This window comes from Durio zibethinus, chromosome 10 (assembly GCF_047325235.1).
Source record: "Durio zibethinus cultivar Kanyao isolate XHJ-2024 chromosome 10, ASM4732523v1, whole genome shotgun sequence".
Classification (NCBI taxonomy): domain Eukaryota; kingdom Viridiplantae; phylum Streptophyta; class Magnoliopsida; order Malvales; family Malvaceae; genus Durio; species Durio zibethinus.
Window position 1 is genome coordinate 20,191,870 of NC_143171.1, and position 72,089 is coordinate 20,263,958.

The 72,089-nt window shown below is 29.7% G+C and overlaps 2 protein-coding genes and 1 long non-coding RNA gene across 5 annotated transcripts; 2 read left to right on the forward strand and 1 right to left on the reverse strand.

Moving 5' to 3' along the window:
• Nucleotides 1-10,832: 10,832 nt before the first annotated feature.
• On the forward strand, nt 10,833-20,348 carry LOC111292814 (uncharacterized). 3 transcript variants are annotated; one of them, XM_089766893.1, is made up of 5 exons: nt 10,833-11,245; nt 11,362-12,112; nt 16,718-17,036; nt 17,136-19,749; nt 19,834-20,348. In XM_089766893.1, exons 1-4 carry the CDS (start codon nt 11,214-11,216, stop codon nt 19,745-19,747), a joined length of 3,714 nt encoding a protein of 1,237 aa, XP_089623019.1. In that variant the 5' UTR covers nt 10,833-11,213; the 3' UTR covers nt 19,748-19,749; nt 19,834-20,348. The 3 variants fall into 3 exon arrangements, with proteins under 3 accessions (XP_089623019.1, XP_022741140.2, XP_022741141.2); XM_022885405.2 differs by having other exon boundaries at nt 16,718-19,749; XM_022885406.2 differs by having other exon boundaries at nt 10,859-11,245; nt 17,136-20,318.
• A 3,841-nt stretch (nt 20,349-24,189) lies between these two features.
• HVA22F (HVA22-like protein F) lies at nt 24,190-25,505 on the reverse strand. Its single transcript, XM_022885360.2, has 5 exons — nt 25,333-25,505; nt 25,117-25,143; nt 24,866-24,988; nt 24,536-24,782; nt 24,190-24,433 (listed from the first exon to the last, which is right to left on the reverse strand). The coding sequence occupies exons 1-5, from the start codon at nt 25,377-25,379 to the stop codon at nt 24,407-24,409; spliced, it is 471 nt and encodes a 156-aa protein (XP_022741095.2). The 5' UTR covers nt 25,380-25,505; the 3' UTR covers nt 24,190-24,406.
• Nucleotides 25,506-25,943: 438 nt separating this feature from the next.
• Nucleotides 25,944-27,086, forward strand: LOC149516533 (uncharacterized). Its single transcript, XR_016345972.1, has 2 exons — nt 25,944-26,357; nt 26,476-27,086. It is a non-coding gene; the product is annotated as an uncharacterized LOC149516533 (long non-coding RNA).
• Nucleotides 27,087-72,089: the final 45,003 nt, after the last annotated feature.

The window sequence follows — 72,089 nt, forward strand, 5'->3', positions numbered from 1 at the left end:
TGAGAAGGTAATAGGTTTGGTAGATTGGTGTGGGGTATGGCATGAAACCTCTAAATTGTTACCCCGTGTAGTTTACTATTTGGGCTTTATTTATTTTTTAGGCGCTCTTTTTTTCTTTGCACCACGATCTCTCTTACATTGAGTTTGTCATTTTTATGGCATTTTCAATAATCTCTCTCGATATCACCATATTTATAAAGTTTTTGGCTGTATTGCCTATCAATCTTTTATAGTAAGGTGCTTTTAAGGTGTTCATAAATAAGACAGTTATCTCTTTTTTAGTGAAAGAAGGTTATACTTGTGCAGCCATATCTCTCTAATTTTATGCATACATTTTAAAGCTTTTTGTTTCTTTTTTTTTCATGCTTTATAGAGATAAATGATCTGAAACTAAATTATGACATGCTAGATTGTGTAAAGAATGTCCTTGTGAGCTTTTACTAAGAATGAATATGAGTCTTGTCTAGTTGAACATATCATCTTACTGTAAAACACGTAAGGCTATCCTAAAATATATACATCAATAGCTTTTCATCATAAGAATATACCATTATCTTATGAAAATACATGGTGACATGAGTTATTGGGCATTTTGTGCCGTTATATTTTCAAATTCAGGGACCTTAAATTTAAGTGGAATAACCACATCTGGGATCAATCAAAGCTCGGTTGTATCCGTGGAGCCATAAAAATCTATTCCCTCTATAGCTCTAAGTCTTTCTTCTAATAATTTCATCTTCTGTTGGGCACTGATGTCTTTTACTTTCTCAGATGTCTTATCTTTAGCTTTTCTTTTTCCTTGGGATCATCTAAGTCAAGAGCCAATATTGGCTCGGGTGGTTTTTTCACCATGGTGAGATTAACGAAATTTTGGAACTATCTTGAAATAGTTGTGGATGTCATTCCTAGATAGAAATATCCTTCGAGAGTAGGAATTTACGTTTTTGATCCTTGAGAAGGTTAGGTTGAGCGTGGCTCAAACCTTATAAGGTATATAGGATCTACCATATCTAGCGATTGCTTTTGAAAGCTGAGATTTCTTTCCATCATTTTTTCTTTATCAATATTCTTGAGTGTGTCCATTATCTTATTAATATCTCTTTTTAGTTCTTCTTAAGCCTTTTTCATCCTCTCAAATCGACTAGTCTGTTATTGTTCCATGATTCTTGTCTGAGCCCTGATGTTATATGAAACGCGAGTAGGCTGAATAAAAATTTTGGTGGGTGAGCTATTCCTGATCCTCTATTACCACAATTATTGTGAATTAGGATAAATATTTTGATGTTTTGTTCAAACAAGTGTATGAATGAATGGATGAATGGACAAATAAAATGAACATGATGCATTAAAGAGAATTTGCCATATAATTAATATCAAACTATTCTTATTACTGATCCAAGATTACATTCTTAAAAGCTTAAATCTATTGCCTATCGAAGAAACTTTTTTATCTGCTGATATTGATCTTGTGCCTCATCAAAAAAGTTTAGCAAATTCAAGCCATGTGTCCTAACTAGTTGTACTCCTATTTTTAACTATTTGACCCTGTCATCCATTTTTGCAACCTTATTTAAAGCCATACTAATTTGTTTGAATAAGTGCTTTAAGTGTTCTTATTTTGCCATGTATACATTTTTCTATTGCTTTCTCCCATTAAGGTATTCTTGGCATTCCTCTTTTAGAATGGAAACCTAAGCTCTGACTTCATTGATAGCCTTCTGAAGCATCAAATTATACCTTGGAATTTTTGAGAATGTATCTTTTATTTCTTGTATTTTTGCTTGTAACTATTCATTCTCTTTTAGTAGTCAAGCTAGTTCAGGAGTAGTAGATGAGTGTCTCTTGTTTAAATTCATAAACAAATTCTTCCATCCATCTCTATCCTAACTAATCTACTAGATTTTCCTTTCTTACTGCAACATACTTTCTTTTATTTCTTTTTTGAGCCTTTTGTTTTCGTGTTCCAATTCTTCTTTTTCTTCTTGTAATTTCCCTTTTCAATTTTTGCTTTTAGTAACAAATCTCGAGGCTTTAGAAAAATTAGACTAAATGGGTTGCTTAAACTATCTTCATCTGGAATCACAATATCTTTAGCCCACCTAATGTGCCAAATAGAATATTCTAGGCAAATCTTGTGAGTCTGCCTACCTCGTTTCATTCTTTTTATTTGTTTCCATGCCTGGAAAATTTTTCTTACCATTTTTATGGAATACGATTCATTATACATAGAGCCTAACTGATTAAATCCACGCATCATTGGAACAAACTATTCATATCCAAATTGCCTTAACACCATTAATGATGCATAACTGGTCACACCTTAGAGGCTTAAAAATGGAATCCAAGGTTTGTCCTTATAGTTACAAAATACTAAATCATATAGCATTCAATGAGTATTCCACACTACTTGTTGGCTTGTCAAATTTTGTAAATATGATATCCACTATTTCTGAGAGTTCAATTTTAGCCATTTGATCTCAAAAAATTCCTTTAAATGAATGCTAAAAATGAGATAAGGTTTATGGAATTTGTCTTCTTTGGCTTCAAAGTGACTTTTTATCCACACATATAAGAGTTGTATGCATCTTATAAAATGACCCTTTCCTTCTTGTCGATAAAAATTCAAGGACCTGATGGTTTCTGCCAAAATAACTAGTGTTGGATTGACATTGTCCTTAATTTACTCTAAGAAATCCACCACGGCTACATCTAAATATCCAAATCTTTTTGGGAAGACTACCATCCCATACAAGGTTAGAGTAAATAGAGTCATATGCCTCTTGTCATTTGTAGTTTTGACTAGATGACTGTATAGAAAATTGCAAGGAATATATGCATTCTTACCTTTTTGTTTAACATGTCTATCAACCTCTTAACACTAATTTTCATCATCATAGTAAGCTTTTTACAATAACCATTGCTTTGGTTTCATAAATAAACTTTGTCGAGACATGAAAGGTGTAGGACAAGCAACATGAATACTCTTCAATTGTGGGTATCATATCCACCTTATTAAACATGAAGCATTTGTACGAAGGATCCAAAAACCATATCATGGCTCTAATAAGTTGTTCATCCACCTTTATTGAGAGAAGTAATGCTAAGTCTTCATATTTCTCTTAAAATTTTTCTCGCGTAGTGCTGTTCCATTACTTTCAGTTCAAGCCAAACTAGAAAGGTTGTTTTGATTCAAATTAAGATGAACCTTTTTATGAAGAGTGGGCACATAATTTGTTGGCAAACAATCTCTTACTTTACTTTATGTTTCCTCTAATATAATTTTCAAGGCATCATGTTAGACCAATACAGATTGAAACTACTCTAAGCTTTCTATAGATGTAACCGAGATTCATTTTTTCAAAATTTGTATGTGTCAAACAACTCCCTATATGAAAATGTGATGATGTATAAGATAATTAATAAAAAGTTAAAACAATCATGGCATGTTCCTTCTTGTGTCTCTATGTGCTTAAAACAATTCTAAATTATAGGTGGTAATGGCTCTATCTTAAGGTAGGTTTTCTAGGTCCTTTATATGCTAAGTTAGGATAACAAGCTAATGGTTACCAAATTACTTTCACTGTTGTCCAATCAGACTAGTAAGGCATTCCTATCCTCACCCATGATAGGTTACAAATGAAAAGGATTCAATTTGAGTAAGAGTATTTTGTTAGCCATTACAGAGGTTAACACTTCACAAGAGTATAGGTACTCTACTCTCTCCTAAGAAGGATAGAGCCCGAGTATAGAGCTCATGTTACGATATGCATGTGAAATGTACGACAGAACAGATTTTCAAACACTTTTCAAACAAACAAATAAATAAACAAATAAAAGAGAAATTAGTCAAATGAATCAATAAAATGAATGAATAAAGAAAACTAGACTATTTAACCAAAACCTAAGATCTTATTAAAATTAACTTTTGGTTCGACTCTTTATAATCCCCAGTGGAGTCACTAAATTGGCATAACAATTTTTTGTCCCGAGACTCAATCATGAGATGTAAAGATCAAGAAGTCACCATCAATCTTTTTTGTTGAAGTGCTATTGGTCACCAGTCTTATTTTTTATCTATGAATTTGAGGTTGTGTTCGGGAGTACGGTTACATGTAGAAAAGGTCATAGCACCCCCACGATGCCCATCCAAAAATAGTACCAATTAATTTTATATGATCTTAGAATGGTCTTGTTTGAATAGTCTTTTACTATTTTTTTTATCATTCTTATTTTCTTATTATAAAAAATTTTCTAAATTATTTTCGATACTTTCCGTATAACTTAAAATTTTCTCACTTTAAGAGTATTTAAAGAAATCACTTATTTCATTGAAGAGACTCCGTCGTTGTATTTATTTTAGTACTTTTTTAAATAAATCATAATCTTTTTATACCAACACTTTTGGTATGGTTTTAAAAAAAATGGAGAAAAATCACCATGTGTAATTCCCTCTTAATTTTATTATCAACAAAAATTTTAATTTACTTAGTAATATTTATTGATTGTTTATTTTATTATTGAAATAAAATTTATTGGTTGAACTCCCAAAATATTTTCGACACTTTCAGACTATTTTAAAAAAATCCTTTGTTCAAGAAATTTTGATAAAGTCACCACTCGTGACTTTTATTCTTGTAAAATTTTATTTATTTTGACAATTTAAACATTTTATATTTTATTATTTTTTTGAAAAGGATTTTAAAACTTTTACCAACACTTTTGGAAAAATTTTAAGAAAATATTTTTTTAAGGAATCATCACTTGTGATCTTATAAATATTGTTATTATTATTTTTTCCTATTTATCTAATGTGAATATTATTATTATTATTATTATTATTATTATTATTATTACTATGAAAAATTCTAAAATATTTCTAATACTTTTATAATATTTTAGAGATTTTTTTGTTTGTGAAAAATCACCACTTGCAATTTTATATTTTTATTATTAATATTTTTTATTATTTTTTACGCCTAAAGAATTCTAAAATATTTCTAACACTTTTAGAATATTTTAAAAAATTCCTTTGGGCAAATATTTTTAGTAAAATCACCATTTGTGATTTTATTTCTATTTTATTATATTTTATTTATTTTTTCATTATTGTTTTTTATATTTCTTTATTCTTATTCATTAAAAATTTAATTTTTATTATGTCATTTTATTATTTTAAAAATATTTAAGAGAAAATTGAGTTTTTTTATAAATTTATTTTTTAGCAAGTTTTTTTTAAAAAACATTTATACTTTTTATCATTTATTTTATTTTTCTATCAAAAGTTTATAAAAAATAAAATAAACATAACAAAAGAATCATAAATTAAATAATATAAAGATATAAAAATTTTGAGCAGAAAAAAATAAAAAGATAAAAAGTATGACAAAAATACCTAAAATACCTATGGTCAACACTTGGTTAAAAGATGGTTCAGCGGCTTAGTCAACCTGTTCAGCGGTTTCCTGGCAGTTTGGAAGTCTAGCTTTGGTTCACATGAACATATCAAAGTCAACAGCTAGCTGGGAGTGGTGTCTGGATCTCAGGTCAGGTCTCGGGTTGACACGCAAATCCTCTAGCTTTAGTGGTCGAAATCCACATTGTCAAGTTAGGCAGGGGTGTCAAGCGATTGCCAGCAATTGGTGATGATGAAATTTTGGATTTTGGGGATGCATTTAATGCACCAAGATTTTTGTCAAACAAATAAAAAAATAAAAGAAAAAAAGAAAAAAAGAAAAAAAGAAAAAAAGGAAAAAATATAATAATAATAATAATAATAATTAATGCAGGATAAATGGATATCTACAATTATTTTTTTATTTTGATTTTTTTTGTGTTAACTTGTTTAAATTGCTTATTTGTTGTAATATTTATATATTTGTTTAATTAATCTGTAAAATAAAATAATTAGGGATAAATAAAATTTTACCCAATGATGAAATTATAAAGAAGTTACAAACGTGTAATTTTTTTGAAAATTTTTAGGTAAGAGAACTTTTCTTGAATTCGATCAAGGTGTTGGAGGATTTAAAAATTGATTTGAGAAATTTTATTTATTTCTAATTTGAAAAAAAAAAGTTGGAAAGAAATTATGGTGATTTAATTGTATCATTGATTGTGATTACAAATGTTAAATTTGGTAGTTGATTATTGTATTTTCTTATTATGAACTTGGCTATGTGTATTAGGTATTAAATTTCATAAAATATTTAATAAATTCGATGACGAAGCTTTTTTAAAGAAACTGACGTGTTACTTGAATAATCTTAAAGTGAAAAATGTTTTTAGCGAGTCGACCAAGGTGTTAGAGAAAACTTAAAAATATGTCCAATATTAGAATATTTAAACTAACAACAACAATAAATTAATAAAAATGAATTAGGAATAAGAGACCAATGAATTAAGGCTAAGAATATAACTTAAGAATAATTAATACCAATTTGTGGGCATAGTAAGGGTTCTGTAATCTTCATTACATATAACCAACTCTCAAACCCAATTCTTTTAAGTAGATCAAAACTTATTCTTTTTAGAGATCCTTAGTCAAGCTTAAAATAACCTTAAAAGAAAAAAAATTCACTTAGATGACCAATTACACCTAGTTAAAAAATATTAGTGGTAATTTCATGTGTTGCGTCTAATGGGTTAGTTCTCATACGTACACGTTATGACAACTACAACTAAAACAAAAGAAATAGGTAAAAAAAAACAAATCAAATGCTACAAAAACATATACGCTAATGACATGCCGAACAAAAAGGCATAGTGAAATACAGAATGTAGCAAGGCTTTTGAAAAAAATTTGAAAAAAGTACAGCATGAAAAAACAAAAATATGGAGCAAGCCAACAACTTTGATAAGATACAATAATGTGACAAACAAATTTTAAGTAAAAACAAAAATCCAAATAAAAAATGGTAACCAAGATAAATTGAAAAAACAAAAAAAAATAAAAACTAAATCATAAAGAAATGTTAAATAACAAGCAAAACCCATCAAAAAAATTAAAAGAGCTTGAAGAAAAGAAAAGGCAACAAAACACAAAAGAAGCAGCAAAACAGTGGAACAACAAATAGAACAATTCTCTCTTTGAGATGATCGAAAAAAAAAAGAACAACTAAAACAATTTAAGAAGATAAAAACTTTATTGATTTAATTTTGTTAACAAGGTGGAAAAAAGAACCCAAAAACGAATGAAAAAGGCACTATCATTCTTTTCCCATTCAATAATTTTTTTTCTCTTGCATTGAATATTGAATTTAAAAAAAATTAAGCAATGATGATCGAACAACAAAAAAATTCAATAACAAACCAACCTCTCACCAACTCCTCTAATGAATCTGCCAACAAATCAAATCCTTACAAACTATGACCATGAAAAACATCATAAAAGTGAAAGATTTAAAAATGATTATTTTTTTCCTATAGGCTCAAACCTTCCTAAAAAAATCTTTATCCTCACAAAAGTAAAACAGAAAAAAGTGGATAAACTAGGAAACAAAATGAAAAAAGAAAAGAAAGAAATAAAGATGTGGAAACTGATAAAGTGGAAAACAAAATGAAAAGAAACAAAAAAAGGTGGATGATGCATGTGGATCAAGATAGATAAATTAAAAAAGGAAAAAAGCTCAAATGCAAAAAAAAAAAAAAAAAAAAAAAGAGAAGAATACCATGGACAGGCCAAGAGCTCTTATTTTCTACAAAATTTATCTTATGGACATGTATAAAATAATTTTAATAATTTTGAGGGATTACCACGTCACCCGACCCCTATTTTTGTCTTTATAGATTACATTAATCAATCAAAACTATTGAACGATCTAATAAAATATGAAATATTTAGTATCATAATAAAATAAAAGTTTATAGGTTTAATTCTATTCTATTAAAAATTTATTTTCATTTTTTATAGTGGATCTCGAGGGGTATATTAGAATATTATCTTCAAGACTTCAACTTCTTAAATAGTATATTAAGCATTTTTAATCACTTTGGATTCATATTTCAATTCATTTACAGCATTAATAATACAAAAATATTTGCTTTTAAATTAATGGGTTGTCATCAATTTTAGTAAAAAAAAAAAATGGACACGTGTATACTGTTCACGTATATATGCATGTAGTGTTGGATATTTCCAACATGTAGCCTGTGCGCATATTTACATACATAGATAATATATGTAATATTCATAAATTCCTTTTGTGTTTATAATAATGAGTTTAATCTTTTTTATTTTGGTTCGTGCATAAACTACATACAGAATAGCTTCAACAATTTTATTTTTGATAATACGATCAAGGATTTTTTTTATTATTATTATTTTGAAAATGATTAAGGGTGTTGTTAAAACTTTGTTTATGCTTAATCACGTATGCTTCTTGAGTGTTTCAAAATTTTGGATTGAACATGGTTTTAACATATATGTAATTAAAGATTATTCAAATAATCCATCTAGTTCTGCTGAGATACAAATTAATGCCCAAACTGGTTACAAAAACATTTAGTTTGCTTAGCCATAATTTTTCCTATATGCCAGTTTGACACGTTAAAGAAAAAAACTGCAATTAAAAAAGTGCTTAGGGTGGAGTTGAAGACTAACTACTTGATCATTTATCTTAACTTAAGCAACTTATAGAATTTGGATTGCCTACAAAATTAATGCCTCTTTTATATATAAATATATACATATAACATTAAAATTTTAAAGCATTACTTTTATTTAATTAAATCCTTATTTTGCAAGAACAATGTTAAAGCCTGTTATTTTTGCAACATCAATATATAACTGATTTGCCAAATCAGTGTCTACATAGTAAAATTATGAAAATTCATGCTGAATTGTCACTTAACAGTAACACAGGCTCACAAACCATTCCACATTAGCGGCCACAAAATCCTTTTTTTACCATATATATTTATTTATATACTCGCCATGTAGATGTTTACATGGTTATCATAATGATCACATAACCGTTTACAATACAGAAAATAACGGATTTTAAAAGTTTTCAGACAAAATAAGATTTAATTAAACAAAAATAATATTTTAAAGGTTTAATTAGATAAAAACAATACTGTAAGAGTTAAATTTTATACTTTTAAATGTATTGTTAAAGTTTCAATAATTTTAGAGAAGAAATTTCATTTTCATTGCTTTAAATTGCTTTTACCTTAGTTAAAGATTAAACATATAGCATGACAAAGGCCTGTATATCATTATGTTTTGATACTAATCAAAGGGACAGAAATAACAGATGGTTTTGAACAACTAATCCATTTGTATGAGGTATCTTTTTAGTCAATTCTTTGCTTGCAATATTCCATGATTAGAAAGCATGAGAATATATCAATATAAATATGTAGAAAAGATATCATGATTAAACCTAAACTTTGATTTCCGACTTTTCATAAAAGTTGATCTTAAATTCCATTTTTGTTGATAATATTTTACGGCTTGGAATTGGTTGGAAGCACTGCACACTTTTTCTGTTTGTTCTTCTTTTTGTCTCCCAAAATAAAAGTCAGTGTTTAGTATTACTATGTTATTACCCTCGTCAACCCAAAGCAAAACTAGACTACGGCTTTATTTGAAATGAAGATTTTTATCTCTTAGCTCATTCCTGCATGATATGAATACAATGTCATTTCTTTTTTTATAAGGCCTATGATTTTAATATATACAAATTTAAAATTTAATTTAATTAGTTCATATATATATTAAAATAATATTTAATAATTTTAAATTTTAAATTTTATTATTTATAGTCTTTTCTCTTCTTTATTTTATTTTTATATTGTGATTTTTTCAAAGCTATTTAAGGTAAATTAGGCATAACATGCTCGTTACGAGAACTAGAGCTGGTTGATCATCTTCTGAGATGACAACTACACATGCATTTAAAGCTTCTTCGGACAATAATATATAATACTATATATATATATCTATCTATATATATATATGTATGGCTACTATCATCATAAACTCATGTGCATGTGGGTTAGTTCATCTCTCTCTCTAACTGACATACATATATATATATATATGCATGGACCACGTGATCCTAACCAAATTTCCTCTCCACTCCACAAACTCTTCAAAGTTCCCATATTCATTCCTCATGATCTTGAGAAACCAAAGAAAATGCGTCAACATCAATACTACATACAGTCAGGTGCAAATATTTAAATTATATAGAATTGAAGATGACGGTGAGTACATTTCCATAATCATGATTACTCCACTTAATTCCTGCAAGCTGGCTTAAGTTTGTCATTAAACAAGAAGCATTTTCAATCCTAACTTGAAACCTTGGAATAACTTATTCAAAGTGAAATTTTATTATAAAGAAAGGGGGAAAACAAATAGTAGTTTGTTTTGCAGGCACAAAAGAAACATGAAAGTCGAAGTAAAAAAGAGAGAGACATTTTGGGCACGGTGGGATGGGAACATGTTACATGTGTTACATGTACAACTAATTGAATGAAATGTTGAACAGTATGGTGTCGGCTTCTGATACGTTAGCAAGAACCTAACCCACTTGAGGAGCGCGTACCACTCGCAGTAAATTGGCGCGTAGGGAGGCTTTTCTTACAGCGAATCTTTGTTCTTTATGCGTCCACGAGTGCGTGTTACAGGGGAGGGGAAGAAGATTAGAAAAATGAAAACAATTGCATCTTTCTTCTATTCTAATAGTAAACCAAAGATTGAAAAAAGAAAAGAAAGAATAAAGAAAGGAAGGTAAAATTGGTTATTCCCTGAAACACTTTAGCGTTCGCTTGCGGTCTCATACGTCGCTGTCAGTCATAAATTAGGGGGAAGGAAGAGAGCTATCAAAGCAAAGCAAGGCAAAGGCAAAGCATGAAATGAAATACTCTCTCTCTCTTTCTTTCTGTTGTCTCTCTCTCTCTTCGGGCGGGAAAAATGTAAAGCCTTTCTCTTTCTATAACATCATCTATTTCAACCCCTCACTTCACCTTAGATAGATTGCCTATGGCTCTCTCTCTCTTCAACTATCATCACTTTCTTCTTCTCTTACTTTATCTGGGTCTGGGTCCTCTCTCTTTTTTCTCCTTCCTTTCTAGTCTAATTTCAGGTACCAAAGCTTCTCTCCTTTGCTTTGCTTTGCTTGTTTTCTTTCACCTCATCTTGTAAAGAAATGAGTTTTTGACGCTGATTTCCCTCTGGGGACGTACATCTTCTTTCAAGAGTTAGCATGGCGGTTGTTTTTGAAGGGTTTTCCATCCGGTAAGTTGTTTCCTTTTATGAGTTTTTTGTTTCCTTTTCTAGTTTGCTTTACGCTTAGAAAGTTTCTTCTTCTTCTTCTTCTTGTTTGACTTTGTTGATCTGTTGTCTTTCCATAGCGAGTATGCTTCCAAAATGAGAAGCATCGACGTGGTGAAATGCTGGCCGTTCAGTGGAGCTTCTTCTTCTTCTTCTTCTTCTTCTTCTTCAGATGATGGCAATGATAATAGTAAGATAAACAAACAAACCATGGAATCTCTTCTCCCTCCGATCACAGTTACCAAATTCCGCTGGTGGTCCGAAGAGATTGATCTTCTCAAATCAACTGAATTAGCTAACATACAAAGCAGTGGGTTGGAAAAAAGTAAGACTCAAGAAACACAACCCAGAAACCAAAGTGATATGTTCCAAGTAAATCTTCATGTTGGGGAGAAATCCAATGAAAGATTAGTAGACATGTTGGATTGTCCGGTTTGTGGGGCATTTGCTGCTTCCACAGTGAATGCGTTGAATGCTCATGTTGATAGCTGCTTTGCTCAAGCATCTAGAGAAGAGAGGCGCCAAATGAGGATGACAATTAAGGCTACAAAATCAAGAACCCCCAAGAAACGATCCATCAGTGAGATTTTTGCTGCGGCTCCACAGATCCACAAGGTTGATGCTGCCGCTGATGATGACAGTTTCCTGGATGAAGATGAAAATGGCGGTTTCGACAACGAGCTGGACCGCAAGATTGAGAGGCCAAAGAAGAAGATGATGATGAAGAAAAAGAAGAAAGTGGAAATTGTGAAAAAGTTGATGAAAAAAAAGAGGAAGTTGAAGAAGAATAAGAATCAGAATAAGAAACAAGATGGGCTGATTGCTAACAAGGTATGTGATTTACATCATAAAATATTGTTATTATGTGCTTTATTATGATTCCGAGTTGTTTGATTTTATTATCTGTAGCTTTCAGTTGTTGCAGCAATTTTTTGCATTTGATGAGGGTTATAATTGTTCATTATGTCATCATAAACTGTCATTCATTCTTAGTACTGTGGGCTTGTGATCTTTGTGTAGTTGGTAAATTGGAATTTGAGCTAGTTAAAAGTGCTAGGATTACATCTATGTTCTTCATATGCATTTTCTTTGTGCTTCTTTCTTTTCCTTTCTGAGCAATGAAATTACTGTTGATAAAGCTGGTTAAAGACTGTATTCGTTTTGAGGACTGAGATCACTGAGCGCTTGCCTTGTAATTGTACTTGTTGGGTGCAATAAGGTTCAGCAGAAGCATAGAGGGAAAAAAGAAAAGTTGAAAGAAAGAGAGATGGGGTTTTCATGTTTGGGAAGATTTGAGCAGGTTATGGAGCTTGGGTGAGGTGTGGTGCTCCAGCTGTACAGTACGGGTTGGGCAGAGAGGTCATTTATAAGGTAGAGGTTTTTTTGTCCTTGGTTTAGCATATCTATCCTAGATTAATGATGCTATTCTTTTCTTTTAGCTACTGTTGCACTAAAATTTTCTAACGAAGATAATCATTGAGATATTGGGGCCAGTTTTAGTTTTGATCTAATGGCTAGTGTTTCATCATATTGTGGGAGTTGCTCATCATTGAGATTGGTAGATAATGGACGCTATGGAAGGGCTTCAATAATATCTTCAGGTGAACTGTTTAATTAAGCTGTAAGATCGAATTGATGATAATGTGGAATGGAAAATTGCCACAAGGGATATGGATATTTGTAAATTGCTGTCATGATCTTATTGCAATATTTCCGCATCGAATGGCTTACATATGGTGTTATCTCAAGAACTAACTTTTGAAGAGAAATGTGTTCTAGCTCTGGTAACTATTTAGTTTTGCAATCTATCTTTGCATTTGTCGGAGAGGAGATTGTATTGGTGATGCCAGATAATTCTAATACATGTCTAGTTGAAAGTTGTTCTATTGAGCAGACCATATATTTTATGGGAAACTGAAACGGTTTAAGAGTCCCAATTTTTGATGCATGATTTAGTATTTGCTGCTTTTGCTGTTCTGGGACTATGTCATCAGATGCATGATGAAATGCCAATAGTGTTCATATTTTATGAGACTCTTGTAGTTTTAGGAACCCTTCTTGGTGTTAATGGCAGCAAGGATTCATTAACTGGCATGGATTTTGTTTTATTGATAGTTTGGGGATGAAAGACATCTTTATTCCCTCTTGCATCTACTTTTGCTCATTTTTCGGTCATAGCAGGTGTGAATTCATTGTTCAATCATAGCAGGTGGAATTCAAACTATCAGGAAAATGCCTTTTATGTATTGGTATGAGCATGACCTTAAGCCTTGTCCTTTTGGTTTGATGTGAGATTTTGTTGGTAGAAAGTATAGGAATATTGCTGTAGAAGATAATATTGAGATGAAAGTATATTGACGGGAAACTTGTTATTATAGATGATGATGATGGCTTAAAATATGGGTAGTCTTAATTTGTTTTATAATCAGGAAATATAATTAATGCATAAGAACATGCTATCAAGTAGAATAACAACTGATGGTCATAAGTAACCATTGGATAAAGGTGCTGTTTGAAAAACCTAGGTGACTTGGTAAGTAGCTTTGATGAGTGTTGTATCCTCTTTAGACAGCAAACATGGCCTCTATAAGCTTCCCTATAATCACTTCATTGACAAATAACGAGAAAACCACTCATGTTTATAGTAGAAAATTAGTTAATGGATTTAGTATCTCAATTGGATATTACGTGGCCTAATATTTTGGTTTCTTGGTTATTTCTGCGACTTCCATGCATCTTTAACTTTTCTTTTGTCAAAGGGTAGTGTTTTAATGAATGCATTTTGGCAATATTGGTCTATGATATACAGTTTCTATCTAATTAAAGAGTATTCTTTTGGTAAACGCATTATGTTACCCTTAATTACTGTACTAGTGTGGGGACCTAATGAGGATATGCATGCTTTGCTACATCCTTATAGCCTTGAATCCTTATATGCTTGCAAGTTGCCTTTCTTTAGCCCCTTCCATATTTGCACGAGGAAAAAAGTTGATGTTAACTAATAGCTCTTTCCTTTTCCTTGTAGTAATATCCTTTATCCGTTATTTTAGGTAGTTCCAATTCCATTTTTAACGCTTTCTTTTTGTACTCTTCTTTATGTGAATTTTATACAAGGATTGTGTGCCTTCTTTTTACTTCTGATAATATTTTACTAGTAACAAAAGAAATGAATAATTAGGAATGCAGACTGTGCCATTAAAATTTATATTATTCAAAGGAAGACCAAGTTTGGAAAGAATTGAAGATAGACATATTGTAGAACCAGGTTATTTTGCAGGCGCTGTCTTAGAGAAATTTCCAGTCTTTAATATGGCTGTGAGTGTTGTTCCTTCTGCTACAATATGTCAAACATATTGACGAATTGGAAAGAATGTAAAAGAGCTATCTCGTTACTACCAGCTACTAAACATGTCTGATTTAGATGTAGTACTAAATTGAAAAACAAATATTCTTTACATCTCTAGGACTCACAACCACTGGAATAGTTGAATTCTTTGATGTTTAGGAAATTTTGACCTTCTAAAATCTCTTCACAGTTTCCAGATCTTTTTTAGTTAACTGGTAATTTTAGTTTCACATACATTTGCCTATCCTTTTTTTTTCTATTTCCCAAATTTTAGATGCTTTGACTACTTTTGTTGTATCCGGAAGTGTTCTTTAGGTACACTATCTAGTAAAGCCAAAGGAAGATTCTTTTCTAAATAATTGTTCTTTAATCTTTCCTGGGCAACATTTTCCTTGTCTAATTTAGCTTCTACATCTCATATGATATCTTCTCATTGTTATCACAATATCACTGAAAAAGTTTTCTGCCGTATTTAGAAAAATTTTTAATATTTTCTTCTTAATGATAGGCATTCCAATTTTATTTTGAAATCTGATGTGGAAGCTTCATTTTTCTGCTAAAGAACTATTTATGAAAAGTAATTTTTGGAATCTTAGGATTTCATTTAAAATAGACTTTTTTCTTCTTCTTGTCAAAGGAACATTTTCCCCAACGATTTCCTCCTAAAGCTAGAAAAGTAATGAAAACAATTACTCTAGAATGGTTTTATAGGAAGCACACCCAGAGGTAATTGAAAATTCCCGATGCCATATTTTTCTGTAATAAAGGATGTCTAATGACTATCATGCATGTCTTCAACTGCAATTTCACCAAAGATTGACAATTCTCAAGATAATGATGGTGGCATTGTGACAAAATAGTTTAGCTTTGGATTGCAGTTATCACTAGTCATATTTGTCATGGTGCAAGAAAATTTTAAGCAGTTTTTCCTACTTGTTATACTATCTGAATTGTTTATAGTTGTTTTGTACTCTTTTCATGGCAAGTATGTTGTTTTCTGCACTAGAGGCTAGTTCAGATGTTGAATTTCCTATGTAGTATTATTCATGTCCAGAAGCAGTGAGGAACAATAATTTGTGCTTTTTTATAGCGAAATTTTTGGATTGTCACAGAATAATCAGTGGTTTCTCATTTGTCATCTCTTTTATTTTATTTTATTGTTAGTCATTTACATCCCATCCGTGTTACAATTTGTCTCTCTTCTCTCCCTCACAAACCCACAAAGCTTTACCTGTGGACTTGAAAATTCCCATGCCAGCCAACGAGCCAAGATGAGGGTTGTATCTATTTTATTTGTCGTCTTCTTCTGTTCTTTCTTTCTTTCTCTTTTCCCCTTATTAACTTGCTACTTGTACTAATTTTTTTACTTAATTAATTTGAAAATCTTATAAGCCAACTACTTCCCTATTAAATCCTTTCTCTGTATATATCATTTACATTTCCAAACTAACTATTCACCATGTATAATTATACATCTTCATTTTCATAGGATGGTCTTTAACTTCAAGTTTTGCAATTTGTCATTACATCGACCAACGAAAAAGGGAAATTGAAGAAATAAAGGGTGATAAACTTGTGATAGCAGTATGATAAAGTAATGAGAATTAAAAGGATGCTAGGTAACACTATCAATACATAAGGAAATAAACTATGAACTTAGGATTATTAGAAATGTGATAGGAAAAGGACTATGTGATCTGAATTTGTTAATAAACTACAAAAATTTTGGTTGAATCAGTACATTCTTCGAGGCAATTCTTCCTGTCAGTAACATTTGACTTCTTAAGCTGGCTACAAGGAATATGCAAATGCTGGTGCTTCCTTGGACAAGCAAATAGTGACATACATGGTTTGCAGTAGGTATAGAAAATGATTTGAATTGGCGCCATGTTGTTGAAAGTTGATATAAAATCATGGTATTGTCCACGAAGATTTTATATTGCAAAGGTAGTCTACACATTGTTGGTATAGGATGGGATAACCCTTTGTGAGAGTTCTGTTGCAAGTTGACTGCTGTTCTTCAGCTTTAAGTTCAGTTTGGCACTCTTGAAATGTCTTACATTTTGATGATTCTGTTTTTCATATCTCAGGAGAAGGGTAGCAAGCAAACTCCAGTCAATTTCAATAGAAAACCAAATCATGTATCATGCAATAGGAGCTCAAATGCCGTTTCTATCCTTAGAAAGAAACCCAGTCTCAAATGCTTGTCTGTGAAGAAGAAAAGCAAGGTTGTTCAAGTATCCAATCAAATTGTAGAGCATGAAAAGCCAAGTTCGCCTGTTCGTGGCATTCTCAAGAATCCCACAAAAAGTATTTCTGGACAAAATGCAGCAGTGTGCAATGTGAGGGCCACTACTCAAGCAAGTACCTGTGCCGATCTACATTCTGCCAGGCATGTCAGTTTCTCAGGTAAGGATGATATACTTGTTCCACAAAAGAAACATGTTGCTTCATTTGAGAAAAGAATTAGCCTCATTGATTTGGATTCATTTGATCTGTCACAAAAAGGCCACCAGAATGAAGTTGATAAAGAATTTTCAGCTAGAGAGATAAACAGAAGTGATGAAGATGTTTCTTTTAGCACAGAAAATGAAATTAGGGTGCAAGCTATGACAGAAAAGCAAAAGTTGCCTGATAGTCATCACAATGTTGATATACCAAAATTTCTCAGACCATGTACCATTGAGCAAGAAAAAGCAAATCATTTCTCAGATGGATCATTGCCCCCAGATCAAGTTGTTTTAGATTCTGGTAATTTGCATACGTCTAACCTAGGAAATCAAACTGCATTTCATGGCCCCTCATATACTGGTGTTCCTAGACTCTTTTCTACACTGAAAGAGATCCAAAATCCTTTTGTCAATTCTCAAGTATGTAGTGGTGTTTCTACAGCTTTGAATTACAGTTCCCTCTGGGTTGATTATTTTGGAGATAATACCCTGGAGGTTTCTATGAATTCTAAGGCAAATCCAAGGACATCGTTTCAGTCTTTATCATCTGGTCTTGCTTTGAGTAAAAATGCAAACGAAAGTGCTCCATTTATGTCAGAATTTGCATCAGAAAATGTTTCAGGCCCTGCTTTGTCTCATCATCCAATATATTGTTTGTCTCCTATTGAACTGAGGGGGACTCCATGTCCCTTTCCAGAATGGAAACAGAAGGCAGTTGCCTTACGAGAAAAGTATAGCGATGAGGAATTTTTTGGTTTGCCTCTTAATTCACAAGGTGAACTAGTGCAGGCAAAGTCAAGTGGAAAAGGAGGATTCAACCAGCTAAAGAAATCGAGTTCAGTATCTGGTTCTTCCAGTAGTGTTAACAATCTTGTCTTGCCGAGGAGCATGGATGATCATTCAATTCTGAAAGGGAAACATTTTATTGGAAGTGTTCTTCCAAATAATCAGTTAAGTTTGTTTCCTGCACAGAATCACATGAAAGAGAATGACACTAAACATTTACCAGCTCGATTGGGGGCTACTGAATGGCAAGGCCATAGGAAAGAAGATGACTACTGTCTAAATTCTGAAACGAGATGCAGCCCCTCTGTCTGCTTGATGGATTCTGACCTAAATTTGATGAACATGTCTTTTAGTGGATGTGGGCAATATGACCGGTTTCTGAACCAAAAGGATAAAGGCATTACTCGTGCAAAGGAAAATGCAGACAAGATGCTCCTGAATAGTCCCCCTCCAACAATGAGGTTGATGGGAAAAGATGTTACAATTTGTCGAAGTAGTGATGAGAGAGAAGGATTTGCAGATGGAAAGGTCTGGACTGATAAGGAAATCATAAAAGAGCACCATCCTCAAAGTACTGTCCATCAGAATTCCTATGTTGATAGACATTTTCTTTTGGATCCAGCATCAGGAAAGTTTAAAGAAACTCCTGTTCAACAATTTGAAATAGAGAGCAATCAGGAGTTTTGTAGCAATGTACTCATGAAGCCTCTTGAGTCTAATTTCTTTCAGCCGGGCCTTAACTGGCAAGCAAATCCTGAATTCCATAATAGCAGCCTTACAGTTGCAAGAGATCCTAATAGAAACTCACACCATTTCGCTCATCCACCCACTTCCCGTGCTGTTTTTGACAATAGAGCTAACTTTCAGGAGTCTTTTATATCCAGAAATGAAACTTTAAGAGTTAGTTCACAACTACCTGCAGCATCTACTTCACACAGAAGCTATCAGAATATAAATAGGAATTCTGTTGAACTCAAAAACAATCAGAATCTACTGAATGCTGGAAAATCATCTATCAACTTTCCCTTTTTGCACCCAGATCATGTTGAATATGTCCAACCATCTTGGTTTTCCGGCTCCTCAAAGAGCCTGATCCCATGGTTGTTACAAGCAACACAGCAAGTGAAGGCACCCAGTACACCTTCTCAACCATTTCCTGAAGTGGGTGGTCGATGTCATCACCATGCTGCTCGAACTAGTTTTCACACCCACCACTTGGTTCCTCATTCACCAATGGTTTCTTATGATTACAATCCAATGATCTCTCACTCACACATGGAAAGTTCAGCTGGGCAACCATCTATAGCTCTTTCCCCACTCAATCCAGCCCTTCCTGGAATGAAACCAACTTCTTCTATTAACAGGAGCCACAGGAACAGAATCAAGGTCAAAGACAGAATGAAGTCAAAAAGTGTTGGCATTAGGGACCCTGATATTCGCCAGAAAACAAGGAAGAGACCTGGAGCTAAAGAAGATTATCCAATGAAGCCCATTAAGATACCTAATGTAGGAATTGAAGCTGAATTAAGAGCTGCAACTCGGTTGACGAGAGAAAAGTTCATTGATGACATTCAATGTAACACGAGGTCTCTTGAAACTGAACCTGACAGGAATGAAGCAAGCCTTGTAGAATGGATTCCAAATGAATTTCAATGCAATGGGTTTGGACTTTCGGCTGGAATTGATTCTTCTAAAGTTGATGGTTTGACAAGACCAGGTCCTATTAAACTGAGTCCTGGGTTGAAGCACATCCTGCAACCGAGCCAAAATGTGGATCAGGATAACTCGAGGCTGATCCATTCAACTACCCCTTTTGCATCCATGACTGATTGTGGTAGCATTTTGGAGACTCAGAAGAAATCAACAAAGATTTATAGGTTTTGAGAGTGAGTCTTATCCTCCAGCAGCTAGTTTTCTGTTTCAGTTTTCATCAACCAGGCTTTATAAATTTTGCGTGTTGAATGTAACAGGACTGTCTACTAGCCCAGCAGGATACAAGACTTTTTGTATTTGACTGCTCTTCGCTTGCAAGTTCAGTTTTCATGCATTTGCTACCAGCTCCAACTAGTGAGATTATATAATAATCGACATAAAGAGCAAAAACCAAATGCAAATCACCTGTATTACAATCCGAGAGCCGAGGATCTGTTAATTGCTACATCATGGTTTAAGCTCCAATCCCTCTTTTCCAACAAGAAAAAAGTTATTTCTTTAATTTGAGGTTTCTGTACTTGGATTTTACAATGTTGCAAAAAGTGGATTTATGGTTCTTTAGTGAAGCCATTACTAGATGTTTCACTGACCATTTTCTTCTTGAAATTGTCAGTAGCCATATGTGAAGCATGGTCTATCCCAATGTAAGCCTAATTATATATGTAAAAACTGAATTATGTCTCATTTTGATTGGAAGGATGATGCTTACACTATATTTATAATTTCTCCTTAATGATTCTTTCTTTTCAGGAGGAAAAGGATTTTACTTTTCTAAAATAAAGGGAGGAATGCAGATTAGTTTTGATGTTGATTCTAGGTTTTTTTTCCCTTTAACTACCTCAAAAAATATTTTAATTTTTTGGCCAAATACTATTTGTCTATTTCTTTAGGCATAACTTCGGTGTGTCATGTGGGGTTGAGGTCCGGTTCTATTTTTTTGTCAATTACCTTCACTACATTAATAATTTTTTATATTCTATACGAAAATAATCTTGTGGATCTATTAATTCCTGTATTCGTATTTGTTTATAATACATATAAAATATGAATATTTTTGTGTTATAATTCCTATTAACATGTCAAATATAAAATACATTTTTTTAATTTTTATCAAATTCATATAGGTTTTGTTAAAAGTTTAAACGGTATCACTTTTCATATTTTTTTCATATCATATGATCATATTGTGTAAAAAATTGTCAAATTTAATTATGAGCATCCTAATTAAGTATAAGACCTAACTAATCACATAAAAATATTGTATTGGAAAGTAATCGAAAGAATTTTTTTTATATTTTTGGGTTTATTTGATCTTCATCATTTTTGGTGTGCAACATGGTGAGTCAAATAGTCATAAAACCCTTATTTTACTTCATTTTGTACTAATGAAATCAAATCACTAAACACCTTTTAATAAGTGGCAAAATTATCTTCCGTATATATTATTTTCTGTAGTGAGTAATATATAAGAGACTTGATCTATTGATAAAAATGACAGAGAAATGCCTTTGGATTAGTTGAGTTGGTAAGATTTGAATATTTCATTTGTAAAGTCTAAGATCGAATCCCGTTGCTATAATTCTCTCTTGAAGGACGATTTGTAAATATAATATAAATCCTTTTAAACATCTATAGTCTACCTTGACCCTAAATTTCTTGTATAAAAAAAGGAAAAAAAATTCAGAACGAGCATGTTCAAGTAAGTGAAAAGGTCTCTTGGGATAAATCTTGACATAAAACTTGACATCTCTATTTAAAGAGATCTTCATTAATAGTTATAATTCTTCAATTGTGTTGATTTATTTAATTAAGTTTTCCATTTATGGAATTCATATCTTTTTTGAAATTTAATAAATGTCATTTACAATCTTTTATAAATAAAAAATACCTTATGAAAAAAATTAAAACTTATTTGAAACAAAACTAGTCGTTATAGTCAAAAGTTGTAAAATTGGAATTGAAGCCTTCAAATGCTCTAGAGGTATATAATTATTATGTTAAATGTTCATGAGGTGGAGTAAGTTTAGTCCCATGTTAATAAAAAAGTTTTATGCTAATATATATGAAATTAAAAATAAGTGAGAGGGGTTATGTTTTCATTACTATGAAAAATAAATTCATTAAAGAATTATTATTTCTTTTTTTTTAAGAAAAAAAAACTGATAATAATAAAATTAAACTTTATTGCAAGAATTTCTAATATGAGTGGCATAAATAGTAAGACATGGGATGAAATCAAGTGTTACAAAATATGTTAGTAAGCATAATAATTTTTCAAAGCATTCCAACTAAGAAAAACAAGGAAATATGACATAAATAGAAATTCTTTTATTAGAAACCAAAGGTGAAGCACTATAAACTTAAAAAATTAAAAATTGTTTAATAACTTTGGCCTCAAGTTGATATTAGAGACAAAGACAAATTTGTTTTGTCCAAAGATGAAATATGTTTTGGAAAAAAGTAGGACTAATCTTATTTCATCACATGAACGTTTGACACTATGTTTTGGCATATGTCAGATACCCTTACTCCATTTTATGAACATTAATAAAATTTTTCTGATCTAATTATGATTAGCATATAATAACAACATGATAGAAGATATGGTAAATCCTAAACGCAGTTGATTAGATTACAAAATTTTCCTTTCACATGTATACCTTATATATAAATCATCCATTGAGAGGGTGACTGGTTGCCATGTGGCAGTCAATCTCTCGTAAGATGATTTAAAAAAGAAAATTTAAGGCTTTTATGTAAAGAAAGAAAATAGAATAAACGGCGCCAGCGGGTTAGGAAAAAAAAAAGAGTAGGGGTGGGATACGTGAGAAAGAAATAGAATGAACAGAAAAAAAATGTTGAATTTAACTCTTAAATATTAATAGATTTTGAAGTATATGTTTTTAAAATAATATATTTATATTTAAAATTTTAAATAAGTATAATATAAATGTAAATTATAATTTTTTATTAATAATTAAATCAATTTTCTCAAATAAATAATTTGATAACATAAATATTAATATATTTTTTGATATTGCAAATATTAATATATAAAATATATATTAATGACATCGTAAGTATTTCATGTTATTTATAAATAATTAATACTTTAATATAGTACAAATATATAACAAATTTAAACGATAGTTTTATAATTTTCTACTATTATAATATATTTGTATAACAAAAGAATCCTCCATGTAAAGCTGGGCAACACGTTGCTGGTTTACGAAAAAGTGAACTAGTCCGTTGAAAAAGATTTAAAACCCATATACCTCCATGGTCAAAGGTCAAAAAAGCCTTCCATGGTACAACAGTATATTTATAGATTATTTATCACTGTGATTTTGGGAAATTGGGTTTTGGAAGAGAAGTTCTGAGTCTGACCAATGTACAGCCTTCCTTCACGTTTCCTGTCGTTTGTATCAGCATCGCTCCTCACTGCTTCTGACTTTTGATGATAGCAACCTTTCACAACTCTGTTGCCTGTTTAGTTATTTGCTTCTGATCTATTCTTTTCTCTATAAAAATTTTTAACTCAAAATTATTCATAATTTTAGTACAAAATAAGACACTTTACTGGTTGGAATTTTGTCACTTCTTATGATAACATGATGGTGTCTTTGTGTATCAATGAAGTGACAATTGTTCCAAAATATATGTAAATATATTGATTTTAATATGTTTTTTTGGACAGTGAGAAAAAGATTAATTGTTCAAATTAAATTTTGTCTAACTATTTACTACTAGTATAAAATTTTTGTGGATAAGGTAACAATTTTTACCTTCAAAATATATAATTGAAAGGAATTTGCATTTTGATTCTATATTATCTAGTTGAATCTTCAAGAAATTCAGCATGGCAATACTTTGATTCACAGCTTATGTTATATAATAGAGATAAGGTATAAATTTATCATTCTACTTACTTGAATAATTTAAATTTATCATTAGTTTTTCAATCGATCATATAATCTTACCATTGTTCTTTTAATATGGGAGTAAATTTACCATTACACTTCTAATTTTGAAATAAATTTGATCAAGATGTAATGGTTGAGAAATATTCTGTAAAATAATTCGTTAGAAACTGTTTTATAATTCAAACAAAAAACTTTGGGAAATTACATGATAAGGAAAAATGTTACGAGTAATTGAAAAGTATTATGTGGTATTATATTTAGTAAAAAATATTAAAAAATTGAATTAAGTGAAATTATATTTAGTAAAAATTATTATAAAATAATAAAGTAAATAAAATGAAAAAAGGGGGATTTTAACTTCATGGTTGTCTTTTAAACCCATAGCATTTTCAAAATTATTTTTTGAACTGCAAAACAGCTTTTATCAAATTTTTACACTGAATATTCTTTAATTACTCCAAATTTTGAAATAACGGTAAATTTGCTCAAAATTATTAGTATAGTAATATAATTGCAACGGTTAATAAACTTGAATCATTCACATAAGTACAATGGTAAATTTGCACCTAATTATCCATATAATATATATATATATAGTAAGACAAGGAAAAAAATTAAGCTGATCATCAGAGAAAGGTCTGATAAGTCCAGCAATGGTATTATTGTACATAATTGCATAAGCGTTCAGGATTTTGCAGAAATGCTGGTCGAGAGAATTATTTACTTCCCCATAAATGCTAGCTTTTTATTGAGAATGTCAGATACAATGCACCTTGAGCCAAATTTTTCATATTTCTTGTTTGATATCTATGCAAATTAAACTTGTAATATTGTTTGACAATCATTAGTGATAAAATGGAAAGCCAATTACATTGATATATTAAACAAATTAACATGATAGGCTTCAAGGTTTCTTTGCTTCTCTTTCGGCCTGAAAAAAAGCAGTTCAAAGAACAGAAAAACAATTAACTAATCAGGTTGAGCAGCGAAGAACTTATGTGAATGAATTGTTGAGCAACAAAACAATAATTACCACTTTGATAATTCGCTCAAACGCAGGCCATCCATGCTTATCAACGTATTCAGCTACGTTTTTCCTGGCGTCAAAGCTGATCATCTGGAGGATCTTCCTTTGATACTCTGTATAATTTGAGCCCACAAACCCACCCAGCTTTATGTATTTTCGAATATGTTTTTCATAGATATAAGCTGCTCCGTTAAATACCGGTAGCACCAACCACATGCAAAATAAGAGCTTCATGTATGACCAAAATGGAAGCCTGAAATCATTACAATTTTTTTATTAAAAAAATTAAAAGCTAAATATCATTATTCTTAATCTTGTACTATAAAAGTTACTTACCAAGCGAGGATATTCCAAAATGAGAGCTCAAATAGGGTTATGAAGGAATATATAATCCAATAGGTTAACCACTGCTGGTCATCTACCATGGAAGGACTTTCTATTGCTCTGATTGAGGCATATCTGTTCATTCATATACACAAAACTAAATCCATATCAGTCGTTTCTTAATTTATTTCTTTTCTTCTCTTTCTTCTTATTGGAAAGCATTTTTTTGGTTTTCTGAGAATTCTGACACATGCCGTACTTACAATGGATAAAGAAGCATTACACCAGGCCTGGGTCACACAGAAAAACAAATTTATTAGACCTTTAATATATTATATATATTGATTTAAATTCGAGTAATAAGTTAGATATATAGTTTAAAAGATATGACGAATTGATGACAGAAAATATATTACTATAATTAGACATGATCTGTAAAACAGATGATAATTTCCAACATGTAAATAAATAATTAGTACCCGACTATTGCATCTAGACGTTTAGCAATTACTGTAAGAAAACCCATATTATCACAAAGCTGTAGCCTGATGATCTGCTAGCTCTCGTCTCTTTGGACTTTGATCAATAAAAGCTGATGAAAATTTTGAGGGAGATAACGATCGATGCAGATACAATAACAGAATTATATGTGAAGAATGAATGAAATTATGGCAGCAAGCAATTTAAAGCTTTGTGGGGCTCAAGGCTGAAGCTGATGATATATTTAACGAAGTAAAGAATATGCGTTGTGTTGGATTGGAAGTGCCAAAAGTCTTCTTTTCTCTGCTAACAAGAAAGCACTGGATGTGGGAATAGTATTTGGTATATATGCCTTGCCTTTCTTTCTTTCTCCCCATATGCCTTTTCCCTTTTCCTAATAAAGTTGTTGTTTTAGTTACTTTTCTTGGAATCTCTAAACTCAACATATATATATATATATATATATATAAGCTGGCCATCATGAAAGTAAATATCCTTGGACTAAGCTGATCTCTGCACGCGCTGTTACCACCAAAACTGGCAAAAAAAAAAATGTGTCACTCTCAAGCGAACAAACTCTTTTTGACATGCATATGGTACTCATGTTTTTAGGTGATATATATTGCAAAGTAGCTTAATTTTGAGGTTTGAAATATTCGATCTGATCATATATCATATCATGCTTAATTAGGCCATGTATATATATATTAAACGAAATAGGAGTGGATTGAAAGGATGAAGCGAATAAGGCCAAGGCCAAGAAATGGCGCTTATATGAGGAGATAGACGAGAAATTGATGGGTGAAGTCAATAAGAAAAGGAAAAGATCACAAAAGTAGGGTAGTAGAGAGACGAATGTCAGCAAAGGGTCAAAAGATGAAGTTCCGATTGCAAACTATCGATTTCACATGGCGATTTTAGGAATTGAGAATAGATTTATTTTAAAGGAGATGAAGAGAAACATATACGAAGAAAGCGGAGGCGATCTAGAGAGTGGGTAAACAACCTGATATTACTTCAACAGGTGATAATGAAGCAATAATTAAAAGAATACAATTGTTTGATGGGTTCGAGAAAAAAAAACGCCCTTTGCTTTGACTATTGAGGGTAATTTTCCATATCTTTTCTTCTTATTTCTTCAGGTAGAATTTGTGGCGGGTTTACGGTGGAGCATTGTTGGTGTTCTGTTTTATCGATTCTTGGGTACAAGTGGTATTTTCTGATATCTATTTAATTAATCTGGGTGATTCTAGTGTCTTTAGTTGTGGATACAGAATGAGATTAGCTTCATGGAAGGTTCATGGAAACTCTGGAAGTATGACAGCTCAAACTATAAGAAGGCTGATAAGATCGCTCAATCTTGAAATGATGATGTTGCAGGAAACTAAATTGTCTACCTGTAAGTTTAGATTCTTTGAAATGATTTGGCGTTTCTTTAGAAGAGTTGTCTTTTATGAAAGACATTACTTACGTCACTGGAGTCGACAGATGGATAAGAATTGTTGTAATATTTTGTTTTTGAATTGTTTTTAAATGGTGGGGATTGAGTTGAAATGGTAGATTTCGTTCATAACTACTGGGAAGCCAATGAATTTGCTAGAAAAAAAAAGGAGTGGACCGGCATTGTCTTTTTAATGTTAGGCTTTAACGAAATTTACCATTCAAGAAGCGTGTTGTAACTTGGTGTATTTTTGCTTGGTTTCTTTTGACTCCGTCTCAATGCAGATATAAACTGGTTTCGTTCCGTCTTTTATTTCAACAAAATCCATTTTTGATTGAGAAAACAAATCAACAATTAACAAAAACCGGAAAAATACAAAGAAAAACCAAAAGGTTCAAAGTAAATAAATAAAAAAACACAAAAGGGAAAATGCACAAACAATTAAAAAAAAAGAAAACAACATTACAAACAACACAAAAACAATAAATAAAAAAGGGGAGTTCTTTTAGGTTTCGCGTTAGACTTTCATGAGGGATTTATAGATTTTAAATCTATGGAATGATGAGGAAGGATAGAGAAAGATGTTTAGAGGTGGTTTTAGGGTCAAAGGTAGAGACGGCGTTGCTAGATCTAGAGTTTTAGCTTTTGAATTTTTGCATTTTTTTCTTAAAAACAAATTTTTTTTAATTATATCAATTAAAGGAATGAAAAGGCTGAGAGGAAGAGAGAAATTAAAAAAAAAAAAGTCATGCCAATAAGCGACGACCAACAATGACCGACGATTGCGGATGGCGAAGAAGATTGCTGTGGATGGTGATTGAAATTAAAATGGGGTCGCAGAGAGAATGAGTCAGCTGGTAGGTTTAAAATGAGAAGAAAAAAGAGAAACGAAACAAGATTTTAAAATTAAGGTTTAAATAGGCTTAAATATTAAAAAATTCTTAAACTATTTCAATTTTTTTAATAAATTTTATATTTTTATTATATTTAAATAAATTTTTATTACAAATGAAAGAATAATTTATATTAAGAGTTTATTTATGTGTAAATTAAAAATTAAAAATTTATTTAAATATGATAAAAATATAAAAATTTATTTAAATAAAATTACTAATTTTAAAATTTTTTTATTATTTTAACCGTTTAATTAAATTTTTATGAGTTTCCCAAAATAAACGTTTTAGGTGTTAGAAAAGGAAAGAGAAAATGGGTCGGGCCAAATTTGATCCATCCCGAACTCACTTTAGATAGCCTTGGACATCATACTTAGGTCAAACAGGAACAAAAATTTATAATTATTGTAACTTTTTTTATTAAAAAAACTATAATTTATAATAAATTAAAAAATCATACATATATTAACTAATTAATAAAAATATTCTACTCATAATTTAGCATGAAAAAGGAACTAAATATATTAATATATGGAATATTGGATCTAAATATTTTTCCAAAATTTTTTGTGCAAACTAAAATTTTTTCATATTTATACTAAAATACCCAAAAGGGTTTAATTCTTGAATATATATATATATATATATATATATATATATATATACACCAGTATGTGGTCCCCATTACATCGAGGATTAATTCTTTTATTTTAAAATATAAATTATTCAATTTTATTTTAATAAAAATATAATTATTTAGCTTATTTGATCATTTAGTTTTTTATTATTTTTAATAAAATATCACATGTCTAATTTTGTAAATCAATGATAAAAGTTCTTTAATAATTTAATATGTAGTTAATTTTATATTATGTTAAAATTTAATATGTAATTTAGTAAGAGCATTATAGTAATTTTAAAACAAAATATCACATGTCAACTTTCTATGAAATACTCATAAAGGTATTTATATAATTATAGTATAAGAAGTATTATAATAATTTTGGCCAATTACAATAGAGGACATTTTTGTAAGTATAGTATGAGGAGTATTATAATAATTTTGGTTAATTATGATAGGAGGGTTATTTTCATAATTATAGTAAGAAAGTATTATAGTAATTTGATCAATTATAGTATGAAGGACATTTCTATAAATATGACAAGATGACATTATAATAATTTTGGCTAATTATAAAAAAAAAGTAATTTCATAATTATGGTAGAAAAATATTCTAGTAAATTTGAATACAAGTCAAATCATATTAACTAAACAAAAGGGCGTTATAGTTATTTCTATAGAAATTGTTTTAATATATGTTATTTAACATTTAAAAAATAATTTAATAAGGGTGTTATAGTAAATTTCAAACAAAGTTCCACATGTCAAATATTTATGAAGCAATGGCAATGGCAATGGGATTTTAATAATTTAATATGTAATTAATTTTATATTATATAAAATTTCATATGTAATTTAATAGGAATATTATAGTAATTTTAAATAACATGTTACATGTCAAATTTTTATATAGTAATGGTAAGGATATTTTAATAATTTAATATGTGATTAATTTTATACTATGTTAAACTTTAATATATAATTTAATAGAGGTATTATAGTAATTTTTGGTTAATTATGTTAGGGGTATTTTCATAATTTTGGTAGAATGAGCTTTGTAGTAATTTTTAGCTAATTATAATAAAGATTATTATAATAACTTTGGATACATGTCAACATCATATCAAATAAACAAATGGCTATTATAATAATTTCCAAGGAGATTATTTTAGTAAATGTTATTGACTTTGAAACAAAATGTCACATATAAACTTCCTATTAAGCATTTATAAGGGCATTTTTGTAATTATGGTTAGAGGGATATTATAATAAATTTCATTAATTATGAGAAGAAGGTATTTTCAAAATTATGTTAGCATAGTATTATAGTAATTTTGATCAAATATAAGAGAAGGGATATTTCTATAATTATGGTATGAGGACAAAATAGTTAATTTGACCACATATCAATTTCTTATCAAACAATGAAAAGGGTATTTTTTATAAATTTTTAAGAGTATTTTCATACTTATAATATGAGGGTATTATAGTAAATAATTGTAAGAGAAAAAGTATTTTTATAATTATGGTATAAGAGCGTAATAGTCAATTTGGCAATGTGTTAATTTTTTATCAAGCAATGGAAATGGTATTTTAGTAAATTCATAGGAGAGGTATTATGGTTAATAATTATAAGAGAAATGATATTTTGATAACTATGATTGAAGACATAATAATCAATTTGGCCATATATCAATTTCTTACCAAATAATGAAAAAGGCATTTTGATAAATTCTTAGGAGATTATTTAATAAATAATTATAAAAAATATTGTTTTTGTAATTGTGATTTGAAAGCATAATAGTCAATTTAGTAATGTGTCACTTTCTTATCAAATAAATGGAAGGACATTTTGATAATTGGAAATTGTATTTTGATCATTTTATATGAGAGGTATTATGGTAAATAATTATAAAAAAAATATTTTCGTAATTGTAATATGATGGTATAATAATCAATCTGATCATATGTTAATTTTTTATCAAATAATGGTAATGATATTTTAATAATTTTTTAAAAAATTATTTAATAAATAATTTTTAAAAAATATATATTCATAATTATAATATAAGTATATAATAATAATTTAGACACTTGTCACTTTCTTATTAAATAAAATTTAGAGCATTTGAATTATTTTTTAAAAAATTATTTTCATGTATTGTATAAATGTGCGTAATAATAATATTAATATAGTATAAAATAATAAAGGATAAAATAGAGTTGCTTTTCCATTTTTCGCCATTGTCTAGACATCCATAAAGAAAGAAGAAAAAGTTTTTCCGTATGGCTGTGAGTGACGAATGGGTGTAGGAAATGTGGGGTGCTTATGTCATATGGAGCCATTACCTAATTTATTTATTTCATTTCGCCAATTAAACTTACTGTGTAAGTCTTTCGGAGCAATTAGGGATACTGTTCTTTTATGGACCACTACCAAAGTTAAAGTATTTTTTGTACCCTCCCTGCCCCAAACCCAAATGACCAATGTCCCCTTCTTTTTGCCTTTTGCTTTTCCTTTTCCATTTTCTGATTTGTTTTCTTCCCCATGTTCATGTTCTCGTACATGATCTTCACATCCATAACATGATACCATGCATTATATGTCAATATAGCTTCATCATTTTTTTCTTTTCATTCTTCATGCTGTCTTTTAGGTTTTTCCAGAGACAGGAATTGAAGTTATTCTTGTTCAAATTAATCACTCCGTACATATAGAAACAAAAAGTCCAAAGTTAAAAACCGTAATACTCCCGATTGAAATAAATCACTAAATTTGAAATTTAAATTTTAATAATTTATAATTTTTTATTATCAAATTACTATTTTTTTGTAGTAAAAAAATCTGAAATAAATTAAGCATATATAAAAAATAGATAAATTAATCAGTTTTGAAAAAGAAGTTGACTGACCATAATGTTAATTAGTAATTACTACTAATAATTAAGGTATTAGAATTATGATTTGCAAATCCTTTATTTTTTTCAAGGGCTAACAAGCTGGCTGATGTGGGGCAGCCGGAGTTGAAGGGAAAATAGAAGGAAACGGTAGGAAAACCGACGGAAGACAGGCCGCAAAGATAGCAACAGAGGGCGGGGCTCAAGGCTTTAGAAGCAACAAAATAGGCTTTCAGCGCCTGAAAGTAAAAAGTTTCTGAACATTTGTCTACTCTAAATATTAACAATGAAAATCTTTGTTTACAGCAAATACTGGGTTTAAGAACCTACTTCTACGTAATAAATCTCCAGTACAGAACAAGCGTTTTTTTTATTTTTTTTTAATTTTTTTTATGATCTTTTACTTCATCCTTTTCTTTCTTCCTTGAAAGAAGGCTATAATTAGAAGTGTTGGAACTTGGAAATTAACAAAAGTTAATTCTTTCATTGCTTACAGTTACAGTATGCATAGCAATGCATCCTCTTGCTTCGCTCACTTTTGATGGACATAAGCGGTAAGACACACTTGGAAGTTTGTAAGAGCACATTAAAGAAGTCTATATATATTGTACACTACTTAAAATCTTTAAGTTATTGGACATTTAGTTACTCTATCTATATATATATATATATATATATATATATCACCTTTTAGTGATGTGAGATTCTTTTTCATATATAACTCAGTCACAACAATCTCTTTTGTAAGCTTTTTATCAACTCTTCGAATGAATAAATCTTATCAACGCATCATTTTTAGTCTAAATACTTTCATTTGTTCACTTATAAGTTTTTTTATTAATTTTCTTATGTGAGTAAATCTTATCAATACATCTTATTAGATCAAATAATCTTGCATCTCCTGTGCATTCGGATTATTTCAATGCCTCTTAATCTTGCACAATCATATATTCAGATTGTTTCAATGCCTCTTAAGCTTGCATTCTTTCACATAATCACATATCCAATTGTCCCAAGCTTGCACACCATTATAGGTTGTCTCAAGACGTTTTACTACCCTCATTGCATCTAAATTCAAATTTTTAGCTTTGATAGCAGTAGATGAGAAATAAGCCACACTCAAAATTCGTGTGAGCAAACCAAATGAACCTATACATATATATTAGTCACCACTTAAACCCAAAAGAAGCTATTGCTTTTTTTTTTTTTTCTAAGGTTTAATATGTATAGTCATGGTTTACCGCCATATTTAATATTACCAGATGTGATAGTAGTAGTGATAGTAGTCTATATGGTGTATGGAGGGCGATAAAATATATCTATATATATAGAGGGAGCCACTTTAGTACTAGTTAGTGACTTAGTGCCCCTATTATGCAAGCACAACTGGTGGCGGTCTCCCTCGGTATCACCAGTCACCAGCTACACTCGACGTTAACGAGAAAGATATTGATGGATGAAAGTGAACATGTCATCACCCACTATATCTATATAATTGTTACAACAACAAAAGAAAACATATATTCTATGTCTCTATTAGGCCAGGCTGAGCCATCTCCATCAATACCAAAAATACAACCATTATTATCATTTCTAGTTATCATACTTCTACTTGAAAATTAATATTCGCATCTGATCTCATTAGGCCTCCTAATCCCCATATTGTCTGCTTTACTATCCTCTAAGAACATTTCATTCTCCTGGAGGCATTCTTTCAATAATTTTGACATCTCAGGAAACCAATTTCGTTTCCTGAAGACGCTCCATTTCAACATTTAGAGATCTAATTAGTCTCTCTTCACTGTTTAAAACTTTTATGTTGCCAGAAAATGCCACTAACATTCCAAGAAACAATCCTCCATTTTGACACCCACAGTCCATATACAACACGCAAAATAAACCAGCCACCAGACCCCAACTAAAATAAAATCCCCAGCAGAAAGAAAAATATTCAGTCGCACATTCAGGCATCAGATTTTCCATCCTTTTTAATCACTAGTTCCACATCTTCTATTGATGATATTCCTAGTTGCTTGCCACTTTCTAGATTTTTTCCGCTTCCTTCAATAGTTTGGTCTTCTCATCTCCTATGCAAGTTACTCTATTCCTGTTTCTAATATCCCTATCTCTGATAGAACAATTTGCAATCGAAGCCCCCTTTCGATCCTCTATTTGTAATCACATCCTTTTTGTGATCTTCCTTCATTTTCTATTCACTTTACCCCATTAATTTCTCCTCTATCTCCTTATAGAGACTCCATTTCTTTGCCCTAGGATGAACAGGATCTCCTCTCTTTCCCAACTTATTATCGCCTATTTCTGCCATAAAGGAGTGTTCCTTTTCTTTGTTAAGCCATACCGGGTCCACTTCATTTTGATACAAGCCCTCTATTTCCTCACCAACCTTTGTTATAATATTTCCTCTATTGAGCTTTTCTTGTTTTCTTTTGTGAGTCCAACCTTGCTCCTAATCTCGGGCGCATCATTTTTATTCAGAACCATCCTATCCCTCACCACGAGACAGCCATTTTTAGCCATATGAATTTTCAGTCCTCCTGCTCGAAATTTGGGATTCGCAAACGACCTCATTGAACTCCTCTGCCACTTCTTTGCATGATTCACTGTTTTCCACAAACCTTCTGTTTCCTTTGTCAAACTCGAGAGATTTGGAGAAATGATCATTATCGCCTCCATGTGTGTACTGTGTTTGTACTGAACCCCACCTCCTCAACTTCCTCTACATCCTTTTCTTCTTAAAGAACCTCTTTATTGTAACCCACCTCTAACTCCCTTATTTGGTTCAAGTCAGACCATTGCCATTGTTGAGAAATTGGATCAACAGCTGACACTTTAACTCGATATGCTTTATCTCGCACTTTTAACTGAATTATTTCTTTTATTTTGAACATGGAGTCTCTCATGATTTCCATAATACCTCTAAAAAAGGAACGACCTTAATTTTAATGGCTTTTCATGCTTACGGATGAGCTATCCCCAACAACTAGCAATACTCGGGAACATAGCCACATTCCATGCATCATTTCTACATGATTGAGTAATCTGATCAGACCACATATCAATGTTCTCAAACCATTTTGATAATCTATCCCACTTTGATTTTCACATTTCATCCAACAGCACAGGATCATCAAAGTTAACAAGGAAATAACATCCAAAATTTTTTTGGTAGTTAGACCACATTTCTCTTCTTTTCGAATGTCTTCAGCTAGAATCCATACCTCTATAGGCTTTTTGCTTCTTCCCACTACGCTTCTCTCCAACCAGCGTAAGATTTCTTCATCCACCATACCAGGGCACCACTTATTTTTTCCAACGCCATCTCTTGACTCTATTTATCAACGTTTTTAAACAGTGAAACATTCTCACGTCGATTACTCTAAATAACATTTTTTTCCTCCTTCCAACAACACCTACAAATAAGATCTCCTAGAATTTTTTTCTATTGTGCTTTTGACTATCGTTATGAACTCCATGACCTTTCGCACTTCTAGAATTGTTGCAATGAACATCTTGATTCTTCCTCTAAAAACCCTTTTCCACGTCCCCTGCTCGTACATCCTCTCCTTTCCTCCTAGATCTTTTCCAAAAAGCTACCCTAGGATTAAACCTAACTATATTGACTTCAGTTTTTCTATCCAGGGGCCAAACGTCGTTGATATCCCATATACTTCAGCCAAGGATGCAAAACGCACGAAACCTATTCTTCTCTCGTTTCTGCTTCTCTTATCAGGTATAAAAATGTCCACCACGTTTCCATATTTGCAACAGGCTCTCTCCAACCATTTCCAATGAACTTCTATAGGAAGATTATCCACAAAGATAGTAGCCACTGCCATTTTTTATGCCCCAAAGTGTCTACGTTTAGTTGTTGGCCCAAGCCGGTAGAATGAGTTTGTCACCCTAACTATAGACAAAGTTTACTGTTGGCTACGACGCTGAGCACGAACAGTCGAACACCAGACTTTGTCTGTACTTTTTAGCATCCTAGTGGGTTGGAGCTTGGAAGCCACTACTTTAAAAGAAACCAACCCTAAAAAGCTCAACGAAAGGTCAAAAAGCTAATCTAAAACCCTCTTTTCAAAAATGATCCTACCCAGCCCACAAATGATTTGACCCGGGTAAGGATATCAATGGGTTGGGTTGGGTTTACGTTCGCCCCTGCTTTTTAATAATTTCATCCGATCCGGCTGTAATCCAACGTCAAATTATGATTTGTATACTCAAATTATATATATATAATTAAATTTTTATATGATTTAATGTAAAATTAATTTAATAATTTTAATTTTATATTATATTTATAAAAAAATATTATTTTTTAATATAAATTATATTATAATTATATATAATATTTTTATTAAATTAATCTCTTAAGTTAAATTTTAAATAATAATTTTATTAATATAATATATAATTAAATAAATAATAAAAAATATAATTCAAATAACTCAAGATGGAGCATCATAACATGCCTCCAACCCAAACTTAATTTAAAAAAAAAAATTGACCCTATCTTTAACTCGATCTTAATTTAAAAAATACCTTAACGTGTCGAAACAAATCAAAATTTATTGGATTAAATTGTTTCGCCGATCGATAAACTCAGTTCATAACTTAGCCAAAATGGGACAATTGTCAGCCTCTCAACCTCAGCCTCCCACCAGCCATAGTCTCACTTGTAGCTTTTTTTTAATATATTGTTATCGATACGTATAAATTTTTATTTATATTTAAATGATAATTATATACTCCCTCTCTTCAGTTTTTTTTTTTTTGTCCATCTTTCATTTTTGGATGTCCTAAAATTAAATCATATTTCTTTTTTTAAATATCTAAAATTTTTACTTTTTATATTTTAAAATTATTTTTATGAGTTTTTATTTATTGACATTAAAAATTACAAAACTTTAATTTTATAAAAAAATTTAAATTTTAACATTAAATATATCATAATATTTAAATTTAAAAACCTATCCATTAGACACAAAAATTATAGAGTCATCATTAATTTTTTATTTAAGTTTGATTAATCACTTAAATAAATATATCCATTTTAAGATTATCCTATGCATAAATTTAAAGTCTTTAAAAAAAAAAGGTTCTAGACTATATCAATAGAACTAAATTCGAGAGTCGATTACGTGCAAAGAAGGTTTTGATAACCCATCACGCCTAAAATTATTATCAAGTTAATCACAAATGATTTTTTTTATTACTTTTGATATTTAAATATCGAAAAAAAATTTTTAAGTTTTCATAAAAAATAATTTTTTCACCTCAAGTGTATTCAACATAAACTCATTATTCTCTTGAATGGTATCTATTGTTGAATTTATTAAATATATTATGAAAAATCAAATTTCAATTCTTTTTATTTATTTACAAGATAATGTCATACAAAAATACTATCAAAATATCAAGCAAAAATATCATAATAAAAATCATACAATAATATTATAATAAAATCATACAATAATATCATAAATCATGCAAAAAAAAAATAATATCATCATCAATCATGCAAAAATAAATAATTCATACAAATAACATCTATATATAACATCATGCAAAATATAGTAATAAATCATGCAAATAAAATCTGTACAAAATATCATGCAAATAAATATTATAATTATGCATTCAAAAATATCATATAAATATCATGCAAATAAAATATCATAAAAATCATGTAAAAAAAAAATGCAAACAAACTATAAAAATCTTAACAAAGTTTTTTTTTTCTTTTCATCATCATTTTAATTCAATCACAATAAAAAAAACTCAAACATAAAAAAAATCAAAATAAAATCAAAAATCAAAAATAAAATAAAAAAAAACCTATGATCGGGTTGGGTTAAGAAGCAGGTCAAGCGGGTTTAGGTGTAGGTTGAGCCTTTTCCAAATAGTGTGATTTGCTCTCAATATTCAAGTAAAAAAAAAAAAAAATCAAAGCCTTCATAATGTCCTTCTCTTTTTTTTCTTTAACCTAAAAACTTCTTTCTTGAAACTAAAAACTCTATGTTGCTTAATGATTCTGATTGTCTCAATTGCTTCTTGATTCTTTGATTGTTGGTGATTTTTTATTAAGAATTGAACTTTTTATATAAAGATTAAATCTCTTTTTCAATTTAGAAATTTTAATGCCAACTGAATCTATCAAGATCATGTCAAAATTTATTTTTTTTCTTTGCAAAAATTTGATTCCCAAAAATTATCAAAATCAAAATCAGCCTTTGAATTTAAAATCTAAATAAAATCACAATCTTATAAAAAACCAAAATTTTTTTTTTTTTTACCAAATAACAAAATAAAAATAAAAACACTTTGGGGCCTTTAAATTTAGGCTTAAAAAATAACTTTTAAAACCCAATATTAAAATGCAATTCGAGACCCAATAAAATTAAAAAAAAGGATAAAATTGAGTATCTACAGTTATCTTCTTTGCACATTTTTTATAAAACAGAAATTGAATAAAGATATAAACACCCAATACATCCAAATTTAACTCAAAATAAAAATTCAAAAATTCTCATTTGAAATAAGGATTCATAATTTACATACTTTTCAAAAGTTCCCAACTTGAAATTCAAAGGTTCACAATTTGAATTTTAAGGTTTAATAATTAAATTCAAAGGTTCATAAGATTTCAAATATTTGAAAAAAGTCAAAGCAAGAATTGAAAGATAAAATTTTGCAAGATTTCAAAGATTCGCAAGAAGTCAAAGGGTTGCAAGATTTAAGATTCGCAAAAGATTTAAAGGTTCACAAAAGATTCAAGATTCACAAAAAGATTCAAAGATTCACAAAAAATTCACAAAAGATTCGTAAAAAATTCAATATTCGAAAAGATTCAAAAGTTTACAAAAGATTTAAGATTCACAAAAGATTCAAAAATTCACAAAAGATTTAAAATTCGTAAAGATTCAAAATTTCGCAAAAGATTCAAAAATAATTTTAAAGATTTACAAATGAAGCTTCTAAAATTCAAAATTTCATATTCGAAAATATTTTGAGATTCACATTCAAAATTTCAAATATTCACATTAAAAAATCTTAGAGATTCATATCCAAAAATTCAAAAATTTTCATTTGAAAAATTTTAAAGATTCACATCTAAAATTTAAATATTCTCATTTTAAAATTTTAGGGATTCACATCCAAAATTTCAAATTTTCAAACTTTGTCCTCCAATGTGAATGGTGATTCTTGGTTAGGGTTTTTTTCGAAAGGAATTCAATAGGCTTAAAAATGGTACCAAATGGATATTTTCTTTTTGTGAAAGGAGAAGAAAGATGGCTATTTCTCATTTCAAACATGAATGTTTTCAATGAACAACTTTTATTAACTAAAAGCAAACCTGGGAATGAACCATCACAAGAACTACATATTGCATTACTTTCATCTTCTAATGAGTGAAATTTTTTGCCAGATTTGACTCATTTCATAAATTTGCATGCTTTTACTTCAGTAATCCTAATATGTTAAGAGTCTCAAATTACCAATATGAATGATGTTTTCAAAATTGAATCCTAAATTTTGTCATGATTGTTTGAATATTTATTATTTGGAATATAAGAATGGGTAAAATAAAGGCAATGGAATAAAAGAGGAAATGAAATGAAAATGCATTTGTCATTTTATTAAAATGATGAAAGATAAATAAAAGACTAACATAAAAGAATTTTCAAATATTCATAAGCATTTAAAGACTTGCAATATTTTCTAAAATTTTTATGCTATGTTTGGATAGATATAAATAAAGGAATGGAAAGGAAAGAAAAGTTTTTTAAAAGAAAGGAAATGGTACATGTTCTCCTTGTTTGGATAGTTAAAATTAATAAAAGAAACGAAAATAAATGAATTTTAACAACCATTGTTTGGATAAATAGTGAAAAGGAAAAGAAATAATTCATTATATTATTTTTTCCAATTATAACCCTTTTTTTTTTTTATAAAAGTAACATATAATATAAAAATATATCTTTATACTACCTAACCTGTATAAACAAATCTTTTTAAAAAAATTTGAAAATGTTTAATATGGTAAAATGTACTAGCTACTTATTGATTTACTTTTAATTTTGTGTTTAATTCAGTCTTTTAATTTATGTTGACAATAATTTGGCTTGTTTTATTGTTAAGACTTGAAAAATCATAAAATATTTATAAACTGTGATGTTATATAAAATACTTATAAAAGAAAATTGCTTTTCTAGAAAGTGTTAGTTATATAATCAAATTTAATATCATAATAAAAATATGGATATAATAGTCTTTTTATAAAAATAAAATTTTTTCAACTTTTATTTCTTTAGCTTTTCCCCTAAATTGAGGTATTAAAAAAAATAAAGATTACAAAGAAAATTAAAGGTTATTGAGTTTTCATCTCTTTCATTTTCTTTAAATTAAAAGTTATCCAAGCAAAAGAAAGGTTTTTTGTTTCCATTACTTTTCTTTATTTTCCTTTCCGTTTCTTTTCCTCTTCTCAATCCAAACATAATGTTAAAGTGACAAGTGTTCATGAAAACTTCCTCAAAGTTATGCTCCTATGTGGTTAGGCAAAGGGTTTCTAATGATACTTGGCCCATCTTCATGATCAAAATTCACCATACCAACTTTGACCAAACTTTGCACTTTATACTTTAATGCTTCGCAATTTTATGTAGAATGACCAACAATCCCAAGATGATAGTCATAATTAGCATTAGCATTATACCATTTGGGGTAAATAGGCTTTAAAATACTCTAAATAGATTGGTGTAACCAAGTAACTCTTACTGAGTTGAAGGAGTAATTCAGTGTATTTTGTAGGGATTGGATCTATAAAAGGATTTTCTCTTTCCACCTAGTTCTTAGGTTGAGCAGTTGGTTGATTTATAAGTGCAATATTGGTGTAGGTGCTTGAAAATTTAGTTGATAAGCATAGGGACTTGGAGAGATATTGTTTATGGCTAGGTAATAAGGTTAATGCATCGACCAAGGATAATAAAGGGTGAAACCTCCAACTTATTACCCCTTACGAATTATAGCTTGAGTATTTCTTTCTTTCTTTCTCAGTATATCCTATTTCTTTGCATTAGTTGCATCACCATCTTCAAGCTTGCCATTCTTAATTGCATTTTTTATTATCTCTTCAAAAATTATCATATCAGTAAAATTTTTAGTAGCATTTTCAATTATTTTTTCATAATATAGGGCTTTTATATTATTAATAAACAAAATTGTGATATCTTTTTTAGTAAACGATGGTTAAACTTAGGCAATGGCATCCCTCTTCTTTTAGGCATATTCTTTAAAACTCTCATTATCTTTTTTTTCATGCTTTGTAAAGACAAACTGTTTGGTGCCAAATTTATGATGTGCTTATATTAGGCAACGAAAGCCTTTGCTAATTTCTTTCAGTCATGAATGTGAAGCCTATCCAATTGTACATACCATTTGACAAGAAAACCAATGAGACTATCTTAGAATACATAGATGAGTAACTTTTCACCATGTGTATATGCAACCATTTTATAGCAATACATTGTGGCATGTGCTATGGGGCACTTAGTTCCATTGTATTTCTTGAATTCAGGCACCTTGAACTTTGGTGGAATCATCACACCAAGAACTAGGCATAGTCCATCAACATCCATTGATTCATAAAAATATACCCCTTCAATAGATATAAGCTTTTCTTATATGAGGTTTATCTTTTTTTTACAATCCAAAATCTTTTTTTTTTAATTTTTGTTATGCTTATTTTCAACTTCCCTATTTTTTTGGCTCATCTAAATGGGAACTTGAGGTGGATCAGATGCTTTGACCTCAGAAATGTGAGTGATGTGTTCTTAGAAATTAGTAGAGCAGTTGTTAAAGGTATATTAGTATGCAGATAAGGGTAACTTTCAGTAATTGCATTTGATATTGGACCCATTGAAATGCTTGGTTGATTATGGGCCAAAACCAGGGGAGATAATGGATCACTTTCTTTCTGGACAACCATCTCTTTCACCACTTTTTTCCCTATGTTTATATTCGTTAACTATTCAATGATAGTTTCCAATTGTCCATTCAACTCATTTTATGCCTTTTCTAGCTTTTGGAAGTGAAGAGTGTGCTTTTCTCCCATGATTTTTGCTTAATATATGGTATCATAATGCCTCAGATTATTTGAAAATTGAGCTATCGTTGAACCTTGATTTACCATAATTTTAAGGATATTATGAAATCATTTCAAATTTAGGTAAGTTATACATAAGAATGAATGAATGAATGCATGAATGAATTTAATGAAGATTTATCACATAACAATTGTTATCAAGAAAAATTTTTATTGACTTAAAAGTTATTTTTAATTGAATCCAAAATTACATCCATAGGTAGCCTAAAGTTTATTGTGAAAAGAAATCTCTAATCTATTGATATTGGCCTTGTACTTTATTGAAAAAATTTAATAGTCCTTAGCTATGTGTTCCAACTAGTGGCACCCTTGTCTTCCACTCTTCGATCTCTTTTACCATATCCTTGGCTTTATAAGTAACCAAAGTGATTTGATCAAGTAGGCATTCCAATTGGTCATGCTTTCTTACATATGTTTCATTTGCTTGCTCATATTCCTCATTAAAGGCACCCATTTGTGTTTTAATTTTAACAATCACTCCATTCAGCATTTGGATGTGCTTTTGTGCCTCGAAGAGTGCTTTTTCACTTTCTTGCACTTTTGTTTGTAATAGTCTATTTTCTTTCATAAGTTGTGCTAGCTCACAGGTGGTGGATGATTGTGTTATGTTAAGGTTAGAGAATAGACTCTTCCATCATTTTCTTGTTTGAATGCTTAAGCCTTTCTTTTAAGTTTTTTGTTTGCAAGCTTTAACTCCTCGAGCTTTTCTTTCAAGCTAATAAGGGATTTTTCTAGGCTTTCCATATATGTAATTAAGATTTTTTTTATTAAAATTATTTTGTGGTAATCACTCCTTAATCTAATGATGCAAATGCATACACTTATAGTAAAAGAAAAAGGTTTGTAAATACAATATATACAAAGAGAAATATATAATTTTACAAGTAAAATAGGAAAAAAAAAGTCCCTTCATGTGTCCTATTTTAGGGTTTTCTAACAAAAGGGAAGGCATGGCTCTAACTTAGGCTTGGATTCTTAGGGTTTATTTACATGCAAGGTTTAAAAGTTTGACAATCTAAAGGTTCTCAAATTGTTCCTCACATCATTGACAATGATAGGCTAGTCAGGCATCTCAATGCTCACCCACCATTTTAAGTTTAAATGGAAAAGGGTTCAATTGGAGTGTAAGATTTTGCTAGCTCATACGGAGGTTATCACCTTATAAGAATGTAGGTAATTGTTTCCTCCTAAGAAAGGATAAAACTTGGGTTTAAAGTTTATGGATAAATGCATGTGTAGTGTGTGTGAAGGAATATGCCAATCCAAATAATCAAATAAATTAGTGCACATGAAAAGTCGAAATCTACAAAATAAACAAATAAATTAGTGCACATAAAAAAATCATAAGCTAAAAATAAACAAATGGGTTAATGCACATAAAATCATAAATAATCACGTAATAAAAAGTATCAAAACAAGGCTTAAGATAACACATTATTAACAAATGGATTAACTCTTTAATGTCTTCCATAAAGTAACCAAACTGTCATAACCTTTAAGTTTGAGAACCTATCCATTAGACAAAAAAAATATGGAATCACAACCAATCTTTTTTATCTAGGTGTAGTTAGCCATCTATGTGAATCTATCCTTTTTAAAATTATCCTAAACTTGACTAAGGGTCCTTAAAAATAATAAGTTTTGGTCTACATCAATAAAATTAAGTTTAGGAGTTGGTTACATGTAGGAAAGGTTTTAGCATCCCATTATGCCCAAAATTGGTACCAAATTAATCACATATTATCTTATTTAAGCTTTAATCAAAAACGGTTTTTTATTAGTTTCAATATTTAAAATATTGAAAAAAAAGTCTTTAGACTTTCACTAAAAAGTAAAATTTTCTTACCTCAAGAGTATTCAAGATAAACTCGTTGTTCACTTGAAGAGACTCCATCATCAGATTCATTAAATATCTCATAAAATTCAAATTCCTTTTATTTATTTACAAAATATTGTCATACAATAATTCTATAAAAAATATCATGCAATAATATTATAATTAGAACATGCAATCATGCAAATATCATAATAAAAATCATGCTAAAGTATTATAATAAAAACCATACAAAAAATCATGCAAAGATATCATGTAATAAATATAAAAAAAGTCATGCAAAAAATTATGCAAGCAAATCATTGTAATAAAAATCCATGTAAAATATTTTGTAATACATCATGCAAATAAATTAAATTCATGCAAAATATCATGCAAATATAAATTATAACTTTCATGCAAAAATATTATATAAATATTATGCAAAATACATATAAAAAAATAATGCCAAATATCATAAAAAATGTAAAAAAAAAAACCATAAAAATCTTACCAAAGTTTGTTTTTTTTTTTATTTTCTCATCACTTTTAATTCAATCACTATTAAAAATAAAATATAAAAAATATAAAAAATCAAAAAATCAAAATCAAAATCAAAATTAAAATCAAAAAATAAAAATAAAAATAAAAACCTGCTATCTGGTTAGGTTAAAAAGAAATGGATCAAGTTGGCCTTAGGCAGAAACACGAGCCAGCCTTAAATCTTCTTAATGCAAAATGGCATCGTTTCACTATTGTTACAAAGCCCCTAAATTAGCTTATTTGCTTCATTTTTTTTCTTTGCTTCTCTCTTTACAAGTCCCAAACCTTTCCTTTATCTTTAAACTTTTAAACAACCAAGAACACCTAATCTAGATTTTGATCGAAAATCATTGTAGCCTTCGTTAATTGCCATCATACAATGGTATTAGAAAACTTAAAAAATCTCTTAATTTCTTATTCTTTTTACTGTACCATATTTTCAAGAATCATCCAAAATCTTTGTCAATATGAGTCCAAAAATTGGAATTGCCATCACCTAATTTACTATTGATTTCAGCATTTGAACACAAACAACAACCATTCAATATTTTCATCTCTTCCTCAGTTTTGAGACTAAAAAAGAAACCTCAGAAGACAACCAAATCTGAAACCATCAAAAAATTCCTTTTTTATAAAAAATCCAAAAAAAGTGATCTTAGAATAAATCAAATCCAAGACCTAAAAATTTGATTTTGCTCTAAAATGTTTCTGTTTTCAATGTTCTTTGCAAGTGTTGATTGTTTCCTCTTTTTTTATTCTTGATATGGGAAATTAGAATTTGTTAGGGATTACACCTGGGTTGACTTGATTTATGGGTTTGGGTTTTGCATTAAGGAATGAAATTTTTACTAGGTTTCATGTATCTTGAGGATGAAATCTGGGTTCTGTTTACTGGGTTTATTCCTGCAAATGGCTAATTGAATTTGCTGTATGTGTTGTCTCTATTTTTGGTTTTTTTTTTACTAACAAACTAGAGCCTTTAGAACCAAGTTTAAGATTTGCTAATGAGTTGTTTGCTGGAAATTAGGATTCATAAAAACCATAAAGTTATGCCCAAAATTTTGTTGTCAAAATTTATTGGTAGGTTTGTGGATGGGTTCAATTTTGGGTATGGATTTGTTGGGTTTTTTGTTTGGAGGTTACTTTTTTTTATGGCTACCATTGAGGCTAGGAATTACTGCTGCAAATTGCTTCCAATTATGGTGCAAATTCTCTCTAAATTGACGGATTTCTTGATTACTGCCTTTGTATTGGTGTCAATTCTCTTAACTCTTCACTAAAACTGTCTCGTTGGTTTTTTATTTGCTTGGTGATTACTTCTTTCTTGCTAATTGTTTCTTTTTCACTATAAGAAAATTACCATATACCAATGCTAAAAAAACTATTAGTAAAAGCTAAAAGTTCGTCGGTATAGCACAATAAACCCTATACCAGTGGTTAAAATGTATATTTCGATGAATTTTTAACCATCGATATATCCCTTATCAGTATAGACCTATACTAAAGGTTTCTAAAGTGTCTAAATAGGTAGTAGAAATATACCAATGGTTTGAATCCGTCAGTAATTATATATCTGTTAGTATAGCATCTATTGTATATTTTAACGTTATACCTTTTACCGATGGTAAACACTCATCAGTATAGACTTCTATGGTTTAATTTTTCCTACCTATACCAACGTATTATTGGAAATTATATTTTTTACTAAAGATTAATGCTCATCAGTATAGCCTCATGTACTTTTACTTTTACTAATAGTTGACTATTGGTGGCATCAGTATAGACTAAAATATTCTAACAAAAAAAGTTTTTACCAACGGTTGACTATTGGTGGCATCAGTATAGCCTAAAATATTCCAATAAAAATGAGGTTTACTAATGGTTGATGATTAGTGGTGTCAATATAGCCTAAAATATTCCAACAAAAACGGGCATCAGTATAAATGTAAAAGCATTGGTAAAAACTTTTCTTTTGACTTATATTTTCAATTATTAATATTAATTTATTTATAATCATAATATGATATTATTTCATATAAAGTTAAAATACACAACAAAGTAAAATATATTTAATAACATTTCAAATATAACTACAAGCAAATTACTTTATAATATGCAAACTTAGAATAAGTCAAGAACTAAAGTCATTATACCAAGTCTAGATAAAAACAAACATCATTAGATGTTTACAAACATGGTGCTCAAAGTAAATAAACAACTTCCCAAAGCAAATGATGCCATCATATATTTCTACATAAAAGCATCTGCATATATAAAATAAAAAACACAATTAGATAATTAAATTAAAAGTAAAAAGAATTAGTATCTGTAGAATGTAGATGCCCAAAAAACACAATGGATCATTTCAGTTAAAGTTATTGGTTTCTATCAATATTGTCTCATTAATAGATGTTTAATCTATTCACCTCCTAGAATAGTTATGACAAACTTTCAAGTCATTTTCACATATCAAAGGCCAATATCCTATTGAGTCTGAGAAATGAGCACGGACAAGAAGAGATAATAATGTATAACTATGATAGAGACATAGGTTTAACAAAATAATTATGGCACTACATAAGCATAATGATAGAAACTAGAAAAACCACGACTCGAACAAACATAGTTTTGGGTTCATATCCACTGATATAACAATTCGTTAGCACATAATTACAACAATGATAAACTTTCATAATTATAAGATTAAAACCTAGATTAAAACACCAACTTTCACATTCTATCTAGGAAAGAAGTATCAAGCAAAATATTTTCACATATACATCATTTGTCAATGAGTTTACCATTTTCATTTTAATTAGGTTGGTGACTTGAATTTGAAGACCGACTGTTTCCATGTGAGATTTTAGAGCACTACTAGCATCAGCAGCCTAAAAATAATTCAAAAGAAATTTGAATAAGGTTCAAGATTCATGAACAAGATGATAATTTACATATATATGTTATATATAAACTAAAATAGATGTTACATATACCTCTCTATTCACCATGTGAGTAACAATATTCAAGATATCAATATTCTTGTTAGAAAATTATCTTTGAAGTAATGACTTATCTTTGAAGTAATGACAAGATGATATTTAAAGTTTCTTTCAAGTTTTTAATTTTAGCCTTCAACTCTTGTACCTCTTTCTTATGCTGTACCTATTAAAAAAATGAAAGACCATATTATTTAGATGAAGTAGATATTGTATCCATATAACTTACATGTCCTTTTCTTTTCAGCCTTTTAACTTTTGAATAGACATAATCTTTCCATGAACTCCCTTCAAAATTCTTAGCACTATTTCACTTAAACCTTTTTTCATGAGTTCTTAAAATTGTAAACAAATATTTTAGCATAAATAAACTAAATTAACATAAGTAAAAGTAAGTATAAACTAAATCAAATACCATAATTTCAGCTACTTTTTCATTCACAACACTTCTATTTTTACGTGTACAAGGCGTGTACAAGATGTGTACAAGAAAAAATATACATTTTAGCACGTAATGGTGGAGTTCTATTAGCTTATTATTTCTACAAAGGTATAGCATTCATTATTATAATAACAAAATCACACATAAAAAGTAAACTTTATATTTGTTTAATTGAATGCCACAAAAAAAATTGATATATGTACCAAGGTTTCAATAATCCTCACGAATGATTTTGTTCTTGTGCAATAAGGCTTATCTAGTTTTGAGCGATTTGTTTTATTTGCCTCACTTTGTTCCTTCAATGAACAAGAAAAGATGTATTATAATAACTCATTATTATATCATAATGTTAGAAAAAAGTAAATGGTATATTTTGTAAACATTTACCTTTGCTTTATTAGTCGACCAATGTGCAGCAAGAAATAAGAATTGATCTTTGTCTACTTAAGGATCATCAACCTTTGCAACCATTTCCTTCGATCTCTTGTGTTCATCATAAAATTTAGACTTCAATTTGTTCTTCCATTACCTCCACTTAGCACCCATGTTTCTTATTGCCCATAACTTAATTCTTTGAATTATTTATTTGTCAATGAAATCATTTGAATCAAACTTATGAAATTCAAACTTCGACTACAATTTCGAAAAGGTAATTGAAAAGTAAATGTCAATTTATATTATATGAATTAACTAAAAGATTATTGCCATGGCATTAAAGAGCAACTAAACCATTATAATATTGATACCTCTAATGTTTTCCAAGTTTCTTCATTCTTATCATTTGACATTTCATGCCAATTTGTATAATTAATTGGTGCAAAGCTAGGTATTCTCACCATGCTACCAATAAATCGAGTTAAAGAGCAAGATTCATAACTAATAGGTACAACATCATCATTAACGTTAACAATAACATGCTCCTTTTCTTCTAAATCTCAAATATTAGCCATACGTGTAGGACCTCAAGCTTTTTTACATTAAACATTTCCTACATAGAAAAATTATATGCAAAGAAAGTAATTAAATTCATTAAAAACTTTAATTGTACAACATTATAACACATAAAGAATTATACTAACAGAATATAATGTTTTTGTACCTAAATGTTCCATTTGTTCATCTTGATTTTCATTATTTGTAGATTGAAAAATTAATTCTTGAGATTCTTATAGAGGCTCATGTTGTGAAAGCTTTGGTTCTAGAAGCATACGTTATTCTTCATATTGTGCTTGTAATTGAGAACTAGAGGTGCAATTTGCCCTAAAATATTCAATCGTCTAGGCTTTGCCATCTCAAGTCTAATAATACACAAAATTTACTAAGTATAGTATAAAAGAAAACTTAATAGTGGCAAACCATATAAAACACTAAATATAATTTAATAGATTACTTAATCACACATAAACTTAAGTAATTCAAGTTGGTAACACAAAAATTAGGGTCTATCCTCAAAGTTCACGACCTAATTAGAATCAATATGGTTTAAAATTAAATTTGGTGATTTTTAAAACACTAAAAATTTTTATTACACTGGGGAAGTATAAAATTATTAAAATACTCCTATGAGGGCATTTTCATAATTTGACTTTTTTGAGCTCGGATTTTCATAAAACCTTTTAGATCTTAATTTCATAATATTTCATAATTCTTCATGTATTTGAAATCACAACAATACCCAAAAAAGTGTGAAATTATCAAAATACCCATAAATAATATTTTCATAATTTGACCTTCCCAAGCTTGGATTTTCATGAAACTTTTTAAATCTTAATTTTATAATATTTCATGATTTTTTGATATTTTAAAATCTAAAAAATAAGCATTGGAACATTGATTTCTAAGAAAATGACATAAACACTGAAAACTTTGCACTAGGGGTAAAATGGTCTTTTCATGGGTTTAAAGGTTATAAAAATCCAACCTTTGTAATGAATAATATGAACCATTAGATTTTTTATTGATCTAATCTAGTGGCCAAAGGTGATTCCTTGAAAAGAAAGAAAAAAGCTTTGACCCTTGGAAGAAATCTCATCCAAGGGGCTATATTCACCAAGAATGAGATTTTTTTAGAAAGGCTGACTATTAAAAAGGAAAGGAGGAGTCTACTGAAAAAGAGTTCGATCAAAAAAGGGAGGATGAGCTGAAATACTAGGAAAGGAGCCAAACATGTAAAAAAAAAAGAAGGAAAGAGGCTCTAAAACAAATAAGGAAAGCTGAATAGAGGAAGAAGAAAGAAAAGAAAAAAGAAAAGAGTTTGCCGAATAGCTAGGGAGAAAGTCTGCTAAAGAAGAAGGAAAATATTGGTGGAGAAGAAATGGAAAGACATAAAAAAGGAAAGGTCTACTGAAAAAGGTAAAACTAAAACTTGTGGTAATCTTTTCATTTTTGTATTTTTTGTTCTCTTTTGTAAATGGCACCATAGCAGGCAACATTCTTGCTGACTATGCTTTGGTTTCTTGGCTTCATTTTAGTTGTTTTCTTCATTTTATTGCTTTTAATTCCAACTTTATTTTATTTTTCCAACACTTGCATTTTGTTCTTGATTTAAGCTTTATTTACTATATCTTAATCAATGAAATTTCCTATTTTCAGTTCAGCTTAGTTTCTTTTATTTTTTTCAAGGTTAAATTACTTTACTTTGAGCTTGTTTCTTATTGAGAAATATGGCTTTTGATGGCTGGATGGACTCTCGTTCATCATTAGGCATCAAAATAGCTTGACTCTTGAATGTTTGATTTTTTTTTCTTTGCAATTTAACTATGGTTCTACTTGCTTTTATTTTTACCCAACCCTTGTTTATATTATTTATTAAGCTTGTTTTGGTTACTATTTGCTTGTTATTTTAAATTAGTTTCATGATAGTTTAGAAGCTTCCCTTTTCATCATTTGCATTTCATTTATTTCTTTTTTATCTTCCATACGAATGCATGATTTTGAAAGGGCTGTTTCCATGTCATTTATTTTGGTTTTTGTGGTAAGTTGCCTTGCATTTTTTGTTTGTTCTTAAGGGTCCATAGTTATTAATTAAAATGTACTTATGGATGAACAAAAATGCAAGGTTTTCATGCTTATTACTTAGTGGTTGTTCATGGAATATAAAAAATAATAAGGATAAAGGAAATTTTTTATCCAATGATGAGATATTGAGGAATTTTAAGTAGTGATTCTTTAAAGCCTCTAGGTGAAAATATTTCTCTAAAAATACTATCAAAGTAATGGAGTATTTAGAAAAATATTTAATATGAAAAAATTATGTTTATCTATTTTTCTAAGATTATTGTATATTGAAAATAATATGTGATGATTAATATTGTGATCAACTAACTTTATTTATTACAAATTTTAATTAAAACTAAAGATTAGAAATAGAGTATTAATTAAGTAATAAAGGGAAAAGCAAATGAAATTTTCGAGGATGAGATTCTAAGGAGGTTTAAGTAAAGATTCCTAAGAAATCCCTAAGTGAAAAAATTTTTCTAAAATACTATCAAAGTATCAGGATATCTAGGAAAATTTTCAATAAAGTTTTTATTTACTTTGCTTCTTTCAAAAGTTTTAAAATTAATTGTAATAATTAAAATGAATAACAAATTGTATAATACAATAATAAGTGTTATATTTTTCTTATGCATATTCTACTTTATTGTCTTGCAATACATGATTTTATGTGTAAATAAAAAGTTTTGATGATGAGACCCTGGGAAGTCTGAGTAGTGATTTCTGAGAATTTCTTAGGTGAAAAAAGTCTTTTAAAAATTATCAAAGTTTTGAAATATTTAGAAATTTCTTATCAATATAAAAAAATTTCATTTTATGATTATTTTCTTTAATGTGAACATTGTTTTAATAAATAAGAATGGGTTTTTTTTAGGAAATAAATATGTTTGTAGATAATTAAATTATTACATAATTTTTAATATTTTTTAAAACAAACAACAAATCTCTGAGGATGAGATCCTAAAAAAAATCATAGTAATGATTCTTTAAGAATCTTTAGGTAAAAAAATCTATCTAAAATGCCACTAATATATTAGAGCATTTAGATTAATTTTCAATAAAGATGTCTTGTTCTTTTATAAATGACATAGAAATGAGTTTTTAAAAAATATTATTTGTTTTTAAAATTACAGATATCATATTTTATGGAAATAAATATGAACCATTGAGGAAAGAATTTTTGAGAATTTTAAGTAGCAATTCTTAAAAATTTCTTAGGTGAGATGGTTCCTTTTAATATTGCTAGAGTATTGGAATATTCTTAGGAAATTTTCAATAGAAGGTTCTTAAACGTACTAAAAATTAAAAATGTTTTTAACAAAAATTAAGAAAATTAATCTTTAAATACCAAAATTAAGAAAATTTTAATCAATATTAAAAGATAATACATAATTAATTGGAATTGTTTTGAATGGGCGTTGTGGGGGTGCTAATCCTTCCCCATGGGTAACTGACTTTCGAACTCAAATTGTTTTCATAGACCCAAAAATTATCTTTTTAGTAAATTTTAATTAATTTTAAAATTTTATTAAAAAGGTAAGTTTTAATAAGTGACCAATCACACTTAGCCAAAAAAGATTGGTAACGACTTCATTTTTTATTTTCAAATTCGTCTAGCGGTCCCCAAAACTATTACGATAAATTGGTAACTCCACTGGGACCGTCATTTTTTAGAGAGTCAGGCCAAAAATTAATAATGTGTTATCTTTAATTTTGTTTTAATGGTCTTAATTGGTATTTAATCTTAATTTTCTTAATTTTAATTCTTTTTAATGGTAGCAGTAGTAGTAGTAGTAATAATAATAATAATAATAAAAGGGAAATGAAAATTTGTATTTTACCATGTCATTTATTTATTATTTGCTCTTTTATTTTATGCTTCATATGTATTATTATTATTATGAACTGTTTAGAATAAGATTATAATATTTTGTTTCCTTGTTTACACATGACACATTTACATCATGCATAAACTTTATACTTGAGCTCTAACCCTTTTAAGAGGGAGTAAAGTGCCTATGCTCTTGTGAGGTGCTAACCTCCGTAATGCTAAGTGAAATACTCTCACTCAAATTGAACCATTTTCATTCGTAGCCTGTAATAGGTGATGATCAAGGTGCCTTACTAGTCCAAAGTGGATACTAGTGAGGAATAGTTTGGGAATCTTTAAATGTAAATCAATTCAACCAAACTTATAGTAAACCATAAGAACTAGTCCAAGGTAGAGCCATATCCACCCTTTTCGTAGACCATTTCCATGAATTAGAATAAAAAAGGGAACATTTGTATTGTGATTTTTTTAAAAAAAAAATAATAAATGTAAGCATTCATATTTATTTTGATTTTTCAAAAATATAATAAGATCTTTGTCTCATTTCCTTTTTAAGTAAAAAAATTTTCCCTCTTGTTTCTTTCATTTTTCAAGCTTTTATTTTTATTTTTCTCTCTTTTGCGTACTAACAACCTTTTTTTTTTCTTGTGTTTTTTTACATAAATTACATTGGCATTACACAATAACATAGTGAGGTATTTGCTCTAAGACATCTTTCAAGAAAGTTATTTTTCATGGATCCCATAATATTACTGAAGCCAAATATCACTATAAGCAAATTAAATGTTTCTATGGCTACAATGTTAAAATGATAGACTCCCTATAATCAGAAACTCGTCGGAATCAATGAAAAGTTCTAATGTTTGAGTTATGTCTTAGAGTAAATACCTCTCAATGCATTCATGGATACATTTTGCATTTTTTCTCAAAATTTTACCTCATTAAAATGATGTTTTCAAAATTAAAATAAAAATTGTTTTGCTTTCACTAAAAAAAATGGCGTCCTAATTTTTTAAATTGTGGTAATGAAAGGTTTAAGGATAGCTCAACCATTGAAAGTTTGAAATCGATTTGCTCACCACCTATACAATACACGGTTACAAGTTAGAATTATGGAAAATGAACAGGTAGCTAGGATAGATAGAATAGAAAAAGCTAAGGAAGATATGAGAAAACGGATGGTTAAAATGTAAAAGGAGATGTAAAGACAAATGATAAAGCTGAGGGAGTTAATGAGAGGCATGGCCAAAGGGAAAGTGCTGCTAAAGCCTCTACTATAGGAAGGAAAATCGACCCCAAGAAAATAACAATATTAGAGAAGAGCCATTTTACCCACCTAGGTATACATCACCCCATGCTCAAACTCTTCAACTGATGTATCCATCGCATATAGGTGGGCAACCTTATCCATTTTTTAATGTGAACTTACTAGTTAACCCATAACCAAATCAGAGGCAATTCAAGCATAATCTAGGATGTAATCTAGTTTATCTAATTTTTGTTTCCAATTTGGATGATCTTGGAGAGCAAGAGAAATTAAAGGGCATGTCTGAGTCATGAGAGAAAAAAAATTCAACACAAGTATGACTTGTTGGAAAATAGACTAAAAGCCGTTGAAGGAAGAGATATCTTTAGCGCTATTGATGCAAATGACCTTAGTTTGGTCCCAAATCTAGTAATTCCATTAAAGTTTAAAACTCCTAATTTTGATAAATATGACAAAACTGAATGCCCATCGACTTATCTCACCATATTCTGTCATAAGATGACAGGTCACACTAACAATGATAAGCTTTTGATCCACTATTTTCAGGATAGCCTCATTGGGTCTACAGCTAGGTGGTATGTCCAACTAGATAAAGTCGCATACATTCTTGGAAGGACCTCGCTAAAGCTTTTCTTGGCCAGTACAAGTATGTATTAGACATGGCTCCTGATAGATTGTCATTGCAAAATATGGAAAAGAAAGCCAATGAAACTTTTAAGGAATATACCCATAGATAGAGGGATCTTGTCACTTAAGTACTACCATCTTTGATGAAAAAAAGATAATGGTGCTTTTCATTAATACTCTTAAGGCACCGTATTATGATAAACTTGTTGGTAATGCAATGAAAAATTTTATATATATGGTGATTTTTGGTACAATAATAGAAAATGTCATTAAAAATGGTAAGATCGAGATAGGTGATACCTCCAGTTCCAAGAAAGTAATGCCACCTAAGAAGAAATATGGATAGGCACATGTTATGGCTTATGGGAATCAACCACCCAAAAATTTTATCCCACATCACCTTTACCCAACCTACCTACCTTATTACCCTACCACACATAACATTTCCTAAGGTCCATACCCATATCAATCGATACCACTACTGAGATTCCCACAATGCTTTTGCCCTCGATGCCTATTTATGCTCCTGGCTCGTAGCCCAACCTATTATCTAGTTAAATAGTTCAACAAACAATCCTAGAGGTCCAAAGGCCACTTAGGAGAAAACTTCCCTTGATCCTATTCCTATGTCTTACATTAATTTGTTCCCTCAATTGGTAGTAAACCATCTCATTACACCTTACCCCATAGAACCATTGAAGCTTTCACACTCTAGATGGTATGATCTAAATGCTTGATGTGATTTTATGATGAGGTTTCAAGCTATTCCATAGAAAACTGCACAGGTCTCAAGTGTAGAGAGCAGCATTTGATCAAGAAAGGATACATAAATTTTGACACCAGTGGGAAGCCAAATGTTAATAAAAATCTTTTGCCAAACCATGCTAGGCTAACAATCAATGCAATAAAAGGTAGTTTGGTAAGGCATGTTAAAAGAAGTGTTAATAAAGTTAAAACTTTGATAGGTCAAGTGTTCAAAAGTTTGGTCAAAGTTGACATGATTCACCCAATTCCCTTAAAACAAGTGATCTATCTGAGAGACTTTAATCTAGCCCAAACATGTATCTATCACATGAATATGGTAAGACACTCAATTCAGAATTGTGGTGTGTTTCGTCAAGTGCTACAAACAATGATAGAGTTATCTTTGGTAGAGTTTTATGAAGAGAATGATTAAAACATAATGAATTCAATAGAAGAAGGGTCATTAAGGAGTATGGGTTCTAAGTTTATGCTTAAGCCGATGATGATTTATTGTAATGAAAAACCAAGTGAGGTGCAAGGGCAAACTTTGATAAATGAAAAAAGAAGAGGATCTTAGAAAAGTATGTTCCCCAAGTTTATAACTATCTTCTGTAACCTAAAACCAAGCTCGATGAAAAAATAGTCCATTCTTTTTCCCATGAACCTATAACAATTCGAGTCCCTAACCTATTTCTTTATTGGAGTAATAAGGTAATGCCATGAAAATATGATTATAATGTCATGGCATAAAAATTAAATGATTGTTAGGTTACAAATGACCTAAATGCCACTAGTACTACCAATATAACTAGGGTGGTAGAATGATGAGGAGTGGGAGACGTTACACTCTTAAAATGGTAAAGAAGAGATAATTGGCATAAGGAGACAAGACTCATTCTTTAATGGCTCAAGATGCATAATATAAGGAACTTATCATTGAAAAAGAAGCCTGTGAATTCTTAAAGTTGCTCAAACATAATGAATATAGCGTGATAACGTAGTTGAACAAGATGCCTGCTTGAATTTCTTTGTTGTCACTATTATTGAATTTTGAATCGCATTGAAATACCTATTGAGAGTGTTGAATCAAGCATAAGTGGATAGTAATATCTCTATTGAAAATGTTGACCATATTATGGGTAGTATTATGACTTCAAATTTTATAACTTTTAATGATGATGAAATCTCATTAGAGGAACGGGGTAGTAACAAGGCCCTTCATATCACTATTATGTGCAAAAGCCATATTGTAGCTAAGGTTATTATTGACAATGACTCTTCAATCAATGTCATGCCCATGATCAACCTAACAAAATTACCCATTAATGTATCATATATGAAGATGAGCCATATGGTAATGAAGGATTTTGACGGCTCTCGAAGGAAAGTGTTAGGGAACATTAAAATACTAATGCAAATAAGGCCATGCATTTTTTTTATAGAATTTCAAATCATGGAAATTTTGACATCTTTAAATTGCCTACTAGAATAATTGTGGATTCAGATGGTAGAGCTGTTCCATCATTTTTGCATCAGAAAGTGAAGTTTATAGTTAAGGATCAACTAATTAGTGTTTCTAGAAAAAAAAACTTATTAGTGACCAAGCACATGACCATTCCATATGTGGAAGCTATAAAGAAGGCATTGGAGTGCTTTTTTACATCCTTTGAATTTATTAATGCAATTTATGTAGAGGAAGGATTAAAAGTGTGCACTCCACGCTTATCAAATACCACTAGAATGGTTGTTAAACAAACAATGGGTAAAGGATGATGTGTTGGATATGGACATGGAAGGAATTTACAAAGAATCAAGGAGTAGCCAAAAGTATTTAAAAATAGGGAAAGGTTTGGATTGGGATTTAAAGTCACTATTATAGAAAAAAAGAGAGCCATAGCTAAAAGAAGAGAGAAGAGACTAGCACGGCTTAAGGGACATGAGTCAGAGTATACAAGAATGATCATCCCTTACCTAGATGATACATTTCATTTAGGTAGATATTTCCAGCTTAATCTACTGAAGGTCACACAAAAGCAACCTATGCTAAACATAGAAAAAGCCTTTCGGAACTCCATATCTATATGATAAGAAATGCAACAACAACAGTTTAGAAAGATAAGCCTCTTGTTTATTCATGTCTTTCGGGTGAAGAGCTAAACAATTGGAAATCAATGAAGTTGTCAGTTATCCTTAAATTTTTCACAAAGTAATGTAATGAGTTAATTTCCTCCAATGCTTATTCCCAAAAGCATTTGTAAGAGTTTTGTACGGGCTTATCTTTCTTTTATCATTTCAATAAAATAACTAGTGTTTTACACTTGCATTTCCTCTATTATTTCATTCATTGAAAGTTACAATTTCCTTTTCTTTTTCTTTTCCCACACATCAGCCTACATCTTTTCAATTTCACCCATTTTCAGGTTTTTATATAATGAATACCGAGATAATCATGATGACAATCCAATATTTGACTTTGAAAAACTTATTCACATTGATGGACTTAATAATGAAGAAGATTCAGATAAGGACAATTTACCCCTTGATTTATTAAGACTAATGGAACAAGAAAGTAAAACAAATTGAACCTCATGCAGAAGCTATAAGCATAATCAATTTAAGTGATGAGGAGAACAAAAAAAAGGTTAAGATAGGCACATCCCTTTCACACACAGAAAGAAAAAGGTTTGAAGAATTACTTTATGAGTTTGTTGATGTGTTTGCATAGTCATACGAAGATATGCTAAGACTCAGTTTATATATTGTATATCACAAATTTCCATTGAAGCCATAATGTTAGCCACTACAACAAAAATTGAGGCATATGAAGCCCGACATGTTAAAAATCAAAGAAAAAATAAAAAAGTAATTTGATGCAGGCTTTTTGGAGGTAGCCAAATATCTAGAATGGGTAGCTAATGTGGTCCCTATTTCCAAGAAGGATAAAAAAGTTCATATGTGTATAGACTATAGAGATTTGAATAAAGCTAACCCAAAAGATAATTTTTCTTTGTCCCACATTAACACTTTTATGGGTAGCATTACTAAACATTTCATATTTTATTTCATGGATGGTTTCGCTAGATATAACCAAATCAAAATGGCCCTGGCTAATATGGAAAAAACTATGTTTGTTACCATGTAGGGCACATTATGTTATAGAGTTATGCCTTTTGGGTTGAAAAATGTAGGAACTACTTATTAAAGAGCTAGGTAACCCTCTTCTATGACATGATACAAAAAGAACTAAAGTTGTATGTAGATGACATGATTATAAAATCTCATGAGGGAGAAGACCATTTTACCCATCTCAGGAAGTTGTTCGAAAGATTACGAAATTATCAGCTCAAGCTAAACCTAACTAAGTGCATATTTGGTGTTAAGTGAGAAAAATTGTTAGGTTTTTTGGTTAGTGAAAAGGGCATTGAAGTTAATCTAGATAAAGTACTTCCCATCCAAAACTTATCTCCCCCATGCATACAAAAAGAAGTAAGGGGTTTTCTGGGAAGGTTGAATTACATTTCCAATTTTATTTCTCAACTTATTTCTAAATGTGCCCAATTTTCAAGTTGCTTCGAAAGCATGATCTCGAAAAATGGGATGAAGAATGTTAATATGCCTTTGAAAAGATTAAAGAGTACTTATCAAACCTATCAGTGTTGGTACTGCCTATTGTGGAGAAACCATTAATGTTATATCTCATGATGTATGACCATTCTTTGGGCTATGTGTTAGGGCAACGAGATGAAATGGGCAAAAAAGAGCAAGCCATTTATTACTTAAATAAGAAGATCACTAAATATGAGTCTAAATATCTCCAATTAGAAAAAATGTACTATACATTAGCTTGGATAACCCAAAGACTCGGGCAATAAATGCTACACCATACTACTTGGTTAATAACAAAGTTGGATCCTCTTAAGTATATTTTTGAAAAACCATCATTGTTAGGAAGGTTAGCAAAATGGCAAGTCATGCTCTCTGAATATGATATTGTATATGTGTCATAAAAAATGATAAAAGGAAGTATGATAGCTGAATTCCTTGCAAAGCATTTAACTGATGATTATGAGCCTATGAAATTGGACTTTCCTGACGAAGATTTAATGACCATATCCTAAGTGGAGAAACAAGAACCAATCAAAAAGCCGTGGAAAATGTTCTTTGATAGGGATTCGAATGCTTTGGGGCATGGGATTGAAGTAATTTTGATATCCCCTGATGGAAATTACTATCCAAACACTACAAGGTTGGATTTTAATTACACCAACAATATGGCAAGATACAAAGCATGCATAATGGGCCTGCAAATGGAAGTGTTAAAAACTTATGAAAACTAGCCTTGGTAATCTATCAACTACGTAGTGAATGGAAAATAAGATATTCAAGGCTGATACGATACCAAAAGTATGTGGTAAATTCGGTCAAACAATTTGAACAGGTCCAATTCTATCATATAGCTCGAAAAGATAATAAAATGGCTGATGCTCTAGCTATATTGGTTATAATCTTTAAAATGGGTGATAAGATAGAAATCCAATCTACCTGGTTAAATGTGCAAGGATCACTGGCATATTGTTTAATTATTGAAGAGTAGATTGATGGCCTGCCTTGGTACTACTATATCATGCAATATGTCAAGTACCAACAATACCCAAAACATACATAAAAAAATGACAAACAAATTATCAAAAGATTGGCTATGGGATTTTTCCTTTGATGGAGAAACTTTCTACAAGAAAAGTCAAGATCAAATGTTATTAAGATGCGTGAATGTTGTTGAGGCCAAGAAAAAACTACAAGAAGTGCATGAATAAACTTGTGGAGCACATGCAAATGGCCACATGATGGCTAGACAAATCATGAGGGTAGGTTATTATTTGTTGACAATGGAGAGTGACTGTATCAACTATGCCAAAAAATGACATAAATGTTATATTTATATAGATAAAATTCATGCTCCTCCAATCCTTTTACATGTTCTCACACCTCTATGGCCATTTTCTATGCGGGGGATGGATGTAATTGGACCCATTACTCCAAAAGCTTTAAAAAGACATCGATTCATCTTTGTAATAATTGACTATTTCACAAAATGAGTCGAAGCAACTTTTTATGTTAATGTGACAAGGACCTTGGTATGCAAGTTTATAAAAAAATGAGATAATATGTTGGTATGGCCTTTCAAAAAAGATCATTTATGATGATGCTTGCAATTTGAATAACAAGATGTTGTAGATATTTGTGCTCATTTTAAAGTGAAGCACCATAATTTAGCTCCATATCACCCAAAGATGAATGGAGTAATAGAAGCTAACAATAAAAATATTAAGAAGATAATAGAAAAAATTACTGATATTTATAAGAATTAGCATGAAAAGTTACCTTTCCCACTGTATGCTTATAGAACATCAGTGCACATATCTACTGAGGTCACTCTTTTTTTAGTCGTATATAAGATGAAAGCTATGCTGCTAGTCGAGGTGGAGATTCATTTTTTAAAGATCTTGATGGAAATAGATTTAAAGGAAGTAGAATGGGTTCGAAATCACTACGAACAACTGAAACTCATTGAAGAGAAAAGGTTCACAACTCTTTGCCATGGTCAGTTGTACCAAAAAAGAATGATGCGAGCATAAGACAAAAGAGTTCGATTCAGGCATTTTCATGAGAGAGAATTGATTTTAAAGAAAATTCTTTTGAATCAACATGACAATCGAAGAAAATGGATGCCAAATTGGGAGGGAAAATATGTAGTCAAAAAGGCTTTTCAGGTAGAGCACTGATCCTAGCAGAGATGATAGGGATGACTTGCCAAACTTGATAAATTCGAATGCTGTAAAAAAATACTTTGCTTGAGAAGAAAGAAAAAAACAAAACTAAAGAAAAAAAAAAAAAACATAACAAAACAAAATAAAAAGAAAAAAATGAAAGAAGACTTATAATTAAAAACCCAAAAAAGGCAGTTTGAGCGAAAAAGAATGATCTATGTTGAAAACCTGAAAGGTGGCTTAGATGTAAAAGAAATATCCAAGTACACGGGAGCAATGTCCAATACAACGAACTTGGAAAGATCAGGTGCATTAATAGAATGGGTTTTTAAGAGGAAAAATTTTGGAATATTATTCATGATTGTCTAAATATTCACTATTTGAATACAATTTTCTTTGTTTAAACTAGTGTTCAAATTTCTCACTAAACATATCCTTGTACCTTCCTATAATAAATATTCATTTTTCTCTAATTGATCTTACTTTTTGATAATCTTCATTCTCTCAAATAGAGGAAATGTTAATATATTACGCTATTCATGAAATATGAAATACGATAAATGATTGTTAATATTCGTAAAAGGTTTTACATTATTTTGTGAAAATTAAGGACAACGAAGTCAAAAAAACAAAGCCAAAAAGAAAAAAAAAAAAAGATTTGGAAAAGCACCCATTTTCAAATTCATCAAATCATAGTAAAACTTGTTGGAAGTAGTGTTGGATAAGGATATCAACAAATGATTGTTATAGTTCACAAGAAAGCATCTTTTAAAATATGCAAGCCTGGATTGAGATTGGTTGTTTTAGAAAAAATGAAAATTAGAAAGGATTAACTTAGGAAACCTTGTTACCACAATTTGGATGCATCATATTGGTTTCTAATAATACTTGCATTAGATGTATTACATTCATTGCATTCATGAATTACGATTAATATATTTTTTAGAAAAATTTGAACTTTGTTTTTTTAAGAAGAATCATTCAAATAAAAGACTAAAGGATGAAAAATGATTTTGAAACAATCATAACTTGTGAAACCTTTAAGCCATAACATCATGAGTAATTTCCAAACCAGTTTGAAAATAAAAATAAGGAAAGAGAGAAAAGAAAAACAAGATTTCAAAGTTTCAAAGCCTCTATTTAAGGAGAACCATTTTCAAACAAGATTTCAAAAGCCTCTATTTATGAGGAGCTTTTTTCAAACAAAACCTTTATAGTTTCAGAAGCTCTGATTAGGGGGATGACATTTTCAAATAAAAACTTTTAAAGTTTTAATGCCTCTATTACGAGGAGCATTCAAAGATTTTTAAGACCTCTAGGCATAATTTTCAAGACCTTCGAGCAAAATATTTTAAATTTTTAAAATTTCAATGCCTCTATTACGAGGAGTATTCAAAGATTTTTAAGACCTATGGGCATAACTTCCAAGACCTATAGGCAAAACATTTTAAATTTTCAAAGTTTCAACCTCTATACAAAGAGAATTCAAAGATTTTTTAGATTCATAAGACCTTTGGGCATAATCTTTAAAACCTCCAAGCATAATTTTCAAAACCTCTAGGCAAAACATTTTAAATTTTTAAAGTTTCAACACCTCTATTATGAGGAGCATTCAAAGAGTTTTTAGATTTTTAAGACCTTTGGGTGCAATCTTTAAGACCTCTGGGCAAACCAATTTAAATTTTCAAAGTTTCAACGCCTCTATTACAATGAGCATTTAAAGATTTTTTAGATTTGTAAGCCCTCCAAGTAAGATTTGTAAGTCTTATGAGCTAAATCTATTTTAATTTCAAGATTTGTAAGACCTTTAGGCATGATCTCTTATTTTATTTCCAAACACTATTGAGTTTTCGTTTAAATTTGATTACAAATGGTCAAGTTTATTAATTCACAAAAAAAAAATCAACAAAAAAATCAAATCAAGAAAAAATAAAAAAAAAATCTCAAAAGCATCATCTGGACAAAATTGTTGTTTATTTTTATGGATGATATCTTTTCATGTGGATGTATGCAAAATAAAGAATAAAAGAAAACGAGTAAACTCCAAAGTCAACTAAAGTCAAAATTACACAAAACTTAGTCAAATTGAATAGAACCGGGGTCGATCCTCAGAATTCACAATTAGAATCAATGTAGTTTAAAATTAAATATGGTGATTTGTAAAACACAAAATTTTTATAGCACTGAAAAATATAAAATTACAAAAATACCCTTATAAGGGTATTTTATAATTTAGCTTTCTCGATCTCAACTTTTTATAAAACCTTTTAAATCTTAATTTCATAATATTTCATGATTTTTGGTGCATTTGAAATCACAATAGTATCCTAAAAAGTGTGAAATTATCAAAATACCCTTGTAAGAGTATTTTCGTAATTTGACCTTCTTGAGGTCAGATTTTCATGAAACTTTTTAGATCTTGATTTTATAATATTTCATTGATTTCTAAGAAAATGACCTAAATACCAAAAACTCTACACTAGAGATAAAATGGTATTTTCATGGGTTTAGAGGTTATAAAAATCCAACCTTTGCAGTGAATAATGTGAGTCATTGGATTTTTTATTGATTTTGATCTAATGGCTAAAGGTGGTTCCTTGAAAAATAAAAAGAAGGTTTGACCCTTGGATGAGATTTCATCTAAGTGGCTATATTCACCAAGAATGAGATTTTCTTAGAGATACTAACTATTAAAAAGGAAGGGAAGAGTCTGCTAAAGGGGAGTTCGGTCAAAGGATAGAGAAGGAGCTTGAAGACTGGGAAAGGTGCTAAACACATAAAAGAAAAAGAGGTTGCTAAAAAAAATAAGGGAAGTCAAATAGAATAAGAAGAAGAAAAAAGAGAAAATGAGAGGAGTTTGCCAAATAGCTAAGGAGAAAGTCTGCCAAAGAAGAAGAAGGAGGTTGGTAGAGAGGAGAGAGAAAGATGTTAAAATGAAGAGGTTTACTAAAAAAGGTAGAGCTAAAACTTGTGGCAATCTTTTCATCTTTGTATTTTATGTTCTTTTTTGTAAATGACACCATAGCAAGTAGCATTCTTGTTAACTTTGTTTTGATTTCTTGGCTCCATTTTAGTTGTTTTCTTTTTCATTTTATTGCTTTTAATTCTAGCCTTATTTTATTTTCCTAACACTTGTATTTTGTTCTTCATTTAAGCTTTGTTTACTACATCTAAATCAATGAAATTTCTTGTTTTCTGTTTAGCTTAGTTTCTTTTATTTTTTTTCAAGTTTAAATTACTTTGTTTTGAGCTTGTTTCTTGTTAAGAAAGGTGGCTTTTGATGGCTAGATGGACTTTTGTTCATCATTGGGCATCAAAATAGTTTGACTCTTGAATGTTTGATTTTTTTTCTTTGCCATTTAACTATGGTTCTACTTGCTTTTATTTTCTGCCCAGCCCTTGTTTATATTATTTATTAAGCTTGTTTTGGTTACTATTTACTTATTATTTTAATTTAGTTTCATGTTATTTTACTATAGTTTCATTATAGTTTAGGAGCTTCCCTTTTCATCACTTGCATTTCATTTATTTTCCTTTTATCTTCCATATGAATGTATGATTTTAAGGGGGGCTATTTCCATGTCTTTTTGTTCATTTTTTGCAGTAAGTTGCCTTGCATTTTTTGTTTGCTCTTGAAGGTCCATAGTTGTTGACTAAAATGTACTTATGGATGAAGAAAAATGCAAGGTTTTCATGCTTATTACTTATTGGTTGTTCATGGAATATAAAAAATAATAAGGATAGAGGAAATTTTTTATCCGATGATGAGATATTAAGGAATTTCGAGTAGTGAGTCTTTAAAGTCTTTACGTGAAATATTTCCAAAGTAATGGAGCATTTAAAAAAATATTTAATATGAAAAAATTTTGTTTATTTATTTTTCTAAGATTATTGTACATTGAGAATAATATGTGATGATTAATACTATGACCAATTAACTTTATTTATTACAAATTTTAATCAAAACTAAATATTAGAATTAGAGCATTAATTAAGTAAGAAAGGAAAAAGTGAATGAAATTTTCGATGATAGGATTTTAAGGTAGTTCAAGTAGAGATTCATAAGAAATCTTTAGGTAAAAAAATTTTTCTAAAATACTGCCAAAGTATCAGGATATCTAGGAAAATTTTCAAAAAAGTTTTTATTTACTTTACTTCTTTCAAAAGTTTTAAAAATAATTATAATAATTAAAATGAATAACAAAATGTATAATACAATAATAAGTGTTATATTTTTCGTATGCATATTCTATTTTATTATCTTGCATTACATGATTTTATGTGTAAATAAAAATTTTCAATGATAAGACTTTAGAAAGTTTGAATAGTGATTCTCGAGAATTCTCTAAGCGAGAAAAGTCTTCTAAAAATTACCAAAGTATTAGAATATTTAGGAGTTTCTTTTCAATATGAGAAATTTTTGTTTTATGATTATTTTCTTTAATTTGAATAGTTTTTTAATAAATAAGAGTGGATTTTTTTAGGAAATAAATATATTTGTAGATAATTATATTATTACATGATTTTTAATTTTTTTTAAAACAAACAAAGAATCTTCAAGGATAAGATCCTAAAGAAATTTGACTATGGATTCTTTATAAATCTTTAAGTAAGAAAATTCATCTAAAATTTTGCTAATATATTGGAATATTTAGATTCATTTTTGATAAAATTTTCTCTTTATTTGATAAATGGCATAGAAATGAATTTTTAGAAAATATTATTTATTTTTAAAATTATAGATATCATATTTTATGAAAATAAATATGAATCACCAAGGATAGGATTTTTGATAATTTCAAGTTGCGATTCTTAAAAATCCTTAGGTGAAATGGTTCCTTTTAATATTACTAGAGTATTGGAATATTCTTAAGAATTTTTTAATCTAAGGTTCTTATTTATTTTTCAAGCATACTAAAAATTAAAAAAATTTTAAAGAAAATTAAGAAAATTAATTTTTAAATACTAAAATTAAAAACCATTTTAGTCAATATTAAAAGATAACACATAATTAATTAGTTGCATTTTGAACGAGCACTATAAAGGTGCTAATCCTTCCTTATACATAACCGACTATCGAACCCAAACTATTTTTGTAGACCCAAAATTTATCTTTTTAATAAATTTTAATTAATTTTAAAATTTTATTAAGAAGGTAAGTTTTAATAGGTGACCAATCACACCTAGCAAAAAAAATTGGTTGCAACTCTATTTTTTATTTTCAAATTCATCTAGCGATCTCTAAAAACGTTACAACAACTCGCATAACTCATCATCTTGGTTGTTACAACAACCCCACTATTTTTAGTTTTCAAGTAGTTTTCACGTGCCTTGGTATGAAATCTAAAACCATTAACGATATAACCAGTGTATTTCTTAATAGTATTAGTTAGACCAAGAGCAAGCCATCTAAGTTGATACGTGATATTTGCTTCTCATTGTTAATCCAAATTGGCAACCTATACAATTGCATATTATGTCAAAATAATTATCTAACTATAAAAACTTTGATCACATATGCCAAAACATGATGTGTGACATACATGATCATGAAACCAATCATGAAAAGTTTCACTTTACAACTTTTGTATCTCATATGGCATAAGTCGAGGAGACCGATTACGCCTCTTAATAAGTTGCTCATGTTTTCTACATGAAAAAAATTCTTAGAAATTTATACAATATACTAGAAAAAAATTATCAAGTATAATATGTATGTAGATATGTGTTCTTACTATATAAAAAGAGCAACTTTATCAAAATTAAATAGCACATATCAATATGCTTGAACCATAGTTACAGAATCAAGTACAATGTGTGAGACCCTTTTACGCTTGTTAAGATTAAAACCTTTATGTTTTAATGTTTCCAATGGTCTTTCTATAGTAGAAAGAATAGATATTTCTTTCTCTGCAAAGGGATTCTTGTCTTCATTTCGGATAGGTCGAACAAAAGTAGTTTTCATCCATCAAAGTATCTTGAACAAAAAGTTATGCATTCATTTGCTAAGTAGCCTTTTACAATTGAACCCTCAGGACAAGCTTTATTGCGCACATATGATTTAAGAGTAAGAAGAAACCTATTTAAATGAAAGTTCAATAGAAAAGATAATCAACAAACATAATAGTTGAAATTTAGGGTTAAAAATATATATAACACTTCAAGATATATTTCTCAATAGGAAACATCCACCGATAAATGACTAGACCATCAATTTTTGCTTCTTTTGCCAAATGGATAACTAAATGTACCATTATTCTGAAAAAAGATAGAGGAAAAATCTTTTCCATTTCACATGAAATTGATGCAAATCAAGACTCAAGTTATTCAAACTCATATTCTTTGAGAACTTTAGAATAAAGTTCTTTAAAAAAAAGTACACAAGTTAATAAGAAGTGAGCACACCTTATCAAGTAAAGACCATTGTATTGCAGTAGGAAGAAATTTTTGTGTTAAGGGATGACAATCATAACTTTTGAGCTCTATTAGCTTCCATTGTTTAAGTTACACAGAATGTGAGATATTTGAAGAGTATTCATCCTGAGTTTTCATATCCTTGAAAATCTTTAAAAAATAATTTTTTTTCATTCAAGTTCATTTGATACAAAGCATGAGGCAAGTATTGGGTGTTAGTGTCAAGATGAGTCTTTAGATGAAGAACACTTCTTATACCCATTTCTACAAAGTCAGGTCAAGCTTTGTAGTTATATTTTGACTTTCCTTCTTACTTAATCAATGTACCAAGAATGTTATCACAGACATTCTTTTTTTTATGCTTTACATCAAGAATGTGATGCCATAGAAGATGTTTCCTATAAGGTAATATGAACAAAATACTCTTCTTCTTCCATAACCCATCTTCATTACCATTCCATTGTTCCAACTGTCTCAACACTTAACTCCTAGATGGTGGTGAATGAGCATTTCTAAATTCTTGAGTCCTATCAAATGAGTTTTTATTATTTCAAAACCTATTAGTAGGTTCTAACCACCTATGATGGCACATATAATAATATTTTCTACCATGTTGTAACCATTTAGATGTAGCATCAAATCCATAACAAGGACATGCATACTCTCACCTAGTACTCCACCTAGACAAATTGGCATATGTAAGGAAGTCATTAATGGTCCAAATTAGTGCTGCGTACAGTTGAAAGTTTTTATTTTTTAAGGCAACAAAAGTCTGAACACTAACTTCCCAAATTCCTACAACTTTTCTACTAAAGGTTGTAGTGTATATCATATTATTTTCAAGACCTTTTAGACTATGAATAAGTAAGGAAAGAATAGAGTTTGGCTATTTCATACACATCTATAGAGGCAAGTTATAAGGTATCAATATAACATGCCAAGTGCTATATGTCACACTCATAGTTTTGAAACGGTTAAAGCCATCATAAACTACTATAAAGTGAACATTATGAAAGTCAAAGGAAAACTCAAGATATCATGAATCTAATTCTTTTCAAGCTAAAAAATCTGTAAGATGTCTTACATGTCCATCCTTAGTATGCTCATATTCATGCCAAGTCATCAAGGAAGCATTTTTTGAATACATGAATAACCTTTGCAGTATTGAAATTAGAGAAAACCAATGCAAAATCTTGGTAGCTTTTTTCTTTTTTTCTAACACTGTATCTTAGGGATTGCTTTCTACATCATTCAAGCTTTCTTTCCACTTAGAAGCACCACATTTTGAACATATTTCTTCATTTGCCTTATCCTTCCAAAACAATATGCAATCATTGGGACAAGCATGGATTTTTTCATATCCCAAACTTAAGGCAAAAATCATCTTTTTCAATTCTTGATAAGACCTTGGCAATGTATTACCCTCTAATAAAGCAAGTTTCAAAACTTCTAACAATGTATTGAAAGATTTATTTTTCCAACCATTAAAACACTTAATGTGAAGCAAATAGATTACAAAGGAGAACTTTGTGAAGTTTTTGCAATTTGGATACAGTTTCTTATCTACATCTTTAAATAAACCATAAAACTTATCATTATCAATTCTATAACCATAGTGTTGCTCTCCATTAGTATCTCCAACTTGTACGTTACCCACATCAACATTCATAGCTTTTTCAGTCATCATATTATGTAATAAATCATGAATGTTACCTAACTCTCTTTCTTCCTCATTAGTTATTTTTGTAGGTAAACATGCATCCAAGAGCTTCTAGTGAAATACCCATCGAACATATGCTTTGAGAAAATCATCACATATTATGTGATTAAATGCATTTCTCCTACAAACTCTAAATGTGTTAACACATTTAACACAAAGACATCAAAATTTTCCATTTTCAGATGATCTTGTAAAGGCAAAATATAAAAAATAGTAACTTCTTTTATGTATTCTTCATTAGCTTTTGACATGAGATTTATCCATATCTTATCCATAGAATGTAAGATAATTTGCCCTAGTAATAAAATTATATTTAATTACTCAATATGTATCATCTCTTAAAAAACTTAAAATTTTAAGTAAACTTGACAATAGCAATGAAAGTTATCTAAAAGGGTCAACTTAATTATTAGTAAGTAATTTGTTTTATACATACACCCAATCAAAGTTATCTAAATATCAAAGTTATTTGTTTTATAAGTCCACCTTTGTGTCCTAATAGAAAAGACAACCATAAAAGCAAACAAATTCCAAAGAAAAGTAGTAGTAGTAGTAATAATAATAATAATAATAATAATAATAATAATAATAATAATAATAATAATAAAGTAAAAAAACTAGGAAGAAAGCAAAGTACAGCACCATGCATCTAAATGACAAGAAAATAGTTAAAGTAATAATAATAAATATTCACAATCGAATGTATCATCTCTTACCAAAGAGATTCCAAAGAAAACCAAATGAGATGATCATTGAACTCAAAATACTATGTGAATATAGACCTTAAAAACTAATTTCATAATAATCAATAACAAATTTAAAAACAAATAGCATTTAAAACTTAAAGGATCATAGTATGTCATTAATTTAAAAACTTAGATTAAAACAAATAGCATTTAATTTTAAAAAAAATAAAATTAGACTATGTAAGCGTAATGTCACATTTTCATTAAGAATAATATTTTAGATGTACCTTTATAATTAAACTTATGTGTTTTTAGGGAAAGCACAACCAATGAAATAGACAACACAACTAAAGGTTGCTTGGTATCTTGCACAAGCTCTAGAATACTGCACAAAAAATATAACTAGTTTCAAAAAATGTCTGAGCCATTTCATGGTTTTCATGCATCTAATTTTGTGTTTCAATTTATATAAATATATTATGTAAAAAAAAGACTTGTATCAAAAAATCAAAAAACAACTTTGCAAGTTATTTATTATTGGTCATCCATGAAAAATTCCAATTTATTGTTTGGAGTCAGTGGCCTTTTTCCATATGATACCTCTTTGAATATATGGAGCTAAGGTTACAGATCATGATATTTTTCTTATTTAAAAACTATAGTTTTCATTTTTCTAATTTCCTGTAATGGATTAATTATAAAATTAATAAAAATAAAAAACTAAAAGAGGGAAGGAACTAGGATAGGGATAATTGAAAAAGCAAAGTACCAAAAATTATGTAACCATGTCATGAAAAAAAAGGAATCTCAATATGTTGCCAAATGTTGGCACCATATATTTAATTGAAAAAGCCAACTACTAGAAATTATACAACCACCATATATATAGCATTTGATTACAAATGCTGCCATCGTATAAACAATTATATATTTTTCTTATATATATTTAATTGAAAAGCCAAACAATAAACAATTATATGTAATCTAAACAATATATAAACAATTATATATAATCTAAACAATTATATAAAACTTATTATGCCGCCAAATGTTGGCACCATATATTTAATTAAAAAAGCCACCATATATATAGTATTTGATTACAAATGCAGCCACCTTAAATCACATTTTTATTATAAATAATTAAGTAATTTACTTACGAATGTTGGTATATATTTATCAATAGATAGTAGATTCTATATTTAATCAAAATTGTAGATTTTCCTTCCTTACTTGACTCTTAAAAAAACCATCAACAAAAATAGAAAAACATTATCCCTAGTGATAGAATGAGAATTAAAGATACTGTCGTAGAACTACATCTAACTAAGGCAAGGTTACTTTGGACAGGAGTTTGTGAAAGACCTGAAGATAGGTGTAGAAACAATAACTTTGGACTGGGGTTTACATCGACTATGTTTTGTATTCAATAATTGAAATATTTCATCATAGTTTTGCAAGCTTTCAAAGTATTTAAACTATTACTGTATGCAGAGACATTTAGAGATTTGGCTTTAGAAAACATTTTTCCCACTTTTAATATACATTCACTGAAAATGTCATCTTTGCCATTTTTTCTCATAAAAAAATTTTGAATGGGAAAAGAAAAAAAAAAAAGATAAACTTGTTACCATCATAAGGTCAGTTTCGATTGAATAAGCAAGAAAGAGGCAAAAGATAGAAGGAAAGAAGCTTAGAATAAAAACAAAATGGTTACAGATGTGAATTAAGGTTACCGATGTGAGGTTATTTGGGTTTAGGTTTTAGGGAAATAGGGCATATTTGAGTAAGGCTGTGAGAAAAAGAGAGATGGGTGACAAAGACAAAGTGAGATCAGGCAAGGGAGAATAAGATCAGGCGAGGATTGAAGTGGTTTAAGAGAAAGGGCAAGCAAAGACTAAAGGATGTGAGGGAAAAGGTAGGTGACAATTGTGGGAACAAATTTTTCACTAGTTTTGTTTTAATAAGTTTAGATTTTTTTTAAAAGGTTTTTATATAAAGGACATGGAAACATAAGGAACATATTTCTAGCAAATTTTTAACAAATTGTTTATTACTCATTTATTGTAAACATATACACTTTTATAATAATAATCATTTTATTATCATCATCATCATCATCATCATCATCGTCATCATCCAAATTAATACTATATATGGTATCACCTAATGATTCAAATAAAGAAATCTAATAATTAATTATAACTGAGTTAGTGTAATTAGTGAAAAATCCAAAATACAAATTGTGAAAGTTTGTTTTAGTAGTATTATGGACTTATTGGTTCAGGTTCTTTATTTACTAAATGTGCATATTTAGTTAAATAAATAAAATGATCCAAATTCATAAATTAAAAAAGTTGATTATTGTTGGATTATGGGGTCCAACGGTCTCCTTTAAGGACTCGGTATGTCGATTCATCTGGATGAGGTATCCCATGGAGGATTGGATTCCAGTGTATGGCAACCCAACTTATCGGGGCCCAATGGGTGAGATATCCCATAAAGGCTTTACGAAGCCCCTTATGTCCGTCTGTCGCTTAGTACGGGGCTCTGCGCTACCAAAAGAGAATAAGGAAACATAGTTGTGCCTTCACTATTAGCTATAACTTTTGGTGTAGTGGTAAGCACTTCATCCTGAAAACTGATATCAGAGCGAGGTTACAGGTTCGAGTTCCCTAGGTATCACTAGAGGGAAGATTGTTGGATTATGGGGTCCAGCGATCTCCCTTAGGGACTCAGTATGTCAATTCATCTAAGTGAGGTATCCCATGATGGATCAAATTCTGGTGTATGACAACCCAACCTGTCGAGGTCCAATGGGTGAGGTATCCCATGAAGGCTTTGCGAAGCCCCTTATGTCCGCCTGTCG

Coding starts and splice junctions, on each gene's coding strand:
- LOC111292814 (XM_022885405.2), top strand. CDS start 11,214: ATGGCGGTTGTTTTTGAAGGGTTTTCCATCCG. Junction 11,246..11,361: donor TTTGAAGGGTTTTCCATCCG/GTAAGTTGTTTC, acceptor GTCTTTCCATAG/CGAGTATGCTTCCAAAATGA. Junction 12,113..16,717: donor ATGGGCTGATTGCTAACAAG/GTATGTGATTTA, acceptor TTCATATCTCAG/GAGAAGGGTAGCAAGCAAAC.
- HVA22F (XM_022885360.2), bottom strand. CDS start 25,379: ATGGGTTTTCTTACAGTAATTGCTAAACGTCTAGATGCAATAGTCGG. Junction 24,783..24,865: donor TTTTGGAATATCCTCGCTTG/GTAAGTAACTTT, acceptor TAATGATTTCAG/GCTTCCATTTTGGTCATACA. Junction 24,434..24,535: donor TTGAGCGAATTATCAAAGTG/GTAATTATTGTT, acceptor GCTTTTTTTCAG/GCCGAAAGAGAAGCAAAGAA.